Source organism: Solenopsis invicta, chromosome 2 (assembly GCF_016802725.1).
Source record: "Solenopsis invicta isolate M01_SB chromosome 2, UNIL_Sinv_3.0, whole genome shotgun sequence".
Lineage (NCBI taxonomy): Eukaryota > Metazoa > Arthropoda > Insecta > Hymenoptera > Formicidae > Solenopsis > Solenopsis invicta.
Window position 1 is genome coordinate 25,476,177 of NC_052665.1, and position 65,126 is coordinate 25,541,302.

General features: G+C 35.9%; 5 protein-coding genes across 7 annotated transcripts; 2 read left to right on the forward strand and 3 right to left on the reverse strand.

Moving 5' to 3' along the window:
- Window positions 1-10,796: 10,796 nt before the first annotated feature.
- LOC120357008 lies at window positions 10,797-12,538 on the forward strand. Its single transcript, XM_039446194.1, has 4 exons — window positions 10,797-10,998; window positions 11,180-11,829; window positions 11,938-12,182; window positions 12,271-12,538. Exons 1-4 carry the CDS (start codon window positions 10,797-10,799, stop codon window positions 12,536-12,538), a joined length of 1,365 nt encoding a protein of 454 aa, XP_039302128.1.
- A 10,891-nt stretch (window positions 12,539-23,429) lies between these two features.
- On the reverse strand, window positions 23,430-26,137 carry LOC120356943. Of its 2 annotated transcripts, XM_039445868.1 has the most exons (5): window positions 25,896-26,137; window positions 25,549-25,803; window positions 24,884-25,088; window positions 24,600-24,757; window positions 23,430-24,112 (listed from the first exon to the last, which is right to left on the reverse strand). In XM_039445868.1, exons 1-5 carry the CDS (start codon window positions 26,108-26,110, stop codon window positions 24,085-24,087), a joined length of 861 nt encoding a protein of 286 aa, XP_039301802.1. In that variant the 5' UTR covers window positions 26,111-26,137; the 3' UTR covers window positions 23,430-24,084. The 2 variants fall into 2 exon arrangements, with proteins under 2 accessions (XP_039301802.1, XP_039301803.1); XM_039445869.1 differs by lacking the exon at window positions 23,430-24,112 and having other exon boundaries at window positions 24,606-24,735.
- Window positions 26,138-37,505: 11,368 nt separating this feature from the next.
- On the reverse strand, window positions 37,506-46,860 carry LOC105206644. 2 transcript variants are annotated; one of them, XM_039446205.1, is made up of 9 exons: window positions 46,217-46,860; window positions 45,600-45,846; window positions 44,990-45,147; window positions 44,802-44,879; window positions 43,907-44,075; window positions 42,479-42,582; window positions 41,956-42,396; window positions 37,765-37,999; window positions 37,506-37,684 (listed from the first exon to the last, which is right to left on the reverse strand). In XM_039446205.1, the coding sequence occupies exons 2-9, from the start codon at window positions 45,841-45,843 to the stop codon at window positions 37,509-37,511; spliced, it is 1,605 nt and encodes a 534-aa protein (XP_039302139.1). In that variant the 5' UTR covers window positions 45,844-45,846; window positions 46,217-46,860; the 3' UTR covers window positions 37,506-37,508. The 2 variants fall into 2 exon arrangements, with proteins under 2 accessions (XP_039302139.1, XP_039302138.1); XM_039446204.1 differs by having other exon boundaries at window positions 45,600-46,860.
- Window positions 46,861-49,808: 2,948 nt separating this feature from the next.
- On the reverse strand, window positions 49,809-51,042 carry LOC120356984. The gene is made up of 2 exons (XM_039446093.1): window positions 50,628-51,042; window positions 49,809-50,551 (listed from the first exon to the last, which is right to left on the reverse strand). The coding sequence occupies exons 1-2, from the start codon at window positions 51,009-51,011 to the stop codon at window positions 50,114-50,116; spliced, it is 822 nt and encodes a 273-aa protein (XP_039302027.1). The 5' UTR covers window positions 51,012-51,042; the 3' UTR covers window positions 49,809-50,113.
- A 339-nt stretch (window positions 51,043-51,381) lies between these two features.
- Window positions 51,382-54,826, forward strand: LOC120357009. The gene is made up of 4 exons (XM_039446195.1): window positions 51,382-51,457; window positions 51,621-51,833; window positions 52,314-52,535; window positions 53,279-54,826. Exons 1-4 carry the CDS (start codon window positions 51,443-51,445, stop codon window positions 54,824-54,826), a joined length of 1,998 nt encoding a protein of 665 aa, XP_039302129.1. The 5' UTR covers window positions 51,382-51,442.
- Window positions 54,827-65,126: the final 10,300 nt, after the last annotated feature.

Sequence of the window (65,126 nt, forward strand, 5' to 3'; positions counted from 1 at the left end):
ATACCAGTACCATGATGCACTCACAGGAGAGCACCAAGGAGTAGAATGCACCCTAAATCGCTTAAAAACAGAACACAGGTGGAAAGGCATAACAAAAAATGTGGAAAATTACATCGCAGAATGCGAAAAATGCCAGAAAAATAAATTATCAAAAAAACAAAAAGCACTGCTAATAATTACAGACATATCAGAAAAACCATAATAGAAATGCGCCCTAGAGATGGTAGGACCGCTAACAATGACGGTCTCAGGTAATAAATACCTATTAAAATCTCAAGACAATCTAACGAAATTTGGGAAAGGTATACCATTACCTAATCAAGAAGTGGCAACAATAGCAAAAGAATTTACAACAAAAATTGTACTAGAATATGGAATATCCGAGATAATACTCACGGACCAAGAAAAAAGTTTTTTAAGTGATCTATTCAAAAATATATGTAAGTTATTGCAAATAAAGAAAGTGCAAACCACGGCCTATCACTCAGAAAGCAATGGAACGATCTCATCGAACACTGGCGGAATATTTACGCTATTATATCAATGAAGAATAGACCGACTGGGATGAATAGATTCCTTATGCAATGTTCACGTTTAACACAACACCGCCACCGAATACACTCCGTTCGAGCTAGTGTACGGGAAGGCTACATTGCCCACGGCACTATCAAAGACGCCGAGAACAACGTACAGCTATGACAATTACGCACAAGCGCTAAAAGAAAAAATAAGTGTCGCAAACCAGATAGCACGAGAAAATCTGAAAGAATAAAAAACCAAAGCAAAAGAGTACTACGACCGGAAAACAAAAGAAACAATTTATAAAATCGGAGATAAAGTCCTACTCTACGACGAGACACTAAGAAGAGGAAGATCGAAAAAACTAGAAGTACTATGGATCGGACTGTACGTAATAATAGAAAAACACAACGACGTGAACTATACAATTAAGAAGGGACGGAGAAAAATACAGGTACACACGAACAGAATAAAACAATTTATAGAACATTGAAAGAAAAACGCCATTCTTTCTTCCCTGCTTTTTCTACCAAAAAGCACCGCGAAGAAAACGCGCAACACACACACACACACACACACACACACACACACACACACACACACGCGTGCGTCCGCGCGCGCAACCAGAAAAGCGATATGACGCTCCACAAACAAAACAGAGAGCAAGAAGAAAAAACGCCACACACAAAACAAAGACGAACACACTAAGCAACAATCTAATGGGCGAACAACAAATAAGTATATAAGACAGAAAAAAGCCAAAGAAACAAATAAAAGAAAAAATAAATTACCAAACAAAATTTATATTTCTTTTTTTTTTATAGCGGGGAAAAATCCTCATAGGAGACCTCTCCCTTTCTGGGGAGGAGGGTATGCCGGACTTTTACCGGCTAAAAAACTCCGAGAGAGTCAAAATAAAACGTCACATAAAAAAATTGCCAACGGATAAAAGTCAAGCAATAAAAACTCGAATCTCTAAAACTAAAGTACTACAATAAAAATACAGCTAAAAGGTTACTATAATACTAAAGTCACTACAAACTATGAGCAAACAGTTAATCCTCTCCATCGTTGAAGGAGCTCGGACGAAAACCTCCCAAAAGATGGGGCTTGTACCCCAAATCACTCTCAAGATCAAAGACGATTATTTCATCTATAAGAGCATCAACACCCTTAGCCGGAGCACCCTGCACAAAAAATCGCTCATTATCTAACTCAAAGTTAACCGCCATGTCACGTCGTCATCCCCCGGAAGAACCGGATTGTCTTCAGCCTCCAATTCGGAATCATCGGACAAATCTAAAGCCAAGTAGTTATTCAAAAAACTTTTATAACCATTACCAAGCAAAGGCTTGTCATCAGAGTCCTCAGACATACCATAGACTCATCACTTGAGCCATTGTCCGAACCTAAATCAATGTCCTCTAAGTCCTCAACATCCTCATGGTTTGGGCCATCAAGTACATCTAACAGGAGCTCGCCGACGAGTTCCACAGCATCGTTTGCCGCAAATTTCAATTTAAGCAACTGCGGTTTTATCTTGTCCTGATCGGACCTCTCCGCGACATCTTCTACAGGACCGGCAGCAGCAAAATTAGGCACTAAAAAATGCATAACGACAAAATCAGTCACGAAGCTGAGACGAAAATTAACAGGCAGTCAAAAAAAGACTGAAAAGCAGCGAGAGAAAAGAAGTCGAAGAAATGATAATTAAAAAGCTGACTTAGCCGAAGTAAAAGTTATCAAAAAAAGCAACACCAGGTAAGAAAAAAAAACAGAACGAAATCAGAAGCTCACGAGAAAAAAAGAAGATAGAAACAATTGTAGAGGCAACTCACCAGAAGAGGAACCGCAAAAAGATCCTCACGGGGAATAGTTTTAATGGATTGAAACGAGTGCTCAGAAATTTCACTTCGAATCTTTACTCAAATCTGGTGCACTATCCACTCCCGGCAATATATCATGATGACCCTCCAATATAAGACTGAGCGAAGGATCAAAAACGTCCCAAAAATCAATCGGATCTCGCACACGAGAATCTCCAAACCACAAATACACAGGAAACAGCATGACGACAATCAAAACCGATCGACAGTCACGACAAAACTAACGCTCGAAAGACAGCAATGTTCAAAGATAGTAAAAGATAGATCAAATAAGAGACACAGGAAACTGAATAATACGAAACTTAATTGCAGACTCATGGCCACGAGCAGCCTACTACATGAAATAAAAACAAAATTACCAGCACCATGCGAAGTGCAGGAATTTAAACACGAACCAGGACTATACTTTGAAAAAATTGGTACAATGAAGCAAATAGAGACAACATGGAAACTAGTCATAGAAATCGACGTAGCAGCAATAAACCGAAGAGTGCTACAGGAATATATAGAGCATACAGAAAAAATGTGTAAACAAACGAACTAAATTGCAAAAATACATTACAAATACTACACGAGAAAAATAGAAAAATAACTACAGCAGCAGAAAGACTACAAATGATATATAAAACGCCGATACTAAGGTGAGGACTAATAGATGCTATTGGCACAATTAGCAAGACACTCTTCGGAACGATGGACGCAAACGACGCACGCACAATCGGAGAGCAGATAAGACTACTCAACAACCACCAACAAATGATACGTCACAAAAAACTAATTGAAAATAATAGATGCAACGATCGGACACGTACAGACCTTGGAACAAATCATTGAGCAAAACAAAAACATACTCGCCAACATGACGCAAAAGATGCAAAAACTAACATCACAGATAGTGGAACATAAAGAAATTGACGAGAACATGATAATATTAAACGCCGTCATGGCAGATTAAGAAGATATCAAGGACATTACAGAATACTTAACGCCAAATCAGCAGCGATACGATTACTGCCAATCAACGAAATTATATCAGGGAGGTAGTAGCACAGCTGACAGGTGGACTACATTTTTCCTTTAGGCTCCGGACCGAAAACTGGAGAACGATTTAAAAATACGTAAGCATCAACGCGTACTTCGACAAAGCATGTGTATACAGTATATTAAAGTTCTCTGTAATAGCGTGCCTTATGTACGAGATAATTAAAACCTCTGTCGAGATACGACTATAATAACGTATTTGCGTTCTTAAAAATAACCCTTTGCGGCAATCAGCAAATCGAGCCAAACGTACCTACGATTAGATAAAAAAGATTTAAGTAGTTGTATACTACAGAATACCGCGTACAAGGTGATGCGAATTTATACAGGACAGCGGTCCGGCTCGTAAACGTATAATATCGAATGAATAATATAAGAACGAGATATTCTTTGCTTTTTTGGCTTACAATTTGCTCTTAATCTTAACAATCAAGATACAGTTAGCGGAACGTTTCGGACGTACTTATCCCTTTTCAGTTGCATTAATTTACATTTTTAATGTCGAATTACTATACTTAAATATAAATTTCTACGTAAGCGCATAACTATACTGATTTTTTGTTCGTTATATAAAACCCGATTGTCAAGGACAGTAATAAAAGGAGAGTAATAAAAAATATATAACAATCCCATACATAAGAGGCGTGTCCAAAGTAGTAGCATCTGTTATAGACAAGAACAAGTTCACGATAGGTTACAGATGTTTAAACTGACAGAACAAGATTGTCAAAGCACAGAAAGACAAAGACATCATTACTGCCACACACAACGTGGTATACAAAATAAAATGTAATGACTGCGATGCGTCCTATGTAAGCCAGACTAAAAGAAAATTGAATACTAGAATTAAAGAACACACAAATAATATCAAATTAGGTTTGTCAAGACACTCTGTCATCTTAGAACATATCACATGTTACAATCACTTGACAGATTGGAACAACACATTAATTTTAGATACAGAACCAAATATTACAAAAAATTAATATCTAAAATGATACACATAAAAAAGCAGAACAACGGATTCAATTTATAAAAAGACACAGAGCTTTTAAACAAATCTTACTTTGATTTGCTTGACAGGTTAGCTGGTTGAAATTAGAAGCATAACATAATATATCTATAAAGACAATAAATGGTTTATATTACCTGCTTCACGTTGACTAGCTTTTTATACTCATTATCAGTCGCATCTCCGCACGAAATAGACACGCGATATACTATTTGTAAGTTTTTAAATTATTAATGTATACGTCAGTCTATTGAGTTGGCAACTAAGTGATTGCGGATTTGAAATAAGAAGGAAAATTCAAAATTTTTGTTTAAAAATATAACTTCATTCAATTAGGTATTGTCCGTTTTTGTCGATGACTTTTTGTTATCTTTCAGGCAGTGTCATAATTCCATGTTTATAAAATTTCTGATTTGTGCCAGCAAAAAACTGAATTAAATGTGATTTTACATCATTAAAAATTTTACCATTTAAGGACTTCTGCATGGAACGAAATAAATGGTAATTTGAAGGCTCAAGGTCAGGGCTATATGGTGGATGTGACAACACATCTCAACCTAATTTCAATAATTTTTGGCGAGTGACCAAAGATGTGTGGAGCTTTGCATTATCATGCTGGAAAACAACACCTTTACGATTTGCCAATTCTGGCCGCTTTTCTTGAACTGCATCGCTCAGTTTGGTGAGTTGTTGAACGTATACGTTTGAATTAATCATTTGGTTTCCTGGTAAAAGTTCAAAGTGCAGAATTTTTTTATAATTCCATTAAACTGATAGCATAATCTTTTTCTGGTGAATCTTAGCTTTTGGTGTTGTCTGGGCTGGTTCATCTTGTATCACTTACAATTTTTTCCGATTAACGTTGTTATAAACATTGTTATAAACTACACTTTTCATTGCTAGTTATCAGTCATTTTAGAAATGGATCAGTTTTGTTGTGTTTCAGAAGTGAATCGCAGATGCTAATGCGTTGCGTCAAATAAATTTTCTTAAGCTGATGAAGGATCCATAAATCGAGTTTCTTGACATAGCCAAACTGTTTTAATTTTTTTTTAATGCGTGTATGCGATACATTAAGCTTCTCTGCAATCTTACGTGTTGTGTTATAACGATCTGAATCGTTAATGGCCTTGATATGGGTCTCATCAATTTCAACTGGACGACCAGATCGTTGCGCATTTTTCAACGAAAAATCATTAGAACGAAATTTGGCAAATCAATTTTGACACTGCTTTTCTTTTAAGGCTTTAATCCCATATACGGCACATAACTTTTTGTGTGCTTGCGATGCGTTCTTGCCTTTTCGGAAATAATATAATAAAATATGTCTGAAATGCGCGTCTTGTTTTTCCATTTTTTAATTGGGATAAAGACAAAACTAAATAACTAATTGATATAATTTTTTTACTAAATTAAAGGCTGCAGTCTAAACAACAAGAAAACAATATAGATTAGGTACTTAGAACAAGTTGACGAAACAAAAAAATGTGCTAAGGCTATCTATTGACAAAATCTGCAATTACTTAGTTGCCAACCCAATATTTACATCATTGGGACCATGTTGAAAGTTTTTTACATTTTTGAATCACTATTCATCTAAATTATTTTTATTTCTTTAAATTAGTATTAGTTATTTAAATTGTTATTTATTAATTTAAATTATTACATTTTAATAGCGAGACTTGAAACATCGAGACGGTGTCTCACAGTGGACCATGGATTCAGACTGTTCTCGCATTGCATCGACGAATAAAATGCTGATTTTTATATAATGGACAAAAAAATTGGCATAGTTATTCACTCACGTAAAAATGTATATTTAAGTACAGTAATTCGACATTAGAAATGTAAATTAATACGGCTGAAGAGGAACAAGTACGTTTGAAACATTTCGCTAACTGTATCTTGGTTATTAAGATTAAGAACAAATTGTAATCCAAAAAACCAAAGAATAGCTTGTTCTTGGTCTTATATTATTTATTATTTATTGATACGAGCGTAAAAAGATTGATATAATATTGATATTGGATTAACGATTGGCTGAAGACCGATTGAATTGAAGACCGTTAATTTGTAAAGTCTGTCTTTATTATTTCTAAAGCGCACGTGAATAATTGAAGTGCGTGAATGAACAAGTGTGGGAGATTTACCGATCGTAACAATGTGTCTTGTATGTATCCGCATCACCCTATACATTTGCGAACAAAATATACCAAAATACCACATACAAGCCGTGCGAAATTCAAATGTACGCAGAAGAAACACGAAATGTAAAAAATTGTGGAACTAGATACATAGTATCTAGTTCCACAACACCACGCTGTAGATAAAACTAACAGAGCCTCAGACATGGCTATATTTAACACTAACAAACGAGAACACAATAATAGAATGCAAAATACAAAGAAAAGCACATTAATAATTAACAACCACTGCAAATTTACAACTAACAAGATAAAGATAATAACAAAAAACAAAATAAGCACGCGACTAATAGAATATCACTTCCCAGAAACTAACCTGACGCTTACACAAAATAAAGTACAAATAGACAAGATACAAGAATCGGAACTAAAGCAAATGATAAGAGACCCAACAGAACTAACAAAATATAGCTGAAAACTAAACAAGAGAAATTAACACAAATAGCGGACACATACGAACGTCCAGAGAATTTGTGTCTAGCACAGGAACAATAACAATGGGCGGATCCCGATAGCACACGGGACCGATAGCACACCACCATTTATAGCGGCCAATTCCTAGAGTTTTTCCGTGGTAAGGTTAGATAAGTGAAGATAGTTAGTGGGCTATCGCACCGTGCGCTATCGGATCCCGTCCCAAAATAAGCGAAATAATAAAAAGGAAACGGTTTGCCGAAGCAACCGCAGAGCAACAAAACTAACCAAACATAGCATACGTAGTAATAGAAGAAGAAATTGTAAATCTACGAACACTTGCATTAACAAAAATTTCAGTCTCCTCAATTTTCTTTTTTTAAAGGGGGAAGAATGTTATAGCCTAGTCATAACACGGTGCATGGCAACAAGAATCAGTTACCATGTCCTGTCAGTAAAATTACTTAGCAAGCATTTTCGCAACATACGAGTAGAGCAAAGTCGAAACCCGAAATGCCGAAAACCAAACGGGCAACGACTGAAGACGTGCTGCGAAAGCGCTGACCACGCAAAAATCTTTGCGCCAAGCAATAGCTTAGCGCGATCACCTTAGGGTAAAAGCGCTGACCATGCAAAAGTCATCACGCCAAGCAACCACTTAGCGCAATCACTTTAGTATATAAGCACCAATTGACAGGCAATTGGGGGAGTTATAATCAAACATTCGTACATTACACATCTATCCGTTGCAATCTACAAGAAGCAGTCAGCTACTTCAAGAATTACGCACGCAAAGGACCAACATCGACGTTCCAGTCACACCGACAAGCAGGCACTCTGTCTCACTCGAGTTGTGAACATTATAACACGAGCTTACGTTCGTGAGAGATAAAGGTCTGTGCCGAAATAAACGTCTTTATTACAAACGGACTCTTTTTTCTGTAAGTCATCTCATCGGCCCTTATCCCCTTTTCCTGGCGTCAATCGGATTTAGGTCCGACATAGTGCGTTACAAAACACAACAAAATCAAAGAGGTAATTTTGATGAAAATTATTATTATTATTATTATTATCTTAATTGAAGTGCAAGTAGGTACAATAGCAGAGGCATATTTGGAAAAGAGACTTTACAGGCACATCAAAAGGCGAGATATTAGCAAGATTGCTGTATAAGAATCTAAGCCTTTAAGACACTAATGACACTTAAAGTACTATAAAATTGTAAAACGCAATTCAAAGAATATAAAGTAATGTAAAAGTACAAAACACAAATCAAAGAGCACCAAAATAATAATAGTGATATAAAAAGTAATAATAATAGTATACAAAATAATAATGACATAGAAATCAAGCAAATAAATCAAGCAAATAAAGCACAATTTAAAGAGCGCAGAAACAATAATAGTGACATGCAGAATAATGATAGTGGCATACAAAATAAGCCTAGAAGCAAGAAATAATATTATTGTTATAACGAAGAGTATAAAGTAATGTAATGTTCGTACGAAGCACAATTCGAAAAACATAAAAATAATAAAGTAATAATATACAAAGAAGTAATAGTACAATAAAGTAATAATATACAAAGAAGTAATATACCAAATAATAAAGTAATAATAATAAATTAAGCATAAAAAGAAAGTATAAAAGCCAATTCAAAGAGCGCAGAAATATTAATAGTGGTATACAGAATAATGATAGTTGCATACAAGATAGAGCCTAAAAACGAAAAATAATATTTAATAATAGGAGTAGTAGCTTGCTAATAGTGCAGTAGAATATGCTTAAAGACGGCAGTCTTAAATAATTGGAGAGAAGAAGAATGTATATGTGGTGATAGGGAATTGTAGTGCTTGACAGCAGCATATGAAAACGCAGATTGGAACCTGGATGATCTGTGAACAGGGTAGGACGGGAGAGATTAAAATCTTGTACTAGAGGACGAGCCAGAATGAAATTCACTGCAAAAATGTAAACGCTCACGAAAATATTGAGGACTATTGTTATGTAGTACATTGAAAACAAGGCAGCACAAATGAAGCACGTATTTCTGGTAGATATTTAATCATCCAGAAGCTGCGAAAAAAGGAGTAACGTGATTGAATTTCTTAGAGCCGTACGCAAAACGCAAACAGGAGTTTTGTATAAGTTGGATTCTGCGTAAGAGGTTTTTGGTTATTGCGAGAATGTACACAACATCTACGTAATCAAATAGAGACAGGACGAGAAGTTGCGAGACAAGGAGCTTTTGCGAAGTAAACAAGATATTTCGTAGAGAATATAATAGACAAAGACGAAAGTACGCAGCTTTGCATTTGATCTTAACATGGGTTTCAAAAGACCATAAAGACTATAAAGATCCACGTGCAGGCCCAGGATTTTGATAGAAAGGGGGAGAAATCGAATTTAAGTGAACGGTGATGGAAGGAGTGCGAGATAAAGACTGGGAGGAGCTGACGATCATGAGAAAAGATTTATATTTTTTAAATTATATTTCTATATTACACATTTTATATTTTATATTTTTATATTATTATATATTTACAAAATATAATTTTTTTCAAAATGTCTGTTCAAAATGCTTTTATAAATAACTACTACAGAATCACTGTTTAAGATTGCCGCTTGCTGTAACGCAGGCTTGGACAAAATTCCTAATTGGAACCACTTTCAGAAATATGCACAAGAGCATACCTTCGTTTTTACATCATGCGTAGCACGAGGTTCTCGATATTAATGTAGAGAAAAGAGCAAACCTATGTCAAAGTTATTAGCAGATTGTCATGATTAGACGAGGTTATCCATATTTATGGAAAAAATAGGAGTAGACCCATTAGTAAATTCACAGATTAAAAAAAAATTTCCTAAAATTTTTTTGTACCGGAGTAAATTTTTTCTATGTATTTTGAGCTTATGAATTCTAATCTAAATCCCGTTTTGCTCCATTACCCTAAGTTTATTCATAAATGGTGAATATGACGCATGTAGCGTATTTTGCTGTTTTCCAACGGATTATCTTAAAACTTCTACCATAGAAGTTTTTGTATTCACTGATTACGAAATTAACATTGGAATTCCAAAATTCCAAATGGCGGATGCAATATGGCGGACCAAAGTGAATTCTCTTTATTTCTCGAGCGCGAATGCTATTGTGGTTTTGTAAATGCGTAATGTGACATTTTCTCACGAACGTAACAGTATTTATAATCATCACTTTATTAACAGTTGCTCTGAAAAACTAGTTAGACGAGAGGCTCCAGGGGCGGCAGGACCAGTATGGTGGGTATGGTGACTACCATACGTGAGATTTTTTTAGCATATGGTATACCATACGTGAATTTTAGGTTGACATTTTTTTAATAAAAAAAATTCAAAAAATAAATAAAGAAAAAATTTCGATAAATGAAGGGTTTGCACTTTTCGCTCTGTATATATATACATAGTTTACTTATCGATGCTCGGTAGATCGAGGATTGAATTCAGTCGATATCATCGGTCTGCCTGCCTATTCGACAGTTTTGGGCAGTGATCTGCATATTGTTGTACTTTTGTACTACATACATTGTACATACATATAGTCTAAAGGTATAATTTCATGTGCTGCAAACTCGTGCAGTAAAGAGGTCACGTGATAGAATTGGACGAATCAGCAGCCATACCATCGTCACTCATTCGTGTTATTTGTGTATCTTAAAGCGAAGCATTGGTATTAGTGAGGTTATGGATAAATACTTTTTGAAGAAAAGCAAGCAACCAAACCTCAATGTGGAACTAGCGACATCATTTAGTTTGGACGCTTTTAATAGTAATATGTCCACTACTTCTACGACTAATGCAATTTCTAAATTAACCTCAAACTCTAAGAAGTCGACTTTGGCCAATGCCAGAAGTGTTAGCTCTATTTCTGAAGAAAAGAATAAACGTATGTTTCCCCTTCTTATTTTTTTCTTTTTTCCATATTTTTGGCAACATTATTAGTATGTTAAATTTTGGAAATTTATTTCTAGAAGTTCTGTCTCAAATCTCCTTTTGACGCTGGTAAAAATTGTATCCCTGGTTATTCTTGAGAGATAATAAAGAAGGAATTTGCTCAATTTGCACAGAAGCTGTTAAAAAAAAATTTGCGCTGCCAAATAATCAAAACAGTCAGACTGCAAAAAAAGCTTTTGTGACAACAAGATTCACATTATGGAAAAATGCATATTTATCTTTGCCTAAACATAAAAAAAGTGAACTTCATCGAGCAGCTAATGAGTTACTGCTAAGTTCAAAGTCTGTGAGTGTTGTTCAGCACATGTCAGTTGCGAATCAAAAAACAATGATGGAAAATAGAATAGCATTGAAGAAAATTTTTTGTACTATCAGAGTTTTAGCTCTGCAAGGCTTGTCACTAAGAGGCAATGGCAGCAATAAACGTTCAAACTTCAATGAAATCCTTCAAGCAAGATCTGAGGATATATTAGAATTAAGGGCGTGGTTACATCGAAAAGGACACAAATGGACATCTCATGATATACAAAACGAAATTCTTGAACTCATGGCATCAAATATAAAGCAGCAGAATCTAAAAGAAATTAAAGCAGCTCATTTTTTTGCTTTTACACTTGATGAAACGTCGGATATTGCAAGATTGGAACAAGTTTCCATTTCCATCAGGATTGTATCTGACAATTTATCTATCAGAGAAATTTTTTGGGGATTTTATGATACTAAAAATACCAAATCTGAAACGATTTATGCTTTTGTTAAGCATGTATTTGCTGAGTGTGGATTGGACATAAAAAAATTACGTGGCCAATGCTACAATGGAGCATCTAATGTTTTGGGAAAAATATGAGGACTGCAAACTCGTATTTGTAAGGAAGAGCCACGTGCTGTATTTGTACATTGCAACGCACACAGGCTAAACTTGGTTGTTCAGGATGCAATTGAAGATGCTACTACTGCCAGAAACTTTGTTGGAGTAATCAAAGACCTTATTACTTTTATTCGGGACTTCCCAAAACGTCTTGCCGAATATAAGGGATTTCAGGAGGCTGTATTAAAAGAAGATGATGAGGAGAATCTTGGAAAGGCTTTAACTATTGCTCCATATTGCCCGACTAGGTCTTTATTTGTATTTTAATGTACATATTGTTGCATTGTAATATGTGCGAATATGATTAATTACCTATTTACTGTTTAACAATTTTAGATGGTGTATGCGAGTTTTTTTGCTGAAAACGCTTCAGCAAAAAATAAATTACATGGCAGTTTTGCAATTCTTGGGTGCAATGAAAATGAACAGGGAAGTCGACAGCAGTATCTCATCAAAAGCTGCAGGATTCTTAAAACACTTAGAGTCATTCGAATTTTATTTTCAACTCACAATGATCGTGAAAGTTTTCGAAAAAATTGAACTTCTTAACAAGGAACTACAAGAGTCAAATCTTTGTGCTCTTGAAAAGTGGATGCTGTCATGATAAGTTTGGAGGCTATGCGAGATTTAAAGTTTGAATTAATTTGGAAAACGTCTAAAGAAGGAGCTGAAGTAATTGGGCTCGAAGAACCCAAGTTGAAGCGCCCTCGAACAGTTTCTAAGCACATTGACCCAAACTTTAATACAGCTCATGCCTTCAAAACACCAAAAGAATACTTTTCAAGAATGTATTACGAAATGTTCGACAGAGTTTTGATGTCTTTAAAAGAACGTTTTGAAACGAGTACACTCTCACATTTTGATGACCCTTCTCTATTGGTGGAGATATAGACACGAAAAAAATTATCGATTTTTATGGTGATGACTTTGAAGAAGAGAAATTGCTCCGAGATCGTCAAATGTTTTTGGACATAATTCAACGAAAAAATGTTCAACTGAGACATGTGAAAGATGTAGTAACATATTTCGAGAACAATGACTGGTGTGCCGCTCTCGTTCCAGAATATTTCAAGCTCATTCAGCTTCTCCTGACTGTACCAGGTTCCACTTGCAACAATGAACGAAGTTTTTCCAGTTTAAGATGACTGAAAAATTATCTACGTTCTACAATGTTGCAAGATTGTCTTAATAACATTGCAATTCTACATGTTCATTACGGCATGACAAAGAAGCTGGATTTAGATAAGTTGGTTGATGAATTTATCTTGAAGAATTCAAAACGTACTGCAACGTTTGCACTTTTGCATTAATTCGAAATATTAAGACCCGGTTATACCAACATCGCATAATATTTAAACTTTAGCTTAATCCACTCTTCATCTCTTTCTAAAGGGACAGTTAAAAAGAGATAATGTTCAGTGAACTCGGTTTCGGTGATTTAAGATTTGACGAACGAGCACTGGAAGCCGGTTTTTCTCAGAGAAAGAACGCGGGAGCTGTGAATTTTGAATTTGCGCGATACTGCTAGCGAGCGTTGAGAGCGCGAAAGACAGCAATACCGCGAACGACGAGGAAAGAGAGAGCGCGAGAGAGCGACGACGACATACGCGAACAGGAGATAACCGAGAGGTGTGGCGCTCGAGTGCAGGAACGGACGACAGGAGGTGATCAAGGATGTACTAAATGTACTGTTTTGTCGGTTCTCACAAAGTGTTTATTATCACTTGTCACAAAGTTTCTACTGTCACTGATAACTCGGATCGAGAGCACTACAATGTTCGGTATAGATATAGAGAAGTCTAATTCCGTTCGCGCGGTCACTTTTGCAAAAGGGAATTTGAATCGATCGCGTTTCTCTCGCTTCTGAGGCGTCGGGCTCTCGAACGATAGCACGAACCCCGGAAAAACGGTGCTCCGCGAAGGAGAGTCGGGAGGAGCGAATTGTTCCCGAAATGAAGATTATTGGCCAAGCGGCCCTCCTGATGGGAGTTACCGATTTGAACGAACGAGCGCGTACCGTTCAATTCGGTGTTTTGAAAATATCGATGTTTGTTGACTCTCCTTCGCGCGCGCCTTGGCGCGAAACTTGTTTGCTTCGGAGATGAGCAAATTAACGGGCCGAGATGCTCGTGAAAAGAATAACAGAATCCTCGGATTTGACCGTGACGGGAGCCAAATAGAGATGAAAAACAACTTCAAAGATATTTACAAGTATCAGTGTCAAGATTGCCTTAATAATTATTGCGAGGAACAGAATTATAATTTTCAATCAAACAGTTATCAGTTTTGAAAATTTATGCGATATGCTAAAATACAATATATATAATAAAATTTGCGATTAAATACATTTGGTTCTGAACAGATAAAGAGTAAGTTAAGCTAAGGTTACATATTATGCGACGTTGGTGCAATCGGGTCTTAATATTTCGAATTAATACAAAAATGCAAACGTTTAGAATTCTTTGAGATAAATTCATCAATCAACTCAGGGCCTCAATCTTTAAGTATTAACTAAACTTTATAGTATTTATTTGAAACGTTACCTCAACTAAAGTTTATTTAAAACGTTATATATTTTTTGAAAATATATATACATATAATATATAATAATAATAATATATAAATGGATTAAATATATTCAAAAAGTTTGCACTCGCCTGCCTACCCCCCCTGCCCCTAGACCTCCCCCGCCGCCATACGTGGGAATTTTCTGTTCTGCCGTCCCTGAGAGGCCCTACTATTGCTTCAGATTTTTTAGATACGAAATTCTTTTATCCACGCTGCGCTTGTTATAGATTATTCCTTGCATAATCAGATAGAGGGCCCAATTTTTCCAAATCCTTTTTATTTAGTCATTTCGTATATATGTATATTACGTGCGATCTATCAATCGCATAGTTGTACGTGGTTAACGTATTGTGAAAATTATTATCGCGATGTTGTTAATGTTAACCATAATAGCTTAGAAAAGATATTTATTAAATATTAAATTGACGGACAACCAGAGTTCTTGATATTTATTCTCTTCTAATTATTATTCTTTTATTTGTATACATTATAATTTATTATAAAATTTTAACATTGTCGTACATTTTATGGATGAAAATTAATGTAAAGATAGATATTGAATATAATAAGAATTATATGAAAATATTGTAAGTACTTATTTATATATTGTCTGCAATGTTGATAAGATGATTACAGAAAAAATTCTCAGATCTTCTTGATAATGGAGAAAAAAATGGAATTAAAAATTCGCATTATAAAGTTAATTAAATTTAATTACTGACATAATATTTATCATATGTCCCGTTATTTAAAAAAATCACATTCAAACATGAAATTTTTGTTACAATGTAAATTAGTTATGTTTTACTTTAATTCGTAATTATTGGGATACTGACAAGGATAAAGGGCAGATTAATACAACGCGTGTTGACTCGGATAGCAACAGACTTAGACTGCTTTATTCACTAACTTATATGTGGGAGCGAGACAGCTAACAGAAACAAAGTGTGCGCTGCGTATAGCGCTATACGACCACAGCCTGGTCGGTAACGTTTGTATATATTAATTGAGTGTGCATGAATAATTTAACACTCCTCCTAAATGAACACTCGATTGAGCAACTTATAAAAAATAAAACTAAGCTATTTCATGCATTCCAATCGCGTTTCTAAGCGATGTGAATCGTTTGCGCGACAACGGTTTTGTAAATACTTCTGCTAATTGATCTTATGACAAAACGTATTCTATGTCAATTTCGTTTATCATGTACTTTTCGCAAGTAAAATGATATTGTATATCGATGTACTTTGTCCGGTTCTTGTTCTCATCTTTCTTGATAAGTGAGATTGTGGCTTGATTATTTATTTAGATTGACGTGCCGCCGTTTTGTTTCTTACCAATATCTTTAAGTAATCGACGTAGCCAAATTGCTTCGCGAGTCGTTACACACGCTGCAATATATTCTGATTCGCAGGTCGAGAGTGCTACTGTCTTTTGTCTTTTCGCGGTCCATGCAATTATACCACCGTTTAACATAAATGCATTACCCGACATTGACTTACGTGAATCGACATCATCGGCAAAATCCGCATCTGAGTAACCAATTAACTTATTTGCGTTTTCGCCGAATTTGTATTCGATCCCTAAATTTATCGTCGCTTTCAAATATTTAATCACGCGCTTTGCCGCGTTGTAATGTGCGTGTCCAAAATTTGTGACAATGAGTGACGATGAGTTTACGATATGGAATCATATCATTTTCTTCGCCATATTTTGCCATCTCAAAATTTAAGACCGTACACGGATCGGCAGGAAGAGCTATTGGCTTTGCATCGGTGAGTCCAAATAATTTTTCTAATATATCCGGCCTGATGTATAAATATTGATCGCGATTCACGATTACGCACGATCTGGAGACCTACAAACACGGATGGATTTACAACCGTTAACTGGAATACATTTGACAACTTATTTAGTACAAATTTAATTGCTTTTATGTTGAAAGCCATACAAATCGCGTCATCAATGAACAATGCAATTATCGTCTCGACATCTTCGATCTTTCCGTAATATACGCACTGATCCGCGTTACTTCGACTCAGATTTAATTTAAGCAACTCCGCGTTGATGCGTTTATTCCAACAATATGCCAATTCAGGAAGCCCATAGATCACCTTAATAAGACGACACTTCGCCTTCCTGTTTGCCAACTTAAGACCTTTTGGCGGTTCCATTCATACCTCGTGTTCAAGCATGCCGTTGAGGTATGCGTTTTTGACATCCAGCTGTACCATCTCGTAGTCGTTTGCCGCTGCGATTGCCAGTAGCGCACGCACTGTGTCGTATCGCACGACAGGTGCGTAGATATTGCCAAAATTGATGCCAAATCCACGTGCACATAATCGAGCCTTGTAACGAGTGATTTCTCTAGTCGGTGCTGTCTTCCTCTTGAACACCCATCTACAGGTCACAATCTTAGTCCCGGCTTCTAGTACCTCGAGTATCCAAGTTCCGTGCTTGTCATGAGCGGCGAGTTCTTCGTCGATTGCTGATTTCCATTTGTCTGCGTCACTTTATGACATCGCTTCTTCGAAAGTCTCTGGTTCGCAATACTGCGCTACGTTCGCCTGGTACGCGTCGTCGGTACCATGGTTTGCCGACCTTAATTTTCCGCGTTGCTCTTCAGAGACAACGTATTTCTTTCGTGGACGTGAACATGGAGTTTCCACGATATCATGAGTATCATTCTGGTCACTGTTATCAACGTTGCCGGCCTCTTGGTTCTTGTTATCGGGATTGCTCGCGTTCGAGTTGACTTCCGGCCTCACACACAAGTTCTCGTCAAACTCTCTGCATAATTGCGCTGACGCTCATGTACATCATCTCTGTTTTCGTCAAAAGTAACATGACGCGACACGCTTACCTTCTTTGTCATTGGGTCGAGAAGAATACATGCATTTGCACTGTACCTAACAAGCATTAATTTCTTCGATTTGGCGTCTAGTTTCTTGCGTAGCGAGTCGGGTATAAACTTGTACGCATCAATACCAAACGTGCGTACGTGCGAGAGGTTCGGCTTCTTCCCAGTCCATAATTCGTAGCTGGTTTTGCCGCCCGCCTTTTTTGACGGTGTCCGGTTGAGGAGATAGACCGCTGTGTCAACGGTATGTGCCCACAATTTTGACGGCAGGTTGCACGAGTATAACATTGCGCGAGCAGACTCGACAATTGTCCGCATGTCACGCTCTGCGTACGCATTATGCTCAGGTGTGTAAGGTGGCGATACCTCGCGTTCTATGCCGTGATGCTTTAAATAATCTGAAAATTCTTTAGACATGAATTCATTGCCTCCGTCGCTACGAAACGTTTTGATTCGACGTCCGTACTTATTTGATAGAATTTTCGCGAATTCAACAAATTTATCCAGTGTCTCACTTTTGTGTCTAATGAAATACACGTATCGGTAGCCGGTCATACTACATTTGAACAATGCAAAATATTTGTTACCGCCAATGGATTTCACGTCCATTGTGCACAAGTCCGCGCTTACGTGCTCCCCCGGGGCCGACGCGCCTGCTTTGTCAATTGACTTAAACGGTAATTTGTGTGCCTTACCGTACGCACTTCCTTGACAAAAGAAATCTTTAGTGTCTTTTAATTCGATGCCTTCGACGTGATCTTGCTTGACCATGTCTCGTAACGACTTCAGATTCACGTGTCCTAGACATTCGTGAACCACCTTGAGTGATGCCTTCGTCGCGATGTTCGCCGTTGCTACTGGCTGCACTCGAAATAGCATCCGATATAAGCCATCACCTTGACGTCCTTCTCCGATAACTTTTGTCCCGTCGTAAAAATAGAAAGTGTCTCCTTGTGCCTCTTGTCGCATTCCGTTATCGACACACTTACTGACCGAGAGCAAATTATGTCCGAGATCGGGAACATGGAGCACTTTGCAAATCTTCGTTACAATCCACTTACCGTACGCCGAAATGTTAATGCGACCCTTACCGAGGACTGGAAGTCGACGTCCGCCGCCGACCCGGCAACGGTGCACCCGTTTCTTTTTTGAAATCGTCAAGCCAGTCTTGTTGACTTGTGACATGAACGTTGCAACTACTGTCGGCGGTCCACACGTTTGTTGCGTCGTCACGCATGATTGAATCGATTTCCTGAATGTTAACGGCCGTGAATGCCTTCGCCTCTTTATCTGCGTTGCGATGTCGATCATGGCGTTGTTCGAGGTTAGATTTCGTCTTCTCGTTATCATTACGCGCGCTACAATCTCGAGCGTAATAGGTGCCCATTTTGCCGCATGAGTAACACCGAAATTTCTTTTTTGGCTTCGGTTTTGTGTCCGTCTTCGTATTCTTTGTTGTAGTCGCCGCGAGTGCGACTGTTATCTCATGTGTCTTTTGCATTAACTGCTCGGCATTGATCAAGTCGCGCTGCAATTGCGTCACCGTACACCTGTCGTCGACCCTCGATTTGAACATCGTAATCGGTGTATTGAATTTAGATGGTAATCTCGATAATATGACCGCGATCCTTTCATCATCACTGATCTTTTTCTTCGCATCCGTTAATTACCGAACATGACTCTCGACTCGCGAGATAAACTGCGTGATCGTTTCTTGCGATGACATGCGGAGAGCATAAAATTTTTACAAAAGACTTACTTTATTGGCCTCTGTCTTCGTGTCGTGCAGTGTGTCGAGCTTGTCCAACATTTGCTTCGCAGTTTGCAATTCGACAACAAATTCGAATTGCGCATAATCAAGCAAGTTAGTGATTACGGCCTTTGCTTTCGCTTTTGTTTGGCGCCATACTAGGATCTTGTTCTCGTCTACTGTCGGCCTGACCGTCGCCGCGTCGGAGCGGTGTTATCATAAGGCGAGGTAGGGCAAGACAGCCCGATTGCGTACGCGAGCCGTGTATTATCACGCGCCGAGAAGAATTACAGTACAACAGAAAAAGAATTATTAGCAATTGTATGAGCCATGAAACATTTTAGGCCATATCTTTCTGGAACAAAATTTAAAATAATTACAGACCATAAACCATTAACATAGTTGTTTAGCGTAAACGATCCTGGATCGCGATTAATCCGATAGAGATTAAAATTAGAAGAATACGATTACGTCATACATAAATCAGGTAAGGCCAACGCGAACGCAGATGCGCTGAGCCGAAATGTGATTGCCACGGTCAACACTACAAACAAAGAGAGAAAAAGAAGAAGAAGAAGAAGGAGAAGAAGAAAATACAAACGTTCCAATAAAAATTGATAACGAAAAGGAGAGAAAGAAAATCCTCTATAAGTACCACGATGCACCAATAGGAGGGCATCAAGGAATAGATTGCACCTTAAAGAGAATTTGAATGTAATATACATGACTAGGAATAACCGCACACGTTGAAAAATATATTTCTAAATGCGAACTATGCTAAAAGAATAAATTAAAGAATAGAAAAAAGACACTTGTAATAATTACAGATACGCCAGAGGGCCCCTTTGAAAAATGCGCCCTTGATATAGTCGGGGCGCATTACCGCTAACTGTAACGAACAACAACATTAAATATTTATTAACGTTTCAAGATTGCCTAACGAAATTTAGTAAAGCGATATCTATATATCGAATCAAGAGGCTAATACTGTCACGAAAGAATTTATACTAAAAATAGTACTTGAACATCGAATACCTGAGAAAATATTAACAGATCAGAGAACTAACTTTGTCAGCAAAATATTTAAAAATGTGTGTCGATTATAAAAAGTCGAGAAGATTTAAACCTATCATCCAGAGAGCAATGGAGCATTAGAACGTACTCACCAAACTCTTACAGAATATTTACGTTATTATATTAATGGAGACTAGACGGGGACAAGTGGATACCTTACGCAATTTTTGCATTTAATACGACTTCTCATACAGCGACAGAGCACACACCATTTAAATTAATCTACGGACGTCGAGTTACCCTACCGTCAACACTAACTATCCCCTCAAAACTTACGTATTCCTACAAAAATTACGTCAAAAAATTAAGAGAACGAATACGCGCAACAAACCGTTACGAACTACGTTACAAAATTTTTTTTTATTTAAAAAGTTTTGGGCGCCTATGGAAACAGAGAATTGCGTTTGATAGAACATTTGGATTCTTCACGGCCAGAGGTTTAGCATGAACAGGCCGAACCCGGCCCTCGGCAATGTCACGACGCATAGCGTTGAGCAAAGCCGCACCATGACCACGAGATCCAGCACCGGGGGCCAAGTCGGCGTCGCAACCCGGAAGACGGCCGCAATCTAGACCCCGTTCCCGATCGAAATCCAGTCCATCGTCCTGCCCGAGGTCGTCACCAACAGGGGGAGAAACACCATGGCGCGACCACAAACGGCCGGCACACCACGTTCTAAGGAACGCACCCCGGTTTAATGAGAACGGGAAATCGAATGCCACAACGAGCAGCGAAGGCCATAAAGCGCCGCAGCACCGAATGCATCTCGCGAAGAGCAGGTTTTGGGGCTACCAGATCCAACTTTATCTCTGGAAACGAATCCAGGATGGGTTGATCGGGATCGTAACCCATAATGAAACACTTACGTAATTGCCCCAAAAGCACCGCACAACAGTAAGAGCAAAACTAAAAGACGAAGCAGTAGCGAGTTACAAAGAACTCTGAAGAAGATGCTGACAAGACACTTCATACGAAATAAAAGATGATAAGAATCCAAAATTAAAATTGCTCAGACAAGCGCACGTGCAAACAAACACTACAGTACACTAATACCATTATCATATGTGATTATATTACAGAGCAACGCTAGAGATATCGCTAAGTTGAACAGAAAATCTGCGAATCAACGGACTGTACAAGATTGAAAGTTTTAATCATCACCCAGGAGTACTATATACTACGAAAAAATCAGAAATCTCCACCAGTCGCAATCATCATGAAAACTAGTAATCCAGATAAACGTCATATCGCTAACAAGAAGAGCAAATCAAATAAAAACTTACATACAACATTAATAAAACCCAGATAACAAAATGCGTGCGTAATGAGTTCACGGAGCGCGCATGCTGTGCGGATTATCCGCACGGTGTGAGCTCACGGCATCCGACAGATGCGTCATCATATGAGACTCATATCGGTCGCACGCGTGCGGTACTCATGCGTGCGAGCGATATGAGCCTCAAATGCGTTCTCCAAATGAGACTCATATTGTTCGCACGCATGCATATACGGCACTCAAAAATTCTAATCATTGTCCATTTTTTCACGTACTTTTAATGCTTATTAACCCTAATTATTCGCGTGGTTTGTTTCTGATACCCTTACATTTATATATCAATGTTTATTCTTTTTTTATGATTTACAATTAAAGATTAATATTATTATATACAATCTTTAGTAAATTAGCATTAAAAGTATTAAAAGCATAAAAAGTACTAGAAAAAAATACGCAAGATTAGAAGTTCATATAGTATTTTGTAAATTTGTTAATTCAGTATAATATACGGGAGGGTCTTGTTTGACCACGTTGCAATTAACCACAGCCATTCACAGGTGCCTAGAATTTTTTTATTGTTCAAGTACTGTGAGTGGCTGCTGGTGGATCAATGGCAACGTGGTCAAGAGAAAAATTAACATGTACACAATTATTTGATGTTAAAAATATATGAACAACACAAAATTTTATTTCAAAAGATATTATACAAACTTCTATCGTTTGCTTTTTATCGTTTTACTGTGTTTTACGAAATAGGCCCAAACGCAACAGTCTTGATTTTTTGAGTCAAGACCCAAGTTAAATAGTCAATAATTTAACACTGTCCTCATTCAGTATTATTCAGAGCTCGGTAAATCAGTTCATTTTAAAATCGCTATTAAAATGTATATTATATTCGGTAGAATAGATAAGTGAAATCGAGTCATTTATCCATGCCATCGTACATATATATGAAAAATAATTCGATCTTAGACTATGATGAGAGTCTCGTGGAACGTGGAAAACATACAGGTATTTCGCTTTTGTATTTACTACTTCGAGATGAGTGATATAATGGTGAGAATAATACAATCTGTCGTAAGTATCGAACCGTCCACACCTCTTCGAGAGGACTTATAAATAAAATATGCGAGGTCTGTCAACAATATATAAAATATAAAATCGTGCTTGCTCTCGTATTACTTGTGTTCGCTCCTGTTACACACTAACGTAGACGTACGAGACACTTTCCCTAGCAAACGTAATGTAAAGCAAACAACGCGAAATCGTCTATCGATCTATAGAAATCTCCGCTACTTCTGACTTCTGACTGACTTCGACTAGACGCGGGCACACTAAATCCAAATAAAAATAATAGTCGCAATGGAATATCATTCGACGAAAACAATCGCTTTTGTGCATTGATAACAACGAATCATTTCGAGCAACCTATGTCTATCAATATTCTTAAATCACAGTTAATTTAACAAGAATGGATATAATAATTAGCAGTAAAAATAATAATAAGCGATTCTCTGCTTAAAGCGCGATCCCACTTTAACCGCTATTGTCATTATTTTCTAGTATTACTTCCATAGACATTTAAAAATGTTGAGCATCATAAAAATGAGCGATAGTCTACACACAATATATTTACATTATCGTTTTCCACGTAATTTAAATAGCTGACAAAAATACAAAGTATCTTAATCATCATTTATCTACCTATAGCATCTTCATATAAAAGCACAAAAAAGGATACACCAAAAGCTACTATAAAATATATAAAACTGGGTAAAATTATATAAGAGCATAAATATTTCGTCCGATAAAATCGATATCACATTTTTAGCACAATATATATATATATATTATATGTGTATACGTATATATACGTACATTTGTATATTATACATGTATATAAGATAAAATATATATGTATACATATATACGTTTATAAGATATAATATATATGTATATATGTATGTATATATATTAGATGCTATGAGTCAAAATACATGTATTTTGCATTTTACATTTCTATACTTGTGGATATTTTCATGTATATAGTAGCTTTTAGAGTGCAGAGTATAACATGCAGACAATTACATTTAATATTAGATTAACTGTAAAGCGATAATATAAACGTATTCCATATGTGTAGACTCTATAACACAATATTAATATATAGGAATGACAGAGTAAATCTACCAATCAATATGCTCTTCCGCGAGTGTTTCTAAATTATATAAATAAACATAGAAGAGAATAGATCCAATTGGTTACGTGACTTTTATTCAAACTGTAATTACCGGTTTATTCAAGTAACCGTATAGAACCATTCTCCTCTAAAACTGAGCAACTGCGAACTAAATCACGAAATTATAAAATATAGAAGCTATAGCTTAACAAAATGCTAGATAAAAAAAAGAAAATATAAGGTACACTTTTTTAGGCTTTTTGAAAATAAAGATAAATAAGATTATGACGTATCCATGCTATCTTCAGAAGATTCGATGTCGGTATTAGATGCAACCTCAAACTCAACAATTTTTGGTTTTATTTTGTTGCCATATCGTTGCTTTATGGCTCGCAAAACCTCCTGCATTTCTGTTTTAAATTCAGACTTATTTTCAGGGCCTTTAAAAAGCGGGCATTTCTTTGCTGCAGCTGAAAAAAAAGAATAAACTATGTATAGCATTAATCACATAAGTAAATCAATTTACTTATGTGAGCACAGTGAAGTATCATTGATATGTTATGCGTGCGTGTGTGTGTACGCGCGTATAAATGTAAATACATGTAATTTGAGAAATCTGGAAAGTTTAGTCTAGGAAAGAGGTATAAATTTATTATTAAATTGGTTTATCATTAAATCAATTCAGTAATAAATCAATTTAATGTCGTGATATTAGGTTTTTTTGTTCGATATAAAGCTGCATCTTAAGTACTGAAAATTTATTCAGTACGCATGCAATTGAGTGAACATGCAAAATGTATATAAAATCATTCATGAAATATCAACACAAAAATTCTGATGAACGTTCAAGGCCTCTCAAAGTTGTGTTTTCACATAAATAGTTTAACATATTGTTATAAACAATTAATATATATATATCAACATTTACATTAAAATATCTTACTTAAAATATCTTACTATAATAAGGTAGACATTTTTGTGTCGCTAAACTTTTCAGTTCCAATCCCACCGAGCCACGTGAACTGATTAACCAATTCATCAGTCATAATGTGTTTTACAGAAGTATGTAAAAATTCTCTCAACTTCGCGCCTCCTAAAGATTGTAAATGATGACACTAAAACAAAATTAAGATGTATTATTTTAATTATATTATTTTTCAATACTATACTCAATTAATGTTCAAGTAACTGGCACATATTCATAGATTGCATGGTACATTATAATGAATTCATAAATTTACCAATTGGTTGCGTTCGTTTATTTTAGTCTCACTCTCAAGGTTATAAAAATCTTCCAATGATTTTAATGGAAAACCATCGAGAGGCTCATAAAACGTTTTAGAGATCTCGGTTGTATTCTCTGACAATTTTTTAAATGTCTCCTTCATCTGCACATTTATTGTTTCCTGTCCTTTTAATAGGGTTTCGTATTGAGTTTCCAGTATCCTACAAAATACAAATAAATAATTAGATGAAATATAAAATATTCCTTTTAAGTGTTGAATTGTCATAATGTAATTACAAATTTTCTTGCAAAGTATTGTATTTAATATTTTTATTTACGCGGTATGATAATAAAGTTTGGTGAATATTATGAGAAAATAAGCCACTAAATTAATATATAAATAACCTTTATTATCCTTTAATTTAAGTCCCCTTAAAGATAATATACGACCAATAAGCTCTAGCCGTGTTGAAAACGGGAGTCTCATATATTGACATAAGAAACTCATAAACTCTAAGACAAAAACCTTATATGATTATTATTCAACCTATAAGATTACATGGTTTTTGTCCTACAATATATGGAATAATAAGACATTTCTGCAGTTGTTAATAAGTTAATTTTGAAATTTATTTTCATACGAAAGAGTCAATTTATTTGATAATAAATACAGTTACTCACGTAAATTTTTCAAGTATTTTGTGACAGTTAATGCACTTGCTGCCATCAATGTGCGTACGATGATGAGAGGAAGGGCCATATGTCTCGATGATTTCTACTGAATTTAGCACATTCGTGCCATTATTTTTTTCTGGCAACGTACTGTTAGCAGTAACAGGAAAAAATGATGTTTTATTTTTTATATTGTAATTATTACTTAGAGATGTCAACAAAACTACATTGGGAGAATTTTCATCATTAGCAGTTACTTCATATCTGAAAATAACAAAATATATTAACATATTTTTAAAGTATATTAACATAATGAATTTAATAACATATTTTAAAGTTTATTAACATATACTTACAAATTTTCATCTATATCAATCGGATTAGTGTTCAATGTGCTTTCAAGATTTTTATTCTCCGACTCATTAATAGATATTTGCTCATCCTTGGACTTCAATTCTTTTACAAAAAGGCGTAGTCGATCCAATTCTGCTTTCATATTTTTTTCCTTTAATTTCTTTTTTTGTTTAGCTGTGTCGTCAGAAGAAGTGGTCATTATTCGTTTTGGACGCATCTACTCTACCACTACTGGTAAATGTTTTTAAAGTCTTCTTTTTTTCTAATGTTTGATTCATGCTTGAAGTTCGAATTCCAAAAATCGTGACAACGTTCAATGATCTGCAATGACTTATATTTCACCAAATTAATGTTTATTGTTTTCTTGAAAATGTTGTTTGTTTTATTAAGTTTGCATAGTAAAATGAATTTTTTTCTGTTTTAAGCATAATTTCTCGAAACATATCCTGACACGAGTTAGGAAACACTCTTGTAACATGTCCTAACACGTTCGTACAGGATCCAACCGTTACGTAAGCACGTGAACCGCGGAGCTGTGCGCCCAGCGCGCCCCTCCCGCGCAGCTCGGGCCAATAGGGCCGTAGGGCCACCGAACGCGCAGTATATATGCGGGTGCGTGATAACGGTCAACATCATTCGATTTTTGAGACGTTGGTGTATAACTCTTCCTAGCAATAAACAAGTGTTACATTTCAACTCTGACTCGTCGATATCCTCTACTTCCACATCAACATCCTACAAATTTGGGGGCTCGTCCAGCCGGAATCGACGCAACTAGATTGAAATTCTGCGAGCTAAGAAGAAACAGCGAGAAAACAGCGAGAAACAGTGAGAAAACAGCGAGAGACAGCGAGAAACGACGAGAGACAGCGAGAAACAACGAGAGACGACGAGAGATAGCGAGAAACGACGAGAGACGACGAGAAACAGCAAACAAGATGAGTGGCAGAGAACCGAGCGATTTCACCATCGTCGAGTTGAAGGAGAAATTAAAGGATCTTGGTTTAAGCCTAACAGGAAACAAAGCCGAGCTAATCGCCCGATTGATCGAAGCGGATCCAACGGGAGCGTGGATGCAAGACGCTCCGGAAGTTGCAGAGACGAACACGACGGGCGCAGCAGCTTTGCCAACCGCCGACAACCACCAAAGAGAGATCGAGTTATACCGGCGGGAAAAAGAGCTTGCTGATCGTGAGTTGGCTCTTGCCAGAGCAGAAATACAATTACTACGAGATATGCAGCGATTAAATGTGTCCGACCGAGAGCAGCGAGTAGAACGGGAAACAGTATCGTCTAAGTTGAACATAACGGCCGTAGCAGATCTACTGGGCCACTTCAACGGAGATACTGGCGACTACAGAAACTGGGAGCAACAATTAACATTGCTGAGGAGGACGTACGGCCTAACGGAGAACTATACCAGAGTCTTAATCAGTATGAGACTCAAAGGAAAGGCTCTAGAGTGGTTCCATCTGAACCTACTCGCGTAGAGTCCGCCGTGGACGACCTGCTGAGTGAGCTGCGTGAGATGTTCGACCATCGACCGAACAAAATAGAGCTGAGAAAAACGTTCGAGCAAAGAGTATGGCAAAGAAGTGAGACGTTCCACGAATACGTTCACGCGAAGACAATCCTCGCTAACCGAGTTCCTATCGACAAGGACGAGGTACTAGACTACATTATTGACGGCATACCAGTGGTGAGCCTGAGAGATCAGGCGCGCGTCGGAGGATTTACATCGAAGGCATCATTACTGCGAGCTTTCGAAAAAGTGAATCTGAAGGAGAGACTGCCTGCCAGTGTTACGAAAAAGACGGAGCCATCCAGAGGTCGTCGTCAGGATGCAGAGAAAGCGGGCAAGAAGGAGGTCCCGCAGAACGAGAGACGGTGCTTCAACTGCGGCCAGCGGAACCACGTGAGTGCGGACTGCCCAACAAAGGCGGAAGGACCGAAGTGCTTCAGTTGCGGCGGACGCGGGCATCTGGCATCGAAGTGCGATAAGCAGCAAAAGACGGTGAGCGACACCGACGTTGTTACGAAAAGCGTCCGGAAAAGGTATGTGAAAGAAGTGTCAATTAACAATCGGAAATTAGAAGCACTCATCGACACCGGAAGCAATATCCGTATAATGCGCGCGGATCAATATATTAGAATAGGCGCTCCGAAATTAGAGAAAAGTGAAATTCAATTTTGCGGTGTAGGCTCCGGAAATAACGTAACTTTAGGCGAATTTAATACAGTTATAACTATTGATGATAAGAACTATCCGATGCTTATCCGTGTCGTTTCGGATACGCTCATGAAACACAGCCTGCTCATCGGTGCAGATTTTCTAAAGACTGTAAAAACTACGATAAATGCGGAAAAAATCACTATCGATGCACTGGAATCCAATTCAAAAAATAAAGAATTTAGCGAGATATCTAAGATAGATTTAGCTCTCGACGAAGCAAACAATATAGACGTAACGCATATATCGAATACGGAATGTAGAGACACGGTTAAAATTTTAATTGACGAGTATGAGCCAAAGAAAACGCGAGAAGTCGGATTAAAGATGACGATATTATTAAAAGACGATGAGCCTGTGTATCAAAGAGCAAGACGATTATCGCCGTTAGAAAAAGAGCAAGTAAACGCGCAAATAGAGTGGATACGCGAGGGCATTGTGCAGCCATCTTTGTCGGAATACGCGAGTCCTGTCGTATTAGCAAAAAAGAAAGACGGTTCAATCAGATTGTGCGTGGACTACCGGCAATTAAACAAAAAGATAGTTAAAGATCGGTACCCTTTACCGCTCGCGGAGGATCAATTTGACTCATTGCAAGGCGCGAATTATTTTACTACGCTCGATTTAGAGAACGGGTTTTTTCACGTTCCGATGGACGAACAAAGCCGGAAATTCACAGCCTTTATCGTGCCAGATGGGCATTTCGAATTCTTACGAGTTCCTTTCGGTTTGTGCAATTCTCCAGCCATCTTTCAGAGATTCATTAATATAATTTTTCGAGATTTAATACAAGCCAAAACAATATTAACTTACATGGCCAAAACAATATTAACTTACATTTAATTATACCGTCCGTTGATCTTAAAACAGGAGTGGAGAATCTCCGAATAGTATTAAAAATCGCGAGTGAAGCCGGATTAAAGATCAATTGGAAAAAGTGCCAATTCTTGCAACAGCGAGTAGAATACCTCGGTCACGTGATAGAAAACGGTTGCGTGAGACCATCGGAGCGCAAAACGGAGGCAGTAAGAAAATTTCCCGAGCCCAATTCGAAACAGGTTCAAAGCTTTTTGGGATTGAGCGGGTATTTCAGAAAGTTCATTCCTCAATACTCAACTATTGCGCGCCCGTTAACGAATCTATTAAGAGCGGATTCGAAATTCGAGTTTGGCGAAAGAGAGAGAGAGTCATTTGAGCGATTGAAGGAAATCCTTTGTAATGGTCCGATTTTAAATTTATATATAACAGGCGCGGAAACCGAGTTGCACACTGACGCGTCGACACACGGATACGGTGCAATTCTTTTACAAAAGAATAAGAGCGATAACGCGATGCATCCGATCTATTATTGTAGTGGTAAAACCACGCCGGCGGAAGAAAAATACACGAGCTACGAGCTAGAAGTATTAGCTATCATTAAAGCACTCAAAAAATTCCGAGTCTATTTGTTAGGAATACCGTTTAAAATCATTACCGACTGTCGTGCGTTCGCGGCTACAATGAACAAAAAAGATTTATGCGTGCGCGTAGCCCGATGGGTTTTACTGCTAGAAGAATACAATTATACGATAGAGCATCGGCCGGGTAAAAATATGGCACACGTCGATGCCTTGAGTCGCAACCCGTTACCGCAATGTATGCTAATAGAAGCTCATAAAGACGGTTTACTAGCGCGATTAGAGAAAGCTCAACAAAACGACGTTGACATTAAAAGAATTTTTGATATCGCTAAAACACAAAAAATTGACGGGTATGTCATAAGAGGTAGTATACTTTTTAAAGAAGTAGACGATGAATTACGAATTGTTGTACCTGCCGCGTTGAGGTCTCAAATTATCCGACGGGCACATGAGAGGGGACATTTTTCAGTTGCAAAAACGGAGGCATTGTTAAATAAAGAATACTGGATTCCACACGTCAAAAGTAAAATTCAAGAGATTATTAAAAATTGCATCCCGTGTATATTAGGCGATAAAAAGCAGGGTAAACAAGAAGGATTTTTAAATCCGATCGCGAAGGGAGAGGTACCACTCGATACCTATCATATTGACCATCTTGGACCGCTTCCCTCTACAAAAAAAAGCTACAACCACATATTTCTTATTGTCGATGCATTTTCTAAATTCGTATGGTTGTACGCGACTAAGACTACCAATACAGTAGAAGTTTTAAATATTTTAAAGAAACAGTCAGTAGTTTTTGGAAACCCCCGCCGAATAATTTCAGACCGAGGCACAGCCTTTACGTCGAACGATTTTCAAAATTACTGTAAGGAGGAAAATATCGAGCATGTGCTTATAACAACCGGAATACCTAGAGCTAACGGTCAAGCGGAACGAATAAACCGTACATTAATTCCCCTGTTAACTAAGCTCGCGGATCCGAAACGAGAAGAGTGGTATAAGCATTTAGGTTTAGCACAGCAATGTCTTAATACGACATTACACAGAAATTTAGGCGCGTCTCCATTCAATGTTTTATTTGGAACCCATGCGCGTCTCCGGGATGCTTGTGAAATGCGCGAATTGTTAGAACGGGAATGGATCTCCGAATTTCAAGAAGATCGCGATGAGATTAGAGATCGCGCTAAAGAAAACATTGCGAGAATTCAAAAAGAAAACAAACACGGATTCGATAAAAAGCGAAAAAAAGCGACGAGTTACAGCGAAAACGATCTAGTAGCGATTAGACGTACGCAGCAAGGCCCAGGACTGAAATTAGCTAATAAGTATCTAGGCCCTTATAAAATCATTAAGATACTACGCAATAATAGATACGTAGCCAGGAAGGTGGGCGACCATGAAGGCCCATGGGAGACATCCACTGCCGCCGATTATATTAAACCGTGGGCGAGCATAATAGATAAGTCTGAAGAAATGAGCGATTTAGATCTAGAAAATAATGCGGACTAACGGATATCCGGGGCGGATATCAAAGCAGAATGGCCGAGTGTAGGAAATATTTCTCGAAACAAATCCTGACACGAGTTAGGAAACACTCTTGTAACATGTCCTAACACGTTCGTACAGGATCCAACCGTTACGTAAGCACGTGAACCGCGGAGCTGTGCGCCCAGCGCGCCCCTCCCGCGCAGCTCGGGCCAATAGGGCCGTAGGGCCACCGAACGCGCAGTATATATGCGGGTGCATGATAACGGTCGACATCATTCGATTTTTGAGACGTTGGTGTATAACTCTTCCTAGCAATAAACAAGTGTTACATTTCAACTCTGACTCGTCGATATCCTCTACTTCCACATCAACATCCTACAATATTTCTTATTAATAATTTTAACTATATTGAGGTTTGCATAACATTTGCATTAACATTTTTTTTAAATAAAATGTACAATAACATTTTTTTATAAACAGCATTGTATTTATTACTATATTATTGAATCTCATATACATTCGGAGGTTTGCATAAATATCTAGAATATCCTACATCTACATGAATAATCTTGCTTTTTACATCACTTGTTGGAACTATTGAGCTATGTACATAATCTTCTGATTCTATCTTATCCATGTACGATACATGTACGAACGGTTTGTTGGAACTGATTGTAATTTTTGATATTTGAATGTGACATTTATTATTTAAGAGAGTGATGTGTAATATTTGTTCATATTCACCTGAATGCAACTGAACCATTGTATCACTCGTCTTTCGTGCTTTACGATATTTCTGACTGTGAAATACGACACCTATTCTATATATATTTCTGTTTTTAAATTTATAAATTGTTTAAGTGTAATGAATAATATAAAAATTTTTACAAATTTTAATGTAGTTGCATTAAGACTCCTAAATACTCTCAGTGACCATCACATTTGGGAATCCTGACACTAGTAGCGAGAAATGATGCGCTGAGACGCTGAGAATTCTTGCGTGCTATTTTCAAATAAAAAGCTATTTTGATAAAATAACATTGTAAATTATTTTAACAAATTTGTAAAATTGTTCTAAAACTATTTTTTTCTTGACGGTTTATGAACTGCCAAAAAATCATAGCTTTTGGACAATTTTACAAATTTTTTAACGTGATTTATAGTGTTGTCATCAAAATATCTCTTTATTTAAAAATGGCACACAAGATTTGTTAGCGTCTCAGCGTGTCATATCGTATTAAAATTCGATTTAATTATAATTTATGAAATCATGTAATTTCGGATTGAAATGGATTTATCCCAATATTAATCCGTCCGAATTATACTAATTCCGATCTGATTTTTAATCGGTCTTAATACCGTATTTTCGGTGCAGAAATCCCGATCGATTTGGATTACTTTTTTTTAAATCGGTTTTAATCGCATATTTTCGGCAGGGTGTACATTAACATCTTGTGTAATACGACGCCTAAAAGGCTGTTTGCGAAAAAAAATTTACAGAAATGTCAATAATTTTTGCTTATCGCGTTTATTGATAACAGCTCTGGCATACGCGAAAATGCGGTTGTTTTATAGAGGAATAAGAATATTTTTCAAAAATACTTTGGTAGAAGAGAAGAAGGTATTATTGCTGTTATCGACAATATGGCTACTCCTATTATTTCCGTTATTAGGTGACGTATTCTAACAATTTCTTATAAAGTTATTCGTTTAGTAGCCCGTCGTTTCTTAGTCATGCTAATATGTTAATACATAATGACTGACAATTGTTATAAAGCATTTCTACTTTTGAGCACTTTTAAACTTTTTCAAGGTACACTTTTAACCTTTAATTACGTACACTTTATTATTCTTAAACATGAGTGTATTATCACACGAAAGTACATACACTCGAGTGTTTACTTTATTATTTAACTTTTTATTTGGCCGTATACATTTCGAGTTATACAAAATTAAAACAATAACATAGAATTTTGTAAATATGGTATTTTAACCCTTAAACATAAGTGGGTCTGAGAGACCCCATATGAAGTTTTGAACGCTTTCTGTGTGAAGACGGAATGAGATAGGAGATTCGGTCCAAGGCGCAAAAAAAGTTTTAAATCTCCTCTTTTGATTGATATGGTTGATCAACTTTTTTGGTCAACTAAAATTTGAACGGCACGGCAGCAAAGTTTTGTTAGGGTTAATGCGACCCATATAGTGTGTAAGTGAAACTTCTTCTGTATTTTACATAAAAAACAAAATACGTTCAAATAGGTCAGTTCGCGGATATTACTCGCATATACTCTGTCTAAAGTTGGAATACTATAAAATATTGTAGAAAATGTAGTTTTTCCGAAATATATCATGAAACACATCAATTTTCAATTTTAGACACGATTTAATCAAAAATACCTCATTCGCTTTGTTAAATAAGTACATTTTTTAATAGAAATGACAATGATATAATTTTTTTTTAAAGTATGAATCTTTAGCTTTAAAACGCCGTATTGTAAAGTCTTTAAAAGTTTTTTGTTGCAAAGATATGATTTTTTTTCAAGTGGATTTTTAGATGACTAAAAGTACTTTATACTCTCTATGTTACATAATTAAACTTTTTAAAAGGAATGACTTTGCCAAATTTTATTTTGAAATTGTGACTCTTTAGCTTTGAAACGCCGTATTTGAAAGTCCTTAAAAGTTTTTTGTTGCAAAGATATAATTTTTTTAAGGAAAAGCGGATTTTTGACCAATTTCTCAGTTTTGCTTAATGGCTTTTTCTTTATAACTTTACAATAAATTATTTTTTGGCAATGCCGATTGTGCAGTCGCACTCCTGAGATTCTGAATTTTCATTTAAAAAAAATTGTAAAAAAAATATTTTAATCAAAGTTATAGCTTTTCAAAGTTGAAAAAGTCTCCCAGACCCAAAAATGTGTTTCCGTATTTTACAGGATCGGGGTGTTTAAGGGTTAAGCAAAATTTTTTATCAAAATATTTCTTCGATAAATCGATTATCATTCTACAGTGCGGTATATAGAAACCTTTTATGAACTCAACATTTTAAGAACTCTTTTTGATAACATTTTGCTCACTGCGAAAGTACCTTGTAAAATTATAATAAAATAGTTATATTATTCCATAAAAAAATAACATTTGGTAATTTTAATTAAAAATTAAATCTGATTTATTAAAGTTTTAAATAATTTATTGCGAGTACAAATTATTGGATTGTTCGAAAAGTAATTTTGTTTTTTCCCAACAGAGGACAACTTCACACTTAAACCGCATAATCATTAGGGGAGACCTGGGTTATTCATTAGACCTCTTTTTGTTTTTTGTCCCCTGAGTCTTATATTCATTAAAAAAAAAACATAGGACGGTTTAAAAGGTTGAACCTTTCTCTTCACAATGCCGGTATAGATAAAACATGGAAATGTACTTGCTTTGAAGTACAGATAAAAATGTCGACCAATGCCAAAAATTATGAATGGCCCCAAGCCCGTGGTAATTCGTAACTAGTCCGGGAATATCCCGAAATTTGTGTTTTAAGTTGAAAGACTGTAAAAAAGCTGTTGCTAAGACTTTTTTTATTTAAAAAAGAATATAGGTATACAAGAAACAAATGCAAACATATATGCACTTTCGCATGTCCTTTTATGCCATCGGTGTGACAGATTTCCTAGCCTCACAAGTATCTCATCTTTAACGTTTTATAACTTTGTACCTGCTCAAGAGCGACGATTTTATATTTATATTCATGTTCTATGTACTAAAAAACACAATATTATCAAGTTTGAACGAAATCAATGAAGAACTTTAGTTTACCTCAATGCTTAACTCTACGGAGCGCAGACGTTCGTATCCAGTCATCAAAATGTTAGCACTGTGTCGGCAGGCTGGCGGCAGTTTCAATCACGACGTGTTGACAGACTGAACTCAACTGATCTCAAATTCTGCTTACGGTATGTTAACAGAACCTGTTGATATTTTATGTTAGCAGAATGACAGCTCCAGGCGAGCACGCCGTGCTGCCAGCACGTGACGCCAGATAGGCGGCAGAATTCAAACATGACATGCGCAACACAATCTGACGGCAGATTGCTAGACCAAGTCGAGCATGCCGTGCTGACAAGTTCTGACGTCACGCTGGCAGCAAAAATCAAGCATTTTTATTTAAAAATTTTTAAAATTTTTATTATAAAAAAATTTTTTTTAGTTTTCTTGCAGATTTTATTCTTATTTTTATTATAGGTTAATCTAATTTGCATATATTTTATTTTACTAATTACGATTAGGCATTATTTTATAATTTTTAAAAACGCATTGGCGCCGGCGGGATTCGAATCTAAGATTTCGGGACAATAACCTAATGCGCTAACACTGAGCCAATCGTACACTTGTGATACCATTAATAAAAAGTTATATTTGAAGTAAAGCTGATTTAACAGGAAGAAATTTATCGTGTTGAGTATCGCGCAAACATTCTCAGTAGCCCTTTAATTATTTAGCTTTAAGTATTTTTAAAATAAACTATATAAACTGTATAAATTATGTAAATAATTAAAACCTGATTCTGCCCAAAGTAATATAGTCAAAAAAACAACAATTGGAAATAGTACTAGAGCATAAAAAAAACATTGGCGTAAAAAGTACGCTTGCAAAAATCAATTGTGCAACTAATTGTTATAAACAAATTACTAAAAATTGATTGTAGAGGAAAACTGATACCTCCAACCAATTTTACGGGAAAAATGAATCAAGAAACATGCATAACGCTTTTTTAATTGTTATAAACAAATTAGTTGTAAAATTTATTTTTGCAACGTTTCTTTAGTAATTTTTTCTGTAGAATTGATTAGCGCAATTAGTTCTCTTTTAGAGTAAATTTTTAATAATTTATTTATACCAATTGATTGCAAAATTGAGTTTTGAAAAGTTTTTTTTACGTCAATAATATTTTTTTATGCTTTGGTCCTATTTCCAATTCCAATTTTTTTTAGACTAAAAATAGGAAATTTTTATTAATCAGACCATGGCCAGGAATAGGTTTTAATTATTTATATATGCGGGCAGATGCAGATAGAAATCTGGACACAATACATGCGGATAGATACGGATTCCTGTACGTAATCGCGGACAAGTGCAGATAGAAATTGCAGCGTATAGAATGCAAACAAAAACAGACAGAACATATACATAAAGAAATTGATTGGTCCAATAATTAAAAGCAAATGCATAAGAAAATGAATCAATTGCTTTCTTTATGAATATGTTATTTATGCATGCAATTATGCAAGTTTGTTTGAATAAGCCCTTAATAAATTCATGAAGAGTGACGTCACATTTTAAAAATATACAAAACAGCTCGGTTTGCTTGATTTCTACTGCCAGCGTGACGTCAGATCCTGTTAGCACGGGGTGCTCGATTTGTGCTAACAATCTGCCGTCAGATTGTATTGTACAGGTCTTGCTCTAATTCTGTTGCCTATCTAACATTAGGTGCTGGCAACACGGCGTGTTTGCGTGGTGCTGCCAGTCTGTCGCGTCGATCCTGCTTGTTTGTTACCGCCAATCTGACGCCAGATCTTGTCAGCACGCGGTGCTCGATTTCTGCTGCCAGTCTGCCGTCAGATTGTGTTGCGCAGGTTGTGCTTGATTTCTACCGCCAATCTGACAACAGTACTGTCAACACTATTTGTTCGATTTCTGCTGGAATTAAATGCCAACAGTTTCTGTTCTATTTCTGACAGCAGTTTGCTGACACCGCAGATATTGCAAAGTCTGTGTGAAATCTATTGCCTTTCTAGCAACAGAAATTGATAACGGACTCTCCGAATGATCTGTTCGTTCACGTATGGCTGACGGGGTAAGTAGTGTTTGCTGTTATTTATATAAAATTATCTAGATAATTTTATATAAATTTTTTATCTAGATAATTATCTAGATAAAGAAATGGCTTTATCTTATCTTTATCTAGATGATCAGAATATAAATTATCTTAATCTTATCTTAGATTTAAAAAAGTGTTATCTTTATCAAATTATTTAAGATAACGTGTAGTGGGATTAATATTCTAAAATTGTAAGTCTCTCAAGATAAATCATTGTCTAGTAGTAGTGGAGACGATGATTTTTTTCGTGAAATGGACAAAAAAATTGCCATTTGTAACTCGGCAAATCCAGTGATTAGTAGCAATATTGAAATACTTTTATATTTAGAATCTCAATTCAAAAAATTAGAATCTCTTTCATCCCTTACGGAAAAAAACTGGTGGCACTATTGAAATGACAACTATTAAAAACTATTAGTACACACTACATCAATAGTAATTTCGCGCACTGTTGGAATTTGCACTAATAGTGTAAATTAATGCTATTGATACAGTGTGCACTAGTAATGTGCACTAATAGTATGTACTAATTATTCAATAGTTGTCACTTTAATAGTGCCACAAGTAAGGGATTCTTTTGGAATATAAAGATGTGACTAAAATTGAACGTTCACAGTTTTCAATAAGAACGATATATTTCTATAGAAATATACAATATATTTTTAATTATAGCTGCACTTTTCTTTATTATTAATCCTCTGTTTCGAGGAACTGCATTATTGCACTTCTGCTGCACTGCTTTCCGAAATATTTTTTCGAAATCTTTTTCGAATGGAAACTTGTTCTTAACGTATGCTGAAAGCACATATATTTATCAGTTTTGAAACTCTCAACTACGTGAAATCAATATTGCATTGTATACATTATAACTTTACCTTTCATAGCTTCAATTTTTACTGTGTCGAGTTTCTTTTTAGCGGCTATACCTTTTTCGCAATGAAAATTTGCCACAGTTCCTGTAAGCGAAGAGGTAGCTAACTCCTCTTTTGTAAATAATAAAGACATCATCTCGCATATCAACTTAGAGACAGACGTGTGATTGCACAAGGAAAGGCGAGTGCTATTTACTATACAAGGTATTGGTCCTCCAAGGTTGACTGTCTTATTGTCCTGTTAAATATTTTGTACAAAATATAAAATTTTTATATAATTATTAAATATTCATACCCAAATAATGCACAGAGATTCTGAGTATATATAATTTCTATTTTAAATAGCATTGTAATAAAATATATATATATATATATATACACTACTCAAAAGAAAATAGGGAACACTTTCCAGACACCAAAAATTAGGCTATTTTCAAATGACTGTAACTCGGTGAAAAATCATCGTAGATAAAAAATAAAAAAAGCATTTTGAAGCTTGGAGATCCAACTTTAACGCTCTATCAGCAGATTTTCAAAATTCTTTTAACTTCCTTGTCTTATGCAGTAAAAAAGCACACCCTGTTTTGTTCCTTAAAATTTCGTATTTTTGACACTTTGCAGCTCGACCAACAAATTTTTTTCGAACAATTCAAGTAAAGCTTCATAAACTACAACATTTTGCCTACAAAATGCTTTTTTTAAAATTTCTCTACGATTTTTTTTTGACCGAGTTACGCTACTTTGAAGCTAAACTTGCATTTTTTACAAATGATATCCGTACTCCGTGAAAAATCATAGTAGACAAAAAATCAAAAAACCATTTTAAAGCTCGAAGTTCCAGCTTTAACATGCTGTTAATGGTTTTCAAAAATTTTCTCAATTTCTTAGTACTATGCCCCAAAAAAGATACACTGTTTTTTCCTTAAAATAACGTATTTTTAACAGCCTGTAGCTCAATAAAAAAATTTTTCTCGACAAATCCAATGCAAGTGCCATAAAGTATGACATTTTCTCTACAAAATGCTTTTTTTAAAGTTTTCTCTACGATTTTTTTTGACCGAGTTACAAGACTTTGAAGATATACATTTTTTACAGTACATTTTTCCGAAAAATGACGTCTACCGCCGACATTAGCATTACCCAATGTGCACCACGTGGAGGTTGTCGGTCGGATTTTTGCACATCGTGTGTGTGTGTGTGAGTGTGTGTGTGTGTGTGTGTGTGTGTGTGTGTGTGTGTGTGTGTGTGTGTGTGTGTGTGTGTGTGTGTGTGTGTGTGTGTATGTATGTATCACAGCAGAGATAAAGACCCCGCAGTTCGTCACTTCTGCAGTATTTAATGACTCCAAACCCTCTCTGCTGTGTGTATGCGCTCGCGCGCATGAGAGTTCAATAGTGTGTATTTCCTCCTCTCTGATCAATTACTGCTTGCAAGCGTTCTCGCATATTTATACATCTTGCAATACGATCTTGCGGAATGTTGTGCCAAATTTCCGTTAAAATTTCTCCCAATTCTTCTAAATTTCGCGGCTGTTCCTCGCGACGCCTTAATCGTCGTTCCATTTCATCCCAAATGTGCTCGATTGGATTTAAGTCCGGGCTATTGGCGGGATGATTTAACAGTCTAATTGCGTGTCGTTGAAAAAAACGTCGCGTTATATTCGCCGTATGAGGTCGAGCGTTGTCCTGCATAAAAATAAAGTTCCGACAGGTTCGATTTAATAGCAAAACGTGTGGTCGTAGAATATCGTTGATATAACGAACACCCGTCATTGCCGGAGGTGGCAGGATCACTAGATCACTTCGTCTTGTAAGTGATATACACCCCCACACCATCACGGAACCGCCGTTGTAGGATCGTATTGGCATAACGCAACGTCGATCATAGCGTTCATTTCGTCGATGCCAAGTACGTATACGAGCATCATTGCCATAAAGGCAAAAACATGATTCGTCGGAGAAATATACATTTCTCCAATCCTGTGAACTGTAAACATATAGTCGTCTTAGTCTAAAAAAAATCTCTTTTTAGACAAAGATGACCATATGTAAACATTGCATGCTCAATACAATAAAATTTTGTTTAGTACGCCGGCGATTCTCGCAGTGTGATAAGCGACACGGAATTTTCAAAATGCCGCGTAGACATTTATCGGCCGTAGAAGTTGCACGCATAATTGCGCTTTTGCAACAAGGTTTTAGTATGCGTTATGTGGCGCAAGATATTGGTGCATCTGTGTCCGTAGTGAGTAGAGCTTGGTTACGATATCAAGACACGGGAAATTACACGAGACGTGAAGGTAGTGGTCGTTCTCGATTAACGACAAATAGACAAGATCGAGCCATTGTTCGTTATGCATTAGAAAGACGAATAATTACCGCAAGAAACATTCGTAATGACATTCATTTGCGCCATGTGTGCGAACAAACAATTCGCAACCGTTTGAGAGAAGCCGGTCTTCGTTCTCGTGTTCGTGCACAAGTACCAAGACTCACACTCGTACATCGCCAAGTACGTTATCAATTTGCGCGCGATCACATAAATTGGACCGCTAGGGAATGGAGAAATGTATATTCCTCCGACGAATCACGTTTTTGCCTTTATGGCAATGATGCTCGTATACGTACTTGGCGTTGACGAAATGAACGCTATGATCGACGTTGCGTTATGCCAATACGATCCTACAACGGCGGTTCCGTGATGGTGTGGGGGTGTATATCACTTACAAGACGAAGTGATCTAGTGATCCTGCCACCTCCGGCAATGACGGGTGTTCGTTATATCAACGATATTCTACGACCACACGTTTTGCTATTAAATCGAACCTGTCGGAACTTTATTTTTATGCAGGACAACGCTCGACCTCATACGGCGAATATAACGCGACGTTTTTTTCAACGACACGCAATTAGACTGTTAAATCATCCCGCCAATAGCCCGGACTTAAATCCAATCGAGCACATTTGGGATGAAATGGAACGACGATTAAGGCGGCGCGAGGAACAGCCGCAAAATTTAGAAGAATTGGGAGAAATTTTAACGGAAATTTGGCACAACATTCCGCAGGATCGTATTGCAAGATGTATAAATATGCGAGAACGCTTGCAAGCAGTAATTGATCAGAGAGGAGAAAATACACACTATTGAACTCTCATGCGCGCGAGTGCATACACACACAGCAGAGAGGGTTTGGAGTCATTAAATACTGCAGAAGTGACGAACTGCGGGGTCCTTATCTCTGCTGTGATACATACATACACACATACACACACACACACACACACACACACACACACACACACACACACACACACACACACTCACACACACACACACGATGTGCAAAAATCCGACCGACAACCTCCACGTGGTGCACATTGGGTAATGCTAATGTCGGCGGTAGACGTCATTTTTCGGAAAAATGTACTGTAAAAAATGTATATCTTCAAAGTCTTGTAACTCGGTCAAAAAAAATCGTAGAGAAAACTTTAAAAAAAGCATTTTGTAGAGAAAATGTCATACTTTATGGCACTTGCATTGGATTTGTCGAGAAAAATTTTTTTATTGAGCTACAGGCTGTTAAAAATACGTTATTTTAAGGAAAAAACAGTGTATCCTTTTTGGGGCATAGTACTAAGAAATTGAGAAAATTTTTGAAAACCATTAACAGCATGTTAAAGCTGGAACTTCGAGCTTTAAAATGGTTTTTTGATTTTTTGTCTACGATGATTTTTCACGGAGTACGGATATCATTTGTAAAAAATGCAGGTTTAGCTTCAAAGTAGCGTAACTCGGTCAAAAAAAATCGTAGAGAAATTTTAAAAAAAGCATTTTGTAGGCAAAATGTTGTAGTTTATGAAGCTTTACTTGAATTGTTCGAAAAAAATTTGTTGGTCGAGCTGCAAAGTGTCAAAAATACGAAATTTTAAGGAACAAAACAGGGTGTGCTTTTTTACTGCATAAGACAAGGAAGTTAAAAGAATTTTGAAAATCTGCTGATAGAGCGTTAAAGTTGGATCTTCAAGCTTCAAAATGCTTTTTTTATTTTTTATCTACGATGATTTTTCACCGAGTTACATTCATTTGAAAATAGCCTAATTTTTGGTGTCTGGAAAGTGTTCCCTATTTTCTTTTGAGTAGTGTATATTATTACAATGCTATTTAATATATATACATATATAAAATTATTTTTACCTTATGTTTGTGTATTGCATTTGATTGATGGTCATCCGAGGACTTCATTTTATCTGTTGCATGGTTCGATTCGTGAACGTGTTCCAAATCATGTACATTGACTGTTTTTGTAGCGACATCTAAAGTATCAGGGAAGTCTTCCGATGTTTCTAAATTTTGTGATACCAGATTATGTCCGGATGTCAAAGATGTTGATTCACGTAATAGTGCTGATTCACGAAACTCTGTAGCCGATTTTTCAGACAATTTCAACTTATCGCTTAGATCTAATTCCCTGTTTTGAACTATCGATGTAGGCGATGCATCGGTAGCAGATGATTTCAATTTATTATTTGGTAGATCCAACTTGTTGATCCAGATCGGATCAGAGTCTAATGTTACTGCAGGAGGAGTGTTACTTCGCTTACGTTTAATGATGCAGTTACTTGATGCTTGTACTTTCTGCAAAATAAATTAGAACAATTTATGTTTTACACTACTTACAAAACGATATAATGTAGATATAAATCAAAATTACATATACCTGTTGCAATTCATCTATCTGACGATTGAAAGATTTGGTTGTCAATGTTACAGATTCCAAGTTAGTCATGAGATCTTTCATCATTTTATCCATCTTTGGCAAATCTAAAAAAATGATATATATACTAAAGATCTTGTTAAGAGGCTTAAACAACTCAGAATTAACAAATTATTGTTTTAAGTGCTTTTATTGCTCAAAAATACATATGTGTGTGTGTGTATATATATATATATACAGGGTGCGAGAAAAGTTCCGGGACGGCGAAATATCTCGAAAACTAAGCATTTTAGGAAAAAGTGTTTCAGACAAAAGTTGTAGGGTTTAAAAAGATCTATTTACTGATCTTATCAGTTTGACCTTGGAAGGCGTCGCCAAGGTCAGATCGAAATTACATTAACTTTTTTAAATGGAACACCTAACTTTTTATTGCATATTCTTGTAGCTTATCTCGAGACCTTTCCAAAACATTACAAGAAAGTTTATTTTCGTTGAGTACTTTCCGAGTTGTGAGGCTTGAAAGCTACAGTGTACTGTAGTGTGGGTCCAGCCAGTTAAGGCAAGAGTGGCGTGTGGGTCCGGCCAGTTAAGGCAAGTGTGGCGTGTGTCCGGCCAGTTAAGGCAAGTGTGGCGTGTGTCCGGTCAGTTAAAGCAAGTGTGGCGTGTGTCCGGCCAGTTAAGGCAAGTGTGGCGTGTGTCCGGCCAGTTAAGGCAAGAGTGGCTGGACCCACACTACAGTACACTGTAGCTTTCAAGCCTCACAACTCGGAAAGTACTCAACGAAAATAAACTTTCTTATAATGTTTTGGAAAGGTCTCGAGATAAGCTACAAGAATATGCAATAAAAAGTTAGGTGTTCCATTTAAAAAAGTTAATATAATTTCGATCTGACCTTGGCGACGCCATTCAAGGTCAAACTGATAAGATCAGTATATAGATCTTTTTAAACCCTACAACTTTTGTCTGAAGCACTTTTTCCTAAAATGCTTAGTTTTCGAGATATTTCGCCGTCCCGGAACTTTTCTCGCACCCTGTATATCTCCAAAATTGAAAAACGCTAAAAAAGTATCATAAGAAATGTATTTGTGAAGGAATTATTAACGTTCCGCATTTATTATAAATCTACTTATTTGGTGAATTGCAGGCAGTGCAATAAAGTAATTTGACTAATTATAAAAGAATTATTAAGATAAAAATTATAGAAGTTTATTTAATCTGATTGCATGATTTGAGCTATATGAGAAATTATGAAAACTTTGAGATACTCTGAATCTGTTTTAACCATTACTAAAGTTACATAAATATGTAAGAATTGCTACAATTATACATACAGTTCAATCTCCATTGTTTTTCTCATTTAACTTTTCATATGTAACGGAACGTTTGATTTGATTTGTCAGTATAATTGAAAGAAAAAGAATTCAAAAATACCTTCGTTGACAGACCGTAACCTGCGCAATCTTTCATTGTCTCTTCGCAATCTTCTATTTTCTTCTTGTAACACAATGATTGTATCTGCTAGTTGCGACTTCGATTGTTTATGAACGGGAGATTTATCGTTTTCTTCATTACATTCATTATCATCGTCCACATATTCACTCTACAATAGTATGAAATTATATCTCAAAATTTTGTTATACTACTGTGTCCAAAAAGTAAGGTGACATTGCAATTTAAATCTCCCGCGCGCACGGATTTGGAGGAATAAAATTTTTTTTAGGTTGGTAGGACTGTCTTTGACATCCAAGAGAAGCAACACGTCAAAATATCCATTAGTGTTTGAGATACGCATTGTTTTGTGAGTTGCTAAAAGTGAATTTCTCGTGGCGAAACAACACTTGGTTTTTGCACCACGATAATGCACCGTCACACACTGCGCTGATTATTCGTGATTTTTTAACCATAAACTCGACTAATATCGTTCCACAACCACTGTATTCACCTGATTTGGCTCCATGCGACTTCTGGCTATTCAGCAAACTCAAGCGGCCGCTCCGGGGACACCGTTTCGAGTCGATAGAAGAGATTCAAGCCGCTGCGAAGAAGGAGCTAAAGGCCATTCCTGAAATCGATTATTACAACTGTTTCGAAGATTGGAAAATCCGTTGGAATAAGTGTATTATATCAGGGGGGGATTACTTTGAAGGGGACGAAATTGATTTGCAAGAATAAATAAAGAATTTTCGAAATAAATGCAATGTCACCTTACTTTTTGGACATAGTAGTATATATTTCGAATGAAAAATCTAAAGACTATTAAATAGAAGAATCATATGTGTGTATATACATATATATATATGTATATATATATATTTAAAAAAGTAACCTGTGACGAGTATTTCTGCTTGTTGTGTTTATATTGTTTTAAAAGATTTTTCCCCTTCTTTACGTTTAGAGTACATTTCTATAAATAGAAAAACATTGGTTAAATTAAATAAATATAATAAATTAATTTTTAGCATAACATTTTTTAAAATCATTCATATTTAATTATGTAAAATAAATGTTATATACCTTTTGTTTTGATACTGCGCTTTTTTTTGTTTCTTTTACTTTTGATTTGTCAATATCTGTTGTTTGTTTTCTTGTGAACTGTTTCCTATCATGTTTATCAAGTTCAATAATACCATACTTTTCCAAGTTATCTCTAATTTCGCACATTTTGACCCATTCTAAAATTTTATATAATCTTATTCAAATCGAAAATGATTACAATTGTTTGACAATTGAGACTCCTTTTTGGAGATAAAACTTTATAAAATCTGCATAAGAATTTGCTTCAGTATAAAAAACTGTGAACACTAATCATAATATATTAAAATTACAAATTTTTTACAGACATCATTCGTTTAAAAAAAAAATTATGCATGTTTACAATAATTATAGCAATTTCGTCATGAGTAATTTTAGTACTAATTGTAATATGAAGTATTTTAAAGTTTTCACTACTTCGTTATGAACAGCAATATAAACACGCCATTACATAAAACTTTATTCAAGTACAGAATCTACTTTATACATTAAAAAATTTGATACAATACCAAAGTACCATAATTCTGCAGACCTTTTAATTGAATTTTTATAGAAATATATAAGCTATTTATTATTCAATAGCATTGCTTACCTCCATGTGCACATAATTTTGTTACAACCACCTCCCACTGACAATTGGTTAATTTTTTTTTCATTGCTGTTGTTGGGCCTATATCGCAGTCTTTTGGCCATCGAACTTTCACTAGCGTTTCGTGTTTAATTATATCATCTAATTCAGTAACTGTAAATTTATCTTCCAACCATTTCAAATATCCAATAGCTATACTATTTTCTTCATTTGGAAACTCACACACCATATATTTTTGGTCGTCCATTATCTGTAACATATACTCTGTATGTAAAAATAAAATACAGAGGCATTTCAGTATTACAACAATGCAAGTATTGACAACATTTAATTATTGAACTGCATACGTTTGACATAGACAACATATTCGCAGTAGCTCGCAGCTAATATTAAAATAACTGTTTTGATCATTTGAGGTTAGTTAACTAATTGAGGTTAGTTGTCTATGATTGTTACATTTATTAAAATCATATTATAGTTCTTATTTCGAATGTATTATGTGAAGAAAGAAAAGGTTGTGTAAAGATCACTTTTAACTACCCGCAGATGCTTTGAAGACCAAGCCGTTCTACACATTTATATCGTTCTAAACGTGTAAACATCAAGAATTCATTACTTACCTAAAGCAAAGTTGATGTAAGTCGAAAAACAAATGTTTGTCAATATACTGGCACTAAATCCTACAGAAAACGAATTTGCTGTTCTGATAAAATCAGCATGTTCACTCGCATATTCGCACAACAGAAATAGCCGCATACATGCAGAGATCGCAATATCGTGGCCGCTGGTAGTATTTAGAACAAATGTATTATACACAACGAGTGCATTCCATTTCATGCATGATGCGTTCATGCATCACTTCCAAAGCACCTTGTGTATGTACAACACTCTATTCTTTTGTTTTAATTGCTCCTACTCACTGAACGCGGAAACATTTGCCGCGCGGTAAGAAACAAACGCGATAGCCAATCACTTTAACTTTTTCTGCACAGCGAAAGATGATTGGCTACCGCGCCAACTTGTACCGCTCGGCAATCACGGCTGCGTTTGAAAACATCATCCGAGTGCCCATATATATCATTTTATCCTTATTATTCACCGAGTATTAAATAAAGATAAAAAGATACGTAGTGGCAATGGATGATGTTTTCGAACGCAGCCCATTATTGAGTCTAGTAGATAAAAGCCATAAATGTTATTAGTAGCTGCGATATGGATCCTAAGGGCCTCTTTTACCAATCTAACTGATCGATTAGTCTATTGGAATTAACCAATCGCATTATTTGTTATGTGAAATGACAAATGCGATTGGTCAATTCTAATGGACTAACCGATCTGTTTGCTTTAACAAAGATTGGTGAAAGAAATCCTCAATTAGATTGAATGCACATAGGACGCGTCAACGCGTTACGCGTGGCGAGATAACCAATCATTCTTGCGCTTTCTTAATTTTTTTCATAAAATAGAAAGAATGATTTTAATAGTGTTGATGAAATCCACCCATTATGCTGCTTTTAGCTTTTAGGCTTCTTTCATATGAGACGTAATTTGCATAAGCTTATAAACTTACATCAGCCAAACAAATCGTCTCACTATCATACACAAATCTGTCTAATTATTTATTGAGACAATTTGATTGGTTGACGCAAGTTACGTTCTACATGAAAGCAGCCTTCATAATAACCTTTTGTGGAAAAACACGTTGATAGCTATCGTTCGAATTTCCGCGGCTGGTGTATTGCTGTGTTTATGTCGTATGCCAGACTATATTTCTTCATATGCATATTCGTGTGTAATTACATATACAAAATGGATGAGGATAATAATAATGTATTGACTAGAAGAGGGGGTAATACTGAAGGAGACGGTCTTCCTCACCGATTTTGCTCAAATTGTGCAATTTTGTGTATTTTGATACGCACAATAAGAATATCGAAGAAAAAATCGTCGCTCTCAAACAGGTAAAAAGTTATGAAGTACGAGGTGTGTTCAAAAAGTATCGCGAATTTTGTGTTTTTTCAAAAATTATTTATTTATTCATGAATATCTATTTTGTCCCCTTCAAAGTAATCCTCATGAGATATTATACACTTGTGCCAACGGTTTTTCCAATCTTCGAAGCACTTCAAAAAATCATTTTTTTTTATCTTGTTCAGCTCCTCCTTCGATGCCGTCTTTATCTCGTCAAGCGTAGCGTAACGTCGTCCTTTCATGGGCCTCTTCAGTTTAGGGAACAAGAAAAAGTCACAGGTGGCCAGATCTGGGGAATACGGTGGCTGCGGCATCATTAGTGTGTTGTTTTTGGCCAAAAAGTCGCGCACAAGCAACGATGTGTGAGCAGGGGCGTTATCGTGGTGCAAAAGCCAATTTTTGTTCTTCCACAAATCCGGGCGTTTCTGGCGGATTGCTTCGCGCAAATTGCGCATAACTTGCAGGTAATATTCCTTATTGACCGTTCTACCCTGTGGCAAGAACTCATGATGCACCACGCCCCTGCAATCGAAGAAAACTGTCAGCAAAACTTTCACATTCGACCGAACTTGGCGCGCTTTTTTCGGTCTTGGTTCGTGCGGCAGCTTCCATTGAGATGATTGAGCTTTGGTTTCCACGTCATAACCATAAACCCACGATTCGTCACCAGTTATGACCCTCTGGAGCAAATTTGGGTCGTCGCGGACAGAGTCCAACATCTCATTAGCAATGTTCATGCGATGCTGTTTTTGGTCGCAATTGAGCAATTTTGGTACGAATTTCGCGGCGACCCGTCTCATGCCCAAATCATTGATAAAAATCGAATGGCACGAGCCAATCGATATGTTTAGGTCCTCAGCAACTTCTCTAACGGTGATTCGACGATTGGCCAATACCATTTTCTCCACTTCATTAATTTTTTCGTCTGTTGTTGAAGTGCTCGGGCGTCCGGCACGCTCTTCGTCGTTCACATCTTCTCGGCCTTCTGAGAACATTTTGTACCACCGATAAACGTTGCTTCGGTCCAAGGTAGCTTCTCCGTATGCCACAGTCAACATTCGGAATGCATCCGCGCACTTAATTTCGTTTTTCACACAAAATTTGATACAGGTTCTTTGATCCATTTTTTTGAATAGGTAAAAATCGAAGACGATCCAAAACACGTGCAAGCAAAGCAGCTGTCAACAATTAAGTGAACATTCAAAATGGCCGAGCTTGTCGGCATAAGTGAGAGACATGAGTACCAACATAACGCCACAAAAAGATCGAAATTCGAATATACGTAACCCGCGAAAATTCAAAATTCGCGATACTTTTTGAACACACCTCGTATAAAAGATCAGCATTTGTGAGGTTAGGAAACCTGTCACACTGGCAGCATAGGAGGACCAAGAGGAACACTGAGAACGTGTAAGTTTGTGACTTTCCACGCGAGGCGAGCTCATCTCACCTCCTCCCCCTCCCCCCGCCTCGGAACAAGGTTTACAGACGTACTGTTCATCTTGTGTTTTTAACTCTCAACTTCAAAAGAACAAAAATGTTAAATTAAAGCAGGCAACAGATGTCTGCTTTACAGTCAATTAATTTTTATTTTTATTTACATGATACAGAGGACTTTCCACGTAGAGCGAGGTCCACCCCCATTTCGCCTTTTCCACCCCCAGCTTACCCTCCGTCACAGATGTCTGCTTTGCAGCCAAATTAATTGTTATTTTAATTTACATGATACAGAGGACTTTCCACGTAGAGCGAGGTCCACCCCCATCCCACCTTTTCCACTCCCCACCCCTCCGCAAGCAGACATCTGTGACGGAGGGTAAGCTGGGGGTGGAAAAGGCGGAATGGGGGTGGACCTCGCTCTACGTGGAAAGTCCTCTGTATCATGTAAATAAAAATAAAAATTAATTGACTGTAAAGCAGACATCTGTTGCCTGCTTTAATTTAACATTTTTGTTCTTTTGAAGTTGAGAATTAAAAACACAAGATGCCTGCTTTAAAAACACAAAAAAATTATATAATTTTTAAAAATTAATATTTATTTTACTTTATATAATACAGGAATCTATAAAAAACAGCTTACATATTAACTTCTTAATTGTACATAATTTAATAAATAGTGATATAACGTGTCCACGGTGCAATAATACAGTGACAATTAATAGAGAAAAGCTCTTATTTCATTGCCATAAAGTGTATTATGAGAAAAATAAACATAAAAAAAAGTAAAAAAACAATGTGATTTTAAAGCAAGTGCAAAAATTAATACATAGTTCAGCAATTCTAAATTGAGTTTGAAGACCGTATGCAAATTAGCTAAGCTTAAGATTCAGAATTATTTTCTAAATTATCTTCATTGCAGATCTTTGGTGGATATAATTCTGCAATCGCACGGAAGAAAGCGGCTAAACGGTCTTCATATTTATGAACGCGTTTGAAGAGAAATTCAGCTAAATATCCCTCTAAATGTGCAGAGCGTGTTCCAAATCGTGGGATATTAGCTCTGACTTCTCTCCAAACGCGTTCAATATGCTGAGTGTGGGCTCCTGTTAATAAAATAATATTTTTATATATTTATATGTTTTGTGATATAGGAAATATGGTCTACATATGAATTTGTTAATTACATATTTAATATGTCTATATTTACCAGTATCTGGATCGACAAAGTTCATCGAATGATTAACAGTCAGATGTTGGAAGCCTTCACTGTTTAAACAGTTGTAGGACTTCCAACAATCTGACATTATTGTCGTTCCAGGTAAGATCCACTCTTTAATAAATTGAAGAAGAGTTTCTTGCGTGCGATCTGGTACAGGTACAAGAAATTTTCCTGTATCTCTTTCATATCCACCAAAGATCCATTTTCCCTCTATAATTCGGCCACAGTTATTTTTTCTCTTGCCAATCTTAGCTTCGTCTATTTCTACTATTATGTTGGGTCCTCCAAGTTTTGTTGAATTTCTTACAGCCCAATTGATGCAAACCTATCATTTTTAACATTACATTTTGCATAAATATATTATATACAATATATTAATAAATATATATCATTAAACTTACTTCTCGACAAAAAGAAATCCAATCTACTATAGAATGTTCAGAAATTTGCAGTTCTGTACATAAAAATTCATGTCGTGGAGGCCTCAACATAATATAATACGCAGTTAATCTGCATACCGTTTCCAAGCTCAATTTGGAATTGCTGAACCATGTATTAATCTTTGCACTTGCTTTAAAATCACATTGTTTTTTTACTTTTTTTTTATGTTTATTTTTCTCATAATACACTTTATGGCAATGAAATAAGAGCTTTTCTCTATTAATTGTCACTGTATTATTGCACCGTGGACACGTTATATCACTATTTATTAAATTATGTACAATTAAAAAGTCGATAAGCTCTTTATCATTGTGCGTTATTGCCAAAAAGTCGTGCAACCACATGGTGATAAGATGGCAAAATAGTATAATAAAGATTATAAGATTATAGGACGGAAAAAGAGGGAAATCATTTTAAATTATGTTTTATTTTGCACTTACCAATCAGACAGCTGTCACGTGACTTACTATTCTCTCTTACACGTTCTCAATCTCCCTCTATGTCGTCAGCAGTCGTCAGTGTGAAAGATTTCCTAACCTCACAAATGCTGATCTTTTACACTTCATAACTTTTTACCCGTTTGAGAGCGACGATTTTTTCTTCGATATTCTTATTGTGCGTATCAAAATACACAAAATTGCACAATTTGAGCAAAATCGGTGAGGAAGACCGTCTCCTTCAGTATTACCGAAGAGGGTCTTATAAACGATATTTGCAAGACGACAATGTACCAGTACCTGAGTCAACAATCCGTTCCCGTATACAACGAGAACAAATGCCATTACAACAGGTCAGTTTATACCATATATATACTTATGATTCTGTTCACTACATTGAATATTTCATTGTATTCTAAAAATATTACACAAAAAGGTCCTCCTCCTAATAAATATTTATAAATAAGAATATCCTTTAATTTCTTACTCGTAATAATAGTGTACTTCTTTATTTAGGAGCAAGAAACGGATATCAACGATATTTCTGTGATATCGGAACAATTATCTGTGAATTCCAATGAGAACGAACATGTCACTGATGCTGAAAATAGTTCGGATAACAGTGACCAGAGTATTAACGGTCCAACAGCATCTGGCAGTCCAAAACATAATGATGATGCAGTCAGTGTAATCATTGAATCAAATTTCGACCTTTTGGATAAGGCCTCCGTATGTTTGACAAATACGAATGATCTTATAAGTATACTATTTTTTATTGTAAATAGTCGCTTTGATATATGTCATTTTATTATTCATATGAAATTCTCTAAATATAGAATTAATTTAAATTTCGATGAATTACTTTAGTTTTTTAATAGTCGAGTAAAATAAAAATGATGAAACTTGAAATGCAATATACGTGTATGAAATCTTATAACAATATGGGTATAAACATTTATTAGAAATAAAAAAATAATATTAAACACTTGTGTGTGTGTGTGTGTGTGTGTGTGTGTGTGTGTGGTGTGAACATACACAATTGTTTATAATTTTATTTTTTTATTATATGTAATGGTATATTAAACATACACATTATGCACACACACACACACACATATAATAAGAACACTCTTCTATTGATTCAATACGCCAATAATATTTTTTTATTTATTCATGTGTTTAAATGCATATATTGTATTTTTTATATAGGATACAATTATGGATGACATCTCTGTAGTTAATAAAGCTGACTCTGATACTGCATCAATATCAGATAGTTCAAATAGTTCAGTTGGAAGCAAAAGACAAAACTCGTTTGATGTTACATCTAATAATGACACATCAGATTTAGAAGATGTATTTCAAGACAATGAAGAATTCTTGGAACCTGCAGGGAATGCAAATTTTATTCCACCAGAGGGCAATGATAAGGTACTTCAATCAATTCGACTAAATTAACATTTTCTTATGTAAGCTTTGCAGTCAAAGAGAAACCATTCTATCACATATTTGTAGCATATATTTTGCATTGAAAGATGTTAAGATATATATTAGGTTGAAATAGTTCGTGTCTTCTTTTATATGAGAATTTTTTCTAACAAAAATTGCATATTGGCTATATGATGTTGATGCATATTGGCCATATGAATATATATTTTGTATGTTTGTTCTCTATTAAAATAGATTATTTAATTTTTATTTTATCTGAATGGTAAAAAGTTTTCAGAATGAAAATTATAAATTATGACATTGAAAAAAAAGAAACATTTATGACGCCTTTTTTCCAATAAAATGTTCTCAGTAGATAGAACAAATATTTTGAGTGACCTCTGCAGTTTTAGATTCTCAATTAAACTCATAAAGAAGAAAATGTCGCAAATGTTCCTTTTTTCAAATTTGGCACTTTATAATTTCGATTCTAAAAAATTTTTACCATTAGATAAAATAAATCAAAAGATTATTTTGATAAAGTAAAGTAAAGCATATTGTATATAGTCTCTCAATATGCAATTCTTGTTAGGAAAAATTCTCTAAGAAGAAAAACTAAATTGCATCAAACCAACATTCACATTTTTTCCAATCCATAACATATTTATTACATATCACATACACTGTAGATATTTATATCTGAGAATAATTTTTTGAATATTTAATAATTCCTAATTTATTTACAGGAACGCGTTCCATTATATGAACAATCGAATATATCCAAGATGGAAAGCGAACTTCTCATATTAAATTTTGCGATACGGCACAGTTTGACCGATGTTGCTCTTGAAGATCTCATTACTTTGATAAATTGTCATCTACCATACTCAGTATATCACACTAAGTACATATTTATGAAGAAGTATGATACTCCAGCATCAATTCGAAAATGCTACTATTGTCCAGAGTGTTATATAATATTAAAAATCTTTGCTGCAGATGATAGAACAAAAGAAAATCTTTTTTGTCCAGAGTGCGAATGTAGATACAACAAATTTACATTGAAAAAAAGCGCAAATTATTTTTTATATTTGTCTTTAGAACAGCAGTTGCGTGATTTTGTGAATAGCAATAAATATGCTATGCTTCAAAGAGAAAACGATAATTATTCTGATATAATTTGTGGAAAGTTTTATAGATCTCTGAAAGATGCTGGAGTAATTCAATTACATGATATTACGCTACAGATCAGTACTGACGGTGTTCAAGTGTTTAATTCATCATCTGTAACTATGTGGCCTATACAGGTAATGGCGAATGAATTGCCGTATAGAGAAAGGAGAAAAAATATGATGTTATGCGGTTTATGGTATAACAAAGAAAAACCTGATATGAATTTGTTTTTATCTTTAATTGTTGAGGAATTGACTTACATGCATGAAGTAGGTATTACACGTAACGTGGAAGGAGAAGAAGAAATTCGTATCAGAGTACATACAATCGCGTCTCCTGTAGATTCTGTCGCGCGACCTTTGTTACAAAACATAAAACAATATAACGGAAGCTTTGGCTGCAGTTTTTGCTTGCATAAAGGTATACACGTTGAAGTCGGTAGAGGAATGACAAGAATATATCCCGGTTGCGTAAAGGAACCGCGCACATTGCGCCAACATGAAGTAGATTGTGAAACTGCTGTACAAACTGGAACTATACCTCACGGTGTGAAAGGGCCATCAGTTCTAATGCTGTTACCGATCTTTGACATAACATTTTCGTTTACACCTGATTATCTGCATACTGTTCTATTGGGAGTGTGTAAAACTTTTACGGATGCTTGGTTTAATTCGTCAAATCACTTAAAAGACTGGTATATTGGAAACAAAGCAAATCTTATTCACGAAAAACTCCTGCAAATAAAACCACCCTGTGAGATTACTCGTACACCTAGATCTATCAGTGAAAGAAATCTATGGAAGGCATCAGAATGGAAGCACTTCTTGCTCTACTATTCCCTTACTTGTTTACAAAATGTATTGCCCTTACAATATGTGAAACACTGGTTTCTTTTTATTTTTAGTATGCATATATTTCTACAAGAAAAAATCAGTGACGTAGATTTTCCAACGGCTGAAAGTGCATTGAAAATGTTTGTTCTTAAAATAGAAGACTTATATGGTTTAGAATATTATAAGTATAATGTACATTTATTGTTACATATCCCAGAATTTGTTAAACAATCGGGGCTTTGTGGGCTGTATCTACTTTTCCTTATGAACACTATAATGGAGTATTAAGACAAATGTTCCGGAATTCACAAGCTGTTCCGGAACAGATATGTAAATTGTATATGAGTTCAAAGCGCGTGGAAGATTCATGTTTAGAAGTATTTTCGAGACCCAATTGTTTCAAAAATGCAAAAATTTTATATGATAAAATGAGTGGAATGTATCATACAAAAAATTATCTGGAATATGAACTTCATTTAAAAATATTTGGAAAGCCGGTTCAAAGGGCATTAACGTTAACGGAACAGACTTGTATAGAAGCTCTTTTGCATGAAAATATTCTAAATGAGACTAACTGCTATAAGCGTTTCATTTTTCGAAATGTATTGTGGCATTCCGAGAACTATGGAAAACTTCAAAAGCGACAAAACAGTACAGCATTATTGCGGAATGGTATATTCATAATAATATCCGGAATTTTTGGTATCCATACTGTGCGAAACAATTATATACGATATATCATTATTGGAAAGATTCTTAATTGTATTGATACGGAAACAATTTGTAAAACAAATAATCCAACACTTTCATCAAATCGTCTTTTTCATATTACTCGTTTGACTGATTCTGTCACCGCTGTCTTTCCTGACATGTTATGTACCAAATGTGTAATGATTCCATACAATAATGTCGATAAATATTGCATTGTTCGTCTCGTAAATAATATTGAACGTGATTAATATGTCAATATTGTATAACATTTATTTAGTAAATAAATTGATGATATTACTTTTACATAAACTTTCTTCAACAAGCTTTTAACTTTAATATAATTTTGTATTACGACGCATTGATTAAAATATACAATTTATAGTATATTAAACATATATTACTAGTAAGAAATAAAACTTCTACTCTTTTCTGTTAATACGATGTTATTTTATTACTTTCATTCTCCTACGATCTGTACGCGCAGGAACCTAATAAATAATTCTTTTGTCGTGCCACACGAGAGAAAATGAGATATTAGTAACCAAGCTGTACATATGGCATATAATAAAAATTATTTTCAAAAAAACTCAGTAAATTTTGAAAAAAACATGTAAAATTTTTCAGATATTTTCCGAAATAATTGAATAAGGATTCTGTAAATAATTCAATATTTGTAGATATAAAACTTTCTGGGAATTTCAATTTTGATTTGACTTTTTCTAAAAAATGTTTCAATTTGTATAAATAAATTTAAAAAGTCTAAGAAAATTTTAAACTTTTCATAAAAATTGTGAAAAATATTATAAAAAATTCTAAGAAATATCGCCATGAAGATACTGAAAAACATACATTATTAAATGCTACAAGAAGTATTCAACTGTATACACTGTACAAAATGTGGACTATTAGTGTAATATTGCACATTACTGCAAACTATTTGTTTGCACTATTCAATTATTAGTATGAGAATAGTGTAAACTATTAAATGTCTGCACTAGTGGTAATTTCAGTAGTTCTTACTATTACATTTTAAAAGTTCACACTGGTTAATAGTTTGTAATTGTGTAGTGGAAACTATTTATTACTAGTGTTACAGTACTCATTGCAGTAGTGTTGAATGTTTATAACTATTGCCGTTAAATAGTTACTATTAGAATTCTACTAGTTACTATTGGCATTCTAATAGTTTTTTTCCGTACGGGATTGTACCCACATGTCAAATTTTTTTAAAATATAATACATCATTGCCATCATTGGCAGCAGTAGAGCGTCTCTTCTGTTGCGGACAGCAGATATTTGTACCTCGTAGAAACCGATTATCGGACAAATTATTTGAAAAACTATTATTTTTAAGAAATAATGATTTATAATTTCCTTTTCATTTATTAATTATTTTAACCAATATATGTTCAATGTTCAATCAATAAATAGAAGTTTTTATAAAAATTTTTCTGTATCCTATGTCCTTCCTTAACAGTTAAATTATCTTAAAATTATCTAGATAAAACAATGTATAAATTTATCTTTTATCTAAATAAATTAAATTTAAATCATTTTTATCTTATCTAAGATAATATTAAATGTAATTTATTTTATTTTTATTTAGATAATTTTAAGTTATCTAAGCGCAACACTGTTCGTAACGTAGTCAACGTAAGGTTAAGGTTAGCCATAGGCGCTGTAATCAGTATTAACGAATCGCCCTGGTGTTCGGTATTACGAATACCTTCTCCTTACGAAAAAGAACTATTGCTGGCCGTGTGATTATTACATGCGGCTATGTGATTATTACTGATGGCTCTGTAATTATCAAGGCAAATATTATTGCTTCTACAATAATTAGCAATGGAATACAGACGGATATTACTCACCTATTGGGTATCACTAGAAAGACTACTGCATATATAATAACTACTGGGATTTGGTTAGGTGGTGTGCGGATGTTGACATGGATATAGAGTGAGACTGAGAATGAGTGTTGTAATATATTAGAAAGAATTAAGAAAGTAAAGAGATATGAACTAGAGAAATAGGAAGTTAGAGAAGACGGGTAATTGGAGGCAAAATTAGGAGAAAAGGATTTGTGATGATACCCTGATAGCCATCTGTCTGTGTTGTTGCTGTAATGTTGCCGAAAACAAAGGGCATTAGTTTTCAGCTTTAGAACAAGGTGTATGCCTCATTTGCCTTTGGTTTGACATCATATGAATTCAGCACGTTTTGCTGCGTATATGCTGCGTATTTGCTGTCACCGGTTAATCGCTATACATAAAGAGCAACATGAGAGCAAGTTGACAACAACATGTGCTGAGTCATAAATTTCAGTAAAAATTCAACAACATGTCAAAAACGGTTAAATATATGTTTTGTACTCTTTTTTTCGAATATATAAAAAATAAATAAGTTAATTCTTTTTTCTGCTGAATTGTCATCACCCTGCCAAAAATGTGCGATAAAACCGATTAAAAAAAAAGTAATCCGAATCGATCGAGATTTCTGCACCAAAAATACGGTATTAAGACTGTAACGCTGGTACTTTTCCGGTGTCGGTTACGGGATTTTAGGTTCAGGACGGGATGCTCGGATGTGCTCGCCGGATGTCCGGGTTCGTGTCGAAATGAGAACGCCGTATTTTGATAGTAAAAATGAAAGAGGTTAAATATATTTAGCGATACTTGGGTACAAATGAAATTATACAGTTCCGATATCGTTATCGGATGATACTGAGCTCCTTGTACAACATTACGGCCCTTAATTGCGCGGTCGTCGGCCCGCGGGAAATCAAGAGAACGATCACGTGATATTCGAATAGCGTCGCGGCACTTAACTGCGCGGTCGTCGGCCCGCGTGAATTTAAGAGAACAGTCGCAACGTATTTGCGCGGTACTTAATATCTAAACGGAAGGACTTGAACAATTCGGAAACGGACGGACGGTGACTAGGCGCTTTGCGCGCGGCAGTAGCAAACGGGGTTGCTCGGTTTTAAACATATATCTATATACATCGTTCGCGGCGGAACGTGCGATGTCGGAACGGATTCGCGGTTATCGCAGTGTAACGGCTCGGATGAGTCGTGTGATCTACGGACGGCTTCGGTCTACGCTTTAGGCGTACGGGATCCGTTTGTTAGAGTGGCCGCGCGGCGGTCCACTCTAATGCCGTGCTCGAGGCCTGATTGGCCCGTGCGGTTGACCGGTTACGGTCTCGGTACTCGACGCCCTCGCGCTGTGCGCGGGCTGTCGACGGGGGCGGCCGGTTCGGCCTCATCTCGCGGGGGTAGCCCGGGAGGTACGGTGGCGGACACTGGAACGGTGTCGGCGCGGACGGTCCCCGAGAATTCCCGGGGACATTCGGAACGGTCTGGTCGGAGTGGCCGGACGACGAGAATGCCCGTCGTCCGGCTGTACGGAAGCGGAATTGCCGTGCGGGGAGAATACCCGCCGTACGGCGCAACGGATTCGGATCGGATGTAGCCGGACGTACGGGAATGCCCGTCGTCCGGCCGGACGGTCTGGATTGGCCGCGTGACGAGGATGCCCGTCACACGGCTGATCGGATTGGATGGCCTGCGCGACGAGAATGCCCGTCGCGTGGCTGAGCGGATCGGATTGGCCGAGCATACCCGGCCTCGGGGACGACGGTTTTACCCGTCGCGGGAAGGCTGGAACGAGAATGCCCGTTCCCGAGGAGGTGCTCGAGAATCCCCGAGCTAGGAGGCGCCGAGTATGCCCAGCGCTGGAGAAGATCCGATGAGATCGGATGTTCGGACGGATCTGTTTCACGTTGCCCACTGCCGGCTTATATATCGTTCCGCGCGGCTGAACGGACCAATCAGCGCGCGCGGACGGGCCGGCTAGAGTGGGAACGCTTTCGGAACGCGGCGTGTAGCGCGTCGGTCGCGCGCGGTAGCATGCGGTGGTCTTACGTAAGCCGATTGCGCGCGCGTGGGTCTTACGTAAGATACACGTGCTCGGCTGCGGTGCGTTCGACGGTTGGTCGGTCCGGAGTGGCGGCACGGTGGAGGGGCGTATTGTTACAAGACCGATTGAAAATAAGATCGGAATCCAGATAGATTTATTAAAACAGAATACATTAATGTAAACGTAATAAATGTTTAGTTTACAAAAAAGTATTTCTTGTATTTTTTTTGTTAAAAAGAATTAAATTTAAATTAAACATTTAATTTATGTACAAGATTAAATAACAATACAAATTGTTATTTACATATAAAAATATAAAATTTTATGTGGACCAATGTTTCACACACACATTACGTTTGAAAAAAATGAGAGCGAGTATTCGTCTCGAGCTTACAACAAGCAAGTCCTAAAAGCGGGACTCGCATCCCGACGGGATGTGCGCTATCGGAACCCTCCCGTCCGCGGCGGTGGCACCTAGATATAACGCCTGTGGCCGCACTCAACTCACGAGAAAATCTCCCGCGGCGTGGCCGCCTAGCGGTGACGCCAGCACTCACTTGTTAAATCCATTTCAATCCGATCTGATAGCCAAGTAAATAATTAATTTACTCCTGTTTATTTATTACATTACACACGCTCGCGCAAACACACAATCACATACGCACACGCGCGCACACACACCCACACAAATCATTTTCGACATTTTATTTGGCTACAAGACAATAATCAATATATTAAATGTTTTTAACAAATACACGACAAAAGCACAGCATCATTATCTTTTTTTTATTATCGTCACGTTGCTCTTATGTTGTTGAAAATGATTGATAAAGCAAAATGTTTTCCACGAATAGAAGTCATTTTGTTGGCAACAGAATAAGCAACAATTGCTCTCTGTTTGCTTTAAATCTGCTGACAAAGAATGTCTCAAATCTGCTCTCATGTTGTTGAATATATAGGATGCGTTACGTTTTCAGCAAATACACAGCAACTAGTCGAAAATTTATGCTCAGTTGCCTGATTTTGCAAAACATGCATGGCTATCAGGGTATTGGAAGATATAGGAGGAAGGAATAGAAATAGGTTAGGGCGGACAATGAGGCGGGAGAATCCAAGAGGACCGTTAATAAGGTAGGAAGGTAACGGAATTGTTAGCTTTTAATTAAAATTAGTAGATTTGTATTCAATTCACCAAATTTATTGGAACAATTTTGACAGCGTTTTATAAAGCATGTTAACACAACAAAAGTCAATTACGTAGTGAGGATTATAAAAGTTTAACAACAGAAATACGCATGCAAAAGAAAAAATTCGTTACTTAGCAATTAAATCTCTTAGCAACCAAATACATTAAGCTTACATCTTTTAATTACTCTACGTTCTTAGTAATTCTTCCTACTTCACATGCAATCTATACTAATAACTACTTTCAATCTAGATTTCAAATATGCAAATATTCTACATTCCCCCACTTTGAAATCAAGATTGCAAGGATTACTTTTTATTTTTAATTAACTATACAATCCCATGCCTTCATTACAGAAATTAATTTTACTACGCGTTACAGCCTTCGTAAGTGCATCCGCTAACATAGATTCAGAAGGTACATATTTCAAATCTACTAATTTTAATTAAAAGCTAACATTGGTTATGGGCCCAGTAAGCGCCAGAAAATAAATTAGTGGATAACAGCGTGAAAAATAAGAAGTTTGTGTCAGTGCCAATCTGGATATTGGATATTCGTAAGAAGAGATTGAAAGAGATTAAGAGATCGAGATGGCAGAATCACACGATGTTTCCATCGTCAAGCTAAAGGGAAGAGAAAACTATTCGACGTGGAAGATAGCAATAGAGAATTTACTTCACTTAGATAGTCGGTGGAAAGCGGTTCTAGGAACGGAGACCAATGAAGATAAGATTATAAAAGCGAAAGCAAAGATAATTCTCAGTGTGGAAGAGTCAATTTATGTGCATATTTCGAAAGCATATACTGCGCAAGAAGCATGGAAAAATCTCCAAACAGCATTCGAGGATACTGAATTGACGAGAAAAGTGGGTTTCTTATGGAAAATAATTACAACGAAGTTAGAGACTTCTGGTTCAATGGACAAATATGTGTCGGAAATTATGTCAACGACTCAACAACTAACGTCAATCGGATTTCAAATTAATGAAGAATGGCTTGGGACTGTCTTATTGGCCGGATTACCAGAAAGATACCAGCCTATGATAATGGCATTGGAGAGCTCCGGTATTCAAATAAGTGGAGATTTAATAAAGACCAAACTTCTACAAGAAACAATTTGTCAGAAGTCAATAAATACAGACGGAGAATCAGCGTATTACACAAAACGTCATTTTCATAAAGCTAAACAGCGATTTAAACCAAAAAAATTTACATGTTGGTCCTCCGGTAAAACCAGACATGTAGCTAACAACTGTATGGAGAAGAAGAAGGAAGAAAAGAATGAAAAGAAGCCAGATGTTCGAGAGAAGAAGAAAGGAGAGATGAACTCCAATGTGGCGTTCCTGGCAACACTGGCAACAGCGACAGCTTTTCTTTCCGACCGAGGTTTAACAAGAAGAGGATCGTGGATCGTAGATTCAGCAGCATCAGTTCACATGTCACCCACGGAGGAGTTGTTCGAATCAATGACATCTCTAATGCCGAGGTAGTAGTAGCAGATGACGTTTGAGTGTCAAGGAAAAAGGTACGATAAATATAGCGGTAGATGTAAATGGGCGAACCAACATTATATCGGTAAGTGACATCCTTTTTGTTTTTAGAGTAAACCTACTATCTGTTAGAAAAATCACAGAAAAGAATTTTATTGTAAAATTTAATAAAGATATGTGCGAAATAGTAGATAGATATAATAATGTAGTTGCGATTGCAAAAGCTAAAAATATTTATGAACTAGTACAACCGAAAGAATTAGTAGAATTAAAAGAATTTGCATATAAAAGTAGATTAGTTAATTCGAATAAGTGGCATAAAAGATTAGGACACTTAAATAGATTTAGTATGAAAATATTAAGAGATAAACATGCGCGCGGACTAGAATTTGAAGAACCGAGCGAACAAGAGTGTGAAGTTTGTGTTAGAGGAAAGCAAACTCGACAATCTTTTGCGACTAATAATCCAAGAGAATTTAAAGCGTCGAAACTGTTGCAAATTGTACACACAGATATTTGTGGCTCAATGGAGACTAACTCAATAGGTGGGGCTAAATATTTCATTATTTTTATAGATGATTATTCAAGATATTTGAGTATTTATTTCTTAAATAATAAATCTGAAGCGTTAGATGCTTTTAAAATATATAAGAAATATGTAGAAAAGGAGACAGGCGAACAAATATTATGTCAGATAACGGACGGGAGTTCATAAATCAAGATTTCGTGTCTTTTCTACAAGAAGAAGGAATACAACATCAATTAACAATACCTTATGCTCCACAACAGAACGGTCTAGCGGAAAGGAGTAATAGGTCTGTTGTTGAAAAAGGACGTTGTATGCTGATAGACGCGAATCTTCCAAAGGAATTTTGGGCCAAAGCATCTTCAACGGCAGTCTATTTATTAAATAGATCACCATCAAGAATTTTAAATAATCGGACCCCTTATGAATTATGGACGGGACAAAAACCGAATTTAGCACATCTGAGAACTTTTGGATGCAAGGCCCATACCAAAAGAAATGCGACAAAAATGGGACGAGAAATCTAAACCTTGTTTATTTTTAGGATACCTACAGCATACGAAAGATTATCGTTTATGGGATAAAAAGAAAAGAAGAGTATTCAAAAGTAGAGATGTTATCTTTTATGAAGAAGACGATATAAATACAAACAAAAAGGCAGAAGAAAAAGGAACAGAGAAGAAAACAGAAATTTCTGAAAATGAAGTAATTGAAGAAAAAGAGAAAATACAAGAAGAAAAAGAAAAAAAAAGATTATGCTACCAGTATGTAATAACTTCGAGTTAGATGAAGATATAATTTCAGTGGGGGTACAGTTAATAGAAAATGTAGAAGAATAAAACAATAATATAGATAACATTGATAATGCTGATAATAATTCAGAAAATAATGATAAAACTGATGAAGTAAGTGACAATGAAGTTTCAACTTTAAATAATAATCAAATACTTAATGATACCATAAAAGAGAATTTAGAAAATGAAGTGTACAAATTCGGCGAAGTGGACGAATAAGAAAACCAAAAGGATGGTTGGATTATATCACTTTCAATATGACAATGGAAGAATCAGCAGAACCAGTGAATGTACAAGAAGCTTTGGAGGACAAAAATTAGAATAATGCAATAAAAGAAGAATATGATGCCTTATTGAAAAATAAAACTTGGATATTATGTACTCCGCTGAAAGATAAGAAAATTCTTAAAACAAAATGGGTTTTCAAAATAAAACAAGACTCTGAAGATAAGGTGGAAAGATATAGAGCAAAACTTGTTGTTAAAGGCTATGAACAAAAAGCAGGTATTGACTATAATGATGCATTTTGTCCAGTTGTTAGATTTACTACATTAAGATGTTTATTTACAGTGGCAGCAAAATATGGCTATAATATAGAACATTTGGACGTGATAACAGCCTTCTTAAATGGAGAATTAGGAGAAGAGATATACATGCAACAACCAGAAGGTTTTATTCAAAGGGGAGAAGAAGAGAAAGTTTGTAAGCTAAAGAAGGCATTATATGGTTTGAAGCAAGGAGCAAATACATGGAATAAAAAATTAGACAAGGAACTAAAAGAATTAAAGTTTGAACGTTCAGATATAGATCTAAGCCTCTATATAAGAAAAGATAACAATAATTTAACATATTTAGCTGTCTATGTTGATGACTTATTATTGTTTACTAATGATAATAAACTTAAAAAGCAAATTATTGAAAAATTAGAAGAAAAGTTCAAGATGAGAAACTTGGGAGCAGTCTCAAGAGTACTAGGAATTAATGTTCGTCATGATAAAGAAACAGAAAGAATTTATTTAGATCAAAAAGATTACATAGAAAAAATATTGTGACGCTTCAATATGGAAGATTGTAACACAGCGAGGACACCTCTTGATATCAATCAAGAACTCACAAAAGAAATATCACCCAAAAATTCTTCTGAGAAGAAAAATATGAAAAATATGAAAAATATTCCATATAGAGAAGCAATAGGAAGCTTAATTTACCTTTATCAAGCTACACGTCCAGATTTAGGGAGCACGATAACAACCTTAGGATCTTTTGTTGAAAATCCTGGTAAAGCACATTGGTCAGCAATAAAACGAGTTTTAAGATACTTAAAGGGTACATTGAATTTACAATTACAGTTTGACGGTTTAAGTTTAATGACATTACATGGTTTTTGTGATGCGAATTGGGCAGGAGACAAAGAAACAAGGCGTTCGATAAGTTATGTTTTTCTTTTGGAAAATAATACTATTTCATGGTGTTCAAAGAGGCAACAGTCGGTTTCTTTGTCTACTACCGAATCAGAATATATGGCAATTACTTTAGCTACTCAAGAGTTAATTTGGTTAAAAATGTTAATAAAAGAAATTAATTTTGAGAGCGTTAACCATAGACATTTATATATTTACTAGACTGTTGACTTCCTTATTTACCGAGCCTAAAAGATGGCAACAAAATCTATGTATTACATAACCTGACGTAAGCAGTAAAAAACAAAATAAAAATGTTTGTGTGTGTGTGTATGTGTGTGTATTTCTGTTTTGTTTTTCTAATACTTATAAATTCTTTATATCAATCATATGGATGGATATTTTATATGTATGCATACCGCTTGCTTAGTACGCATGCGCCATGAGTTTTATACATACTTTTTGTGGCCATGTATTTCAGGCAAGTCAACAGTCTAGTAAATATATAAATGTCTATGGCGTTAACGAACCAATTAAGCTTTATTCAGACAATCAAAGCGC

Excerpts from the sequence above, each read along its gene's own strand:
- LOC120357008 (XM_039446194.1), top strand. The coding sequence starts at position 10,797 with ATGGATAAATACTTTTTGAAGAAAAGCAAGCAACCAAACCTCAATGTG. Across the intron at positions 10,999-11,179 it reads TTCTGAAGAAAAGAATAAAC|AAGCTGTTAAAAAAAAATTT; the intron begins GTATGTTTCCCC and ends CAATTTGCACAG. Across the intron at positions 12,183-12,270 it reads GCTCCATATTGCCCGACTAG|ATGGTGTATGCGAGTTTTTT; the intron begins GTCTTTATTTGT and ends TAACAATTTTAG.
- LOC120356943 (XM_039445868.1), bottom strand. The coding sequence starts at position 26,110 with ATGCGTCCAAAACGAATAATGACCACTTCTTCTGACGACACAGCTAAA. Across the intron at positions 25,089-25,548 it reads AAAATACTTGAAAAATTTAC|GATACTGGAAACTCAATACG; the intron begins GTGAGTAACTGT and ends TGTATTTTGTAG. Across the intron at positions 24,113-24,599 it reads AAAATGTCTACCTTATTATA|CTGCAGCAAAGAAATGCCCG; the intron begins GTAAGATATTTT and ends CTTTTTTTTCAG.
- LOC105206644 (XM_039446204.1), bottom strand. The coding sequence starts at position 45,855 with ATGTTACAGATAATGGACGACCAAAAATATATGGTGTGTGAGTTTCCA. Across the intron at positions 45,148-45,599 it reads AAAATTATGTGCACATGGAG|AATGGGTCAAAATGTGCGAA; the intron begins GTAAGCAATGCT and ends ATAAAATTTTAG. Across the intron at positions 38,000-41,955 it reads ATGCAATACACAAACATAAG|GACAATAAGACAGTCAACCT; the intron begins GTAAAAATAATT and ends AATATTTAACAG.
- LOC120356984 (XM_039446093.1), bottom strand. The coding sequence starts at position 51,011 with ATGTGGTTGCACGACTTTTTGGCAATAACGCACAATGATAAAGAGCTT. Across the intron at positions 50,552-50,627 it reads GGATTTCTTTTTGTCGAGAA|GTTTGCATCAATTGGGCTGT; the intron begins GTAAGTTTAATG and ends TAAAAATGATAG.
- LOC120357009 (XM_039446195.1), top strand. Across the intron at positions 51,834-52,313 it reads ACCTTTTGGATAAGGCCTCC|GATACAATTATGGATGACAT; the intron begins GTATGTTTGACA and ends TTTTTTATATAG. Across the intron at positions 52,536-53,278 it reads CACCAGAGGGCAATGATAAG|GAACGCGTTCCATTATATGA; the intron begins GTACTTCAATCA and ends ATTTATTTACAG.